Genomic DNA, 72089 nt, shown 5'->3' on the forward strand with positions numbered 1-72089 from the left:
GCTCACCCCAGCCCAGCGCCGGCCCTGAGCATTGCCATTTGGACAGATTGTGAATGTGAGACTGGGGGAGCGGAGCTTTCTGAGCCCCAGGCGGGCCCGGGGAATGGCCCCGCCGTTAGCGGGGGGCGGGCGGGGGTGTGCAGAGTAACCTCCAACCGGGGCCCCGCCGTTACTGTGGGCAGCAGGGGGGCGGGGTGGTGCAGAGTAACCTCCAACCACTGTCTGAATCATCCATTCGTTTTATAATTTGATTCCTATCACATCTAAAGAAGGCCTGAATCCCGGGGAGAAAAACATCAAACTGTTTCAGTAAATGCGCATTATCCCTGGGAAGAGCGAAATTAATTCATCTGCCATCCTGGTCCATAGTTCTTCCCAGTTACCATGACAACGGATTAAATGGTGTTTCACTCAGATTGTTTAAAGTGGGACATTGCTGCAGCAACATTGATGTTTGATGAAAAAAAATTCCCATGGGTCTTGTGAATGGAGGTTAATTTCCCGGTTCTCTAATTTACAACAAACCTCTTCCAGGAAATACACAGATATCTCGGACCCGGAAAAGTTGGATATCTGTTGGATATCTCATATCCTCCATCGCATGTTTTCCGATTTTTATCCATCTTCCCATTGAGTTTGGTAAAATCGGATTTCTACACATTTCCTGATTCTCTTCAAACGCCCCTGGGAATTCGTGGATTGCGTGAGATAAACAAATAATTTGTTCATAGCAAATAGACATGACCTCTCCTTGTGACAATTTGATTTAAATTCATCAGCATTTGACCATCTCAGTGTCCATCATGTTGTCGTTTCTCGATTAAATGTTCAACTTTGAAAGCCAGAAAATGAACGGAACTGTCCACACAAGAGACATGACGGTAAGACTGATGTTGATCAAATCAACAATTTCCAACATATGTGGACCACAATATGATTCATTGTTTAACGTGTGACATCTGATCTTAAAAGGTGAGGGAACTTGGATTCCTGGTGACATTACAGAAACTGACAAGTCCTCACTGTTTATTGAAATATTCCAGGACGTACCAAACCCAAACTGGTGAATGGAAGTAGTCCCTGTGCGGGGAGACTGGAGATTTGCTGGAGTGGAACCTGCGGCACAGTTTGCGATTATCGCTTGTTCTGGTCGTCAGCGAATGCGGAAGTGGTTTGTAAGATGCTGGACTGTGGCTTTGCGGTGGAAACGCCGCTTCACTCTCACTTTGGACAAGGATCGGGACCTGTTATTGGTCCAAAGGACTGCGGACACCAGCGGGACGTTGCAGTAATCTGTTCAGGTAAGAATCCAATAATTCTGGAAACGAACGGGTTACCGACAAAACCGGCTCAAGATAGCGGCAGCTCAAGATAGCGGCAGATTAGAATAACTCCCATCTTCAAAGAGAGGAGGCGCTCTAACAGTTTTTGGGAATATTTCGATCTCTTTCAGGATGAAAATACAGAATTTTCCGTGAGTGATCCATTCGGTACATTGAATAAACTCGGTTTGTTCTCACTGGAACGACGGAGGTTGAGGGGTGACCTGATAGAGGTCTACAAAATTATGAGGGGCATAGACAGAGAGGATAGTCAGAAGCATTTTCCCAGAGCAGAGGGACATTGGCTGAAATGCCCATTCGGAAATTCCTTTCAGTTCTATTACATTGCAGACAGAATCGCCAAACAGGACTGACAGACGCAATGTTCACTTTCCTCTCAAAGTGAAATTGTTTGACCAGAGCAGAGTCAGTTTCACACACTGACTAGGCTGGCATTGGCTGCATCTGCCCTGAGGGATCTTTTGTTTGGGTTGCAATGGCTCCCGGTGCCGAGAGATCTCAATAAATCCCTGAATAACCTATATCCTGTTTAATGATCTCTAATATTATCTCCAATTGATGAAGCTATCACTGTTTACTGGAATTTATTATACACCCGATCAATGTTTTCTAATCTAACCAATTACTCCACACCAACACATCATGTTTACTGTTCATTAAATTTACTCTCTTTATATTCACAACCAAGACCTGAGAATGCTCGAGAGTTCATGGCCTTCAAAATACAATAAAATAGGGAATTGAAGATATTCTCCCTAACGTCCCGTTGCATGGATAAAAAAAGGCTGCTGATTGGCGACTAGTTAACTGGTTTCTGTAGAGAGGGCACAATGGCCGAATGGCCTTCTTCTGTGTTCTAACCATTCCCTCCTTTAATATAATTTCCACCACAATGTAATTGCATCAGAACTCTTCATTCCCTCCGAAATCTAACACATCGGGACAGTGAACCGGCCTCAACTAAAGCTCAAGGATAACAAGGTAGCAAAAGGCCCAAAAGCGTCTTTCAATGACAAGGACAGTGAACAATACATTTTCAGGAGATAAATTAAAAACCCAATATCCCTGCAGCATAGAAACATATAACTATGAACATGATTATATTTGAACCGTTCTACATAGTCACCACAGGACATCCTGCGGACCATTAGCAATTCCATCCCGCGAATGGAATGGGAGAATTCAAAGCGCAGCTTTAATGGGGGAAAGACAGTTGGATAATTTCCATATCTTTATTTTACATTGGGCGATACAAAGAACAAAGAAAAGTACAGCACAGGAACAGGCCCTTCGGCCCTCCAAGCCTGTGCCGACCATGCTGCCCATCTAAACTAAAAACTTCCACACTTCCTGGGTCCGTATCTCTCTCTTCCCATCCTATTCATATATTTGACTATCCACTCTGTCTATGCCCCTCCTAGGAGGCCTGTAGTAAACCCCCAACATTGTGACTGCACCCTTCTTATTCCTGATCTCTACCCATATAGCTTCGCTGCCCTTTGAGGTGTTCTCCCATAGTACAGTTCTGATATTCTCCCTAACCAGTAGCACAACTCCACCACCCCTTTAACATCCCCCTCTATACTGCCTGAAACATATAAATCCTGGAATTGAGTGAGAAATTAAGAACATTCTGCGGAGTATGTTATGGACAATTGGATCTAAGGCAGCAACACCCAACGTTTAGCACCAGGATTTGATGAATCTAAGGTTCAATGTTTCAGGAAAACCAGGATATTTGGGACATTTGAAAGCAAATGGAATCTACTGATCATGCAAACAGAATATGCATTTGGTCAAGCCGCAGCTGTGGAGAGAAAGAGTAAACGTGAAGTTGATGACTTTTTATCATCACAAAAGCAATATTCAGGACAGCACTGTTAATGGGTAACCATCCCTGGAGTTGGAGGGTAGCAATGTTCAAATGGAGCATCTCCAATACCACTTTTCAAGGGCAGAGGACTCCTGAGGGATAAAGTGTTTATGGTTCTGGGGAGGTGGAAATGCTTTGGGATTACTTGGGCCATGACACAATGAGGACTGGGAATGAGAGTGAACAGAGGGGCAACCTGCTGGTCTTCGCCATCTCAATATCATTGTTACTTTGGTCATCGTGTTGTGAAGTCACATTGCACAGGGCTCGCTCACATCAGGAAGTGAATATGGAAAACTGCTTGGATCTGATGTGAACGATCTGTCCGTTCATGAGATCCCTGGTCTTTTTAGAAGAATCAATGTGTCGCTTAGGGGACATGTCAAAAACTGTGTTTGCTAGATCACACTGACGGCCACGAGAAAATGTGATTTAAATAAGTGATATTACCAAGGAGCATTTAGTCACTTAATTACCGAGAAATGGGAGTAGTGTGGGGAGTGGATGATCGTTATTTGACTCGAAACGAGTGAAACTTGGGACTAATCGTGGAAAAGTATGAATGAGCAGATGCATATTAATTCATAAATAATTTGCATTTTATGATTTATTCTTCTTCAGGCCGCAGAAATGCTCGGCTAGAAGGTGGTGTGTCCCGATGCTCAGGCAGACTGGAGATTCTGTATGCTGAAAACTGGGAAACAGTGTGTGACCGTCATTGGGATTTGAATAACGCCAACGTGGTCTGTGCCCAGCTTGACTGTGGGGTCGCAGTGCCCGTGCCCCGAGGGGTTTGGTTTGGAGAGGGCACTGGGCCTATATGGAGGAATCGGTTTGAATGTAATGGCAATGAGACAAGTCTGATGGATTGTCCTCTTTCTGCAGCAACTCAACACGAGTGTACCCACAGGAGCGATGTCAGGGTGATTTGCTCCAGTGAGTAAAAACTTACTGAAAAGAAACCTACTTCTTCCGCAAAAATATTAGCATTGTGCTTCTCTAAAATGACCAGATCTAAATTTCTCCTGTTTCACTATTCTTCTTCTACATCTGGTCTAATGGCGCAGATTATCCACAGCTATTTGTAAATTCATGAGTTTTGATTTTAAAATGTTCTTGTAGAACAAGCAGAAATGTAGCGGATACGAGTTTCACTGGAACATTTATGTAACATACATACACACATAATAGTTAGAAGCAGTAGTAGGCCAAGCAGCCCATCGAGCCTGCTCTGCCATTTAACAAGATCCTGGCTGATCAGATTGTAAACTCAACCCCACATTATTGCCTGTCACATAACATTTCATCTCCTTGTTAATCAAGAATCTATCTTGCCCAGTTTAACAAAAATCAAAGCTGCTACTTCAACTGCCTTTTGAAGAAGACCCAACCTTCTTAGAGAAGAAAATCTCCTAATCTCTGAATTAAGTGAGTGAACCCCTATTTTTAAATAATGACCGCTGTTTCTAGATTCTCCCAGAAGAGGAAACATCCTCTCCACATCCATCCTGTCAATACCCCTCAGGATCTTAAACGTTTTGATCAGGTCGCCTCTGATTCTTGGGATCTCCAGTGACTACAACCTTAAACTCTCCAACCTTTCCTCAACTCAATAATCCTGCACTGTCTCACTGCCAATTCACAACACTCTCGACCACTGCGACTCAAAAATCAAGGGCGCCTACCGTTCCATCCCCTGACCGCACATTGGGAAATCAGACCAGAAGACGGTGCACCTTCTCCCGGCATACAAGCAGAAACTCAAACGGGACAATCCAGCTAAGAAGGTTGTGCAGTGCTGGTCCGAGGAAACAGAAGAGCTCTTACGTGACTGCCTAGAGAGAGTGGACTGGTCCATATTTAAGAACTTAGTGACCAACTTAAATGAGTATGCCACCACCGTCACAGACTTCATCAGCAAATGTGTGGACGACTGCATGCCAAAGAAAGCAATATGTACGTTCCCCAACCGGAAACCATGGCTCAATCACAAGATTGGCTCCCTACTGAAGGACAGATCTGAGGCACTCAAGTCAAACGACTCTGACCTATACAAGAAATCCAGGTACGACCTCCGCAAAGCCATCCGAGATGCCAAGAGAGTATATCAAACCAAGCTAGAGTCACAGACAGACTCCCGGCGATTGTGGCAAGGATTAAAGAACATAACGAGTGACAAAGCCAAGCCGAGCAGTATCCCCGGCAGTGGCGCACCCCTCCCCCACAAACTCAATGCATTCTATGCTCGGTTCGAGCAGGTAACCAACAATCAGCTGTCGACTGCCCCAGCAGACCATAACTCACCCATACCCACCATCACAGTTTCCGAAGTCAGACCGGCCTTTCTGAAAGTGAAACCTCAGAAGGCGACGGGCCTGGGCGAGATCCCTGGTCGTGCACTCAGAGCCTGCACAGACAAGCTGGCAGAGGTGTTCGCGGACATCTTTAACCTGTCCCTACTCCACTCCGAGGTCCCCACCTGCTTCAAGAAGACAACCATCACACCGGTGCCAAAGAAGAACCAGGCAACGTGCTTCAATGACGACCGTCCGATGGCCCTGACTTCAGTCGTAATGAACTGCTTCGAGAGGTTGATCATGAAGCAATCTGCACATTCTCCCTGTGTCTGCATGGGTTTCCTCCGGGTGCTCTGGTTTCCTCCTACAGTCCAATGATGTGCAGGTTAGGTGGATTGGCCATGCTAAATTTCCCTTAGTGTCCAAAATTCCCCTTAGTGTTGGGTGGGGTAACAGAGTTATGGGATATGGTGGAGGTGTGCGGTTGGGTAGGGTGCTCTTTCCATGAGCCATTGCAGATTCGATGGGCCGAATGGCCTCCTTCTGCACTGTAAATGCTATGAATTCTACAATCAGTAAGAATGAACAATAACAGCTCCTCCACAATAGTCCTCAATACCGGGGTCCCGCAAGGCTGCTTACTTAGCCCCCTACTCTACTCCCTGTACATTCACGACTGCGTGGCAAAATTTGGTTCCAACTCCATCTACAAGTTTGCTGACGATATGACCATAGTGGGCCGGATCTCGAATAACGATGAGTCAGAATACAGGAGGGAGATAAAGAACCTAGTGGAGTGGTGCAGCGACAACAATCTTGCCCTCAATGCCAGCAAAACTAAAAATTAACTTCAGCAAGCAATGTACTGTACACACCCCTGTCAGCATCAACGGGGCCGAGGTGGAGATGCTTAGCAGTTTCAAATTCCTAGGGGTGCACATCTCCAAAACTCTGTCCTGGTCCACTCACGTCATCGCTACCACCAAGAAAGCACAACAGCGCCTATACTTCCTCAGGAAACTAAGGAAATTCGGCATGTCCACATTAACTCTTACCAACTTTTACACATGCACCATAGAAAGCATCCTATCTGGCTGCATCACAGCCTGGTATGGCAACTGCTTGGCCCAGGACCGCAAGAAACTTCAGAGAGTCGTGAACACCACCCAGTCCATCACACAAATCTGCCTCCCTTCCATTGACTCCATTTACACCTCCAGCTGCCTGGGGAAAGCGGGGAGCATAATCAAAGACCCCTTCCACCCAGCTTACTCACTCCTCCAACTTCTTCCATCGGGCAGGACATACAGAAGTTTGAGAACATGCACGAACAGACTCAAAAACAGCTTCATCCCCATTGTTACCAGATTCCTAAATGACCCTCTTATGGACTGACCTCATTAAAACTGCACCCTGTATGCTTCATCTGATGCCGGTGCTTATGTCATTACATTGTATACTTTGTGTTGCCCTACTATGTATTTTCCTTTATTCCCCTTTCTTCCCATGTACTTAATGATCTGTTGAGTTGCTCGCAGAAAAATACTTTTTACTGTACGTCGGTACACGTGACAATAAACAAATCCAATCCAATCCACGGTTCATGGACAGAAGATTCATTTATTCACCACCAACTCATTAACAATTGGTTATGTTGATTAAACAAATATTGGTATAATTGGCCAATTGAAAGCCTTTGATACACCGAAACATAGAATTTCAACAGTGCACAAGGAGACCATTCGGCCCATCAAGTCGACACTTTGAACAAGCACGCTACCTCAGCCCTATCCCACAACCCCACCTAGCCTGAACATCTTTGGAGACTAAGGGGCAATTTAGCATGGCCAATCCACCTAACCTGCACAGGAGGAAACCAGAGCATCCATAGGAAACCCCTGCAGTCACGAGGAGAATGTGCAAACACCACACAGACAGTCACCCAAGGCCAGAATCGAACCAGCGTCTTTAGCACTGTGAGCCAGCAGTGACGTTTACCTTCAACTTTCAGGCAGACACATAGCAACATAGAAAATAGAAGAATGAGAAATCCATTCTACCCTTCGAGTCTGCTCAGCCATTTATTATGATCATGGCTGATCATCAAGTTCAATACTCCAATCACCCTTCCCCCCCTCCCATATCCGTGGGTCCCGTTAGCCCCACAAGCTATATGTAATTTCTTCTTGAAGCTACAAAACATTTTGGCTTCAAGTACTTTCTGTAGTAGCGAATTCCATAGATTCCCCACTCTCTGGGTGAAGAAACTTCTCGTCACCTCAGTCCTAAAGGTTTTTCACCTTATCCTCAAATTCTAACCTCTAATTCTGGATTCCCCCACATTCGGGAACATTCTTTCTGAATCGACCCTGTCTAATCCTGTTAGAATTTTATATGTTTCTATGAGATCCCCTCTCACTCTTCTAAACTCCAATGAATATAATCCTATTCAACTGAGTCTCTCCTCATATGACAGTCCTGCTGTCCAAGGAATCCGCCTGGTAAACCTTCACTGACCTGCTTCCATAGCAAGAACATCCTTCCTCAGATAAGGACACCAAAACTGCACACAATACCCCAGGAGCAGCCTCCTCAATGCTGTACACAATCGCAATAAAATATCTCTGTTCCTATACTCAAATCCGCTCGCTATGAAGGCCAACATATAACTTGCCTTCTTTACTGCCTGCTTTTCCTGCGTGCTTACTTTCAGGTAATGAAAGTTTCCAAACACATGAAAGATTATGATTGCATTGAGATAGAGTAGAAAATGCAAATACAGAATCTGTAGAGACGTTTTTTTTACATTTAGGATTGTTTAATCATAACCGGGGAAGTTGACATCCCTGGACAATGTCACAGACTTTGACTCTTTCTGCCCAAGGACAAGTACTGGATTCCAGTGTATTCTGGGATGGCTGTAATCCAGCACTTTTTTGTGCAATCAGCCAAGGAGAAGATTGGAATTCTGTATTTTGAATCCCTGCAGTGTACTCCTTATATCTGACATGATGTGGAATATGTCCACATTGACAAGAATATGGCACCCAACAGCTATTGAAGATTCAGCTATTAATCTGAATCGGCTTGATCGAGACTTAACTCAGTTTGCCTGTCTTTGAACCATGTCATTTGAAAACTTTATCTAACAAAATCTATTAACCAAATTTTGTTCGCTCCACCTCGTTAAACAACAGTTATCTTGGGGAACAAGTGTAGAGATTCCAGATTTCCATTTTCCTTTTTGTTACAAGATGCTTCTTAAATACAGCTCTAAATTCAAGTATTTCAGCTGTTTCGTAATCTGCCCTACCTCCATCATAATATGGTGGTGATATTTGCTGGTGATTGCATAATGTTCAGCTCCATTCACCATTCTTCAGATAAGAAGACAATCCATCCCCACTTGCAGCAAGATCTGAACATCATCTTGACTTAAAACTGATAGATCGCAAATTGTAATAATCGCTTATTGTCACAAGTAGGCTTCAATGAAGTCGCTGTGAAAAGCCCCTAGTCACCACATTCCGGCGCCTGTTCGGGGAGGCGGGTATGGGAATTGAACCCGCGCTGCTGGCACTGTTCTGCATTACAAGCCCACTGTGTTAATTAGATTCACGCTAAATAAGAATGAAACAATCACCATCATAAAAATTAAGACATCTAAGCACCTTCTCTTGACAGGAATTGGTCTTTGTTCTGTTCACTATCAAAGCATGTGTCATTATTGACCAGAAATTTAACATTAACAAGTTGCATCAATGCCTTGGCCAACAGAGCAGGTCAGATGCTACTGATTTTGCAATGATCCCCATTTGCCTCGATAGATGCAGCTGCAAACAATACTTAACAATTTCATTTTGACTCAGGACAAGACAATCCGTTGGAATCCTCTCCATCCTGTAGTTGTACAGTTGGCAGTAGATATGTCTGCCTGTTATTTACAATGGTTCCAAACTCTGGAAATCCTACTCGAACAGCATTGGAGGAGAACATGCTTCAAGGAAGTCACTCGGTGCAATTGGTGAGGACGACCCACACCCAAATTCTCAAAGGAAAATGGGGAGGAAAATACATTGCAACCCAACAGCAATGTCACACCTATAGAAATAATAAATTACCGTCTCCTTGTTATGAAATTCTCCGAGTATATTTCCTATGTTTGCATTAGTAATTGTTTTTAACATTTTAAACCCCTTTCTTGAATAAATTTTAACTCAAATGTCTACAAGTTTGAGGGGCATGGACAGGGTGAATAGGGAACACCTGTTCCCCTTAGCTGAAGGGTCGGTTAGGAGGGGACACAAGTTCAAGGTGAGGGGCACAAAGTTTTGGGGATTTGAGGGAAACATTTTTATCCAGAGGGTAGTGATGGTCTGGAACACACTGCCTGGAAGGGTGGTAGAGGCAGGTCCCCTCACATTTTAAAAAGTACCCGGATGAGCATGTGGCAATTCGAGGCTATGGAACAAGTGCTGGCAAATGGGATTAGGTAGGCAGGCCAGGTGCCTTTCTTGGGCAGTGCAGATTCAGTGGGCTGAAGGGCCTTTTTTGCAACGTATTTTTCTATGATTTTGTGATTCTGTCTTGTAAGGCAAATTCTCCTGTAATTTACCTCTTTCAGTGACAGGCGGCAGAGACTCGGGTTCAATTTCGGCTTTCGCTCATTGTATTTGCAGTTTCTCCCTTTCTTTCCGTGTCTGCCTGGGTTTCCTCCGGGTGCTCCGGTTTCTTCCCACAGTCCAAACATGTTAGGTCAGGTGGATTGACCTTGCTAAATAACCCCTTAGTTTCGAAAGATGAGCAGGTTAGGTGGGGTTATGGCACAGTAGCACAGTTGCTTCACAGCTCCAGGGTCCCAGGTTCGATTCCTGGCTTGGGCCACTGTCTGTGCGGACTCTGCATGTTCTCCCCGTGTCTGCATGGGTTTCCTCTGGGCACTCTGATTCCTCCCGAAGTCCCTAAAGATGTGCTGTTAGATTAAGTGGACATTCCAAATTCTCCCTCTGTGTCCCCAAACAGGCGCCGGAATGTGGCGACTAGGTAGCTTTTCACAGTAACTTCATTGCAGTGTTAATGAAACGTGTAGCAATAAAGATCATTAAGGTAGAGCCCTGTAGAGATTCTATGAACCATTCAGGTCAATCTGGGATATCGTTTCTTCAAGGTCGCTGATTCATCTCTGAGGTTCTTTGTACAAAATACACAACAGTTTTAAATTGCAAGTTTGTAAAGAAATGTAAAACAATATACATTGTCTTGTTTGTGTTATCAGACAACTTCATCATTGAGCCTGATTATTTTAAAACTATTTTGAAGGGCAGCACGGTAGCACAGTGGATAGCATTGTGGTTTCACAGTGCCAGGGTCCCTGGTTTGATTCCCCGCTGGGTCACTGTCTGTGTGGAGTCTGCACGTTCTCCGCGTGTCTGCGTGCGTTTCCTCCGGGTGCTCCGGTTTCCTCCCAGTCCAAAGACGTGCAGGTTAGGTGGTTTGACTATACTAAATTGCCCTTAGTGTCCAAAAAGGTTTGGAGGGATTATTGGGTTATGGGGATAGGGTGGAAGTGAAGGCTTAAGTGGGTCGGTGCAGACTCGATGGGCTGAATGGCCTCCTTCTGCACTGTATGTTCTATGAAGGGGTGATTTGCGTAAATGACGGATATGGGTCAGTGATGGATACGGGTTTATGTATTTCCCTACAGATTTTACTCTGCCCAATATTTATAACACAGGTCCGCAAATATCTTTCAAAAATGTAACTTATTGAAAAATAAATGCTGGAGAGAATCTCCCAGAGACTTTTTGCCAACTATCACAGAATCTTTCATCATTGAAATTAATCATCATTGTCCGGGAGTTATTGAATTGTAAAGTTTCCTGTTTTACTTCAAATTCACAATTGTTTTCAATTCGTTTCTTTTTGCAGATGGAAGTTGGCCGCTAAGATTGACGAATGGGGAAAGTCGGTGTGATGGGCGAGTGGAGATTCACAAGGGCAGCTGGGGCAGAGTGCAGGACAGCCTGTGGGACCAGAATGATGCTGACGTCGTCTGCAGACAGCTGGACTGCGGCTCCGCGATCGCAGCGTCTAACTCCTCAAAGTACGGAGAGGGTGAAGGGCCAGTGTGGGTGAATGAAGTCCAGTGTAAAGGAAATGAATCGCATCTCCACAACTGCAGCTCATTCACATTCAACTCGACTCTCACTGACAGCACCGCCGTGGGGGTTTTGTGTTCAGGTGATTAAACATTTCACTTTTACAGAAACATAACAGAAATTGCTAATCTGCTGGGAAACGGTAAAATCTTGGTCACTGGTTCCTCAGACTGTTTTTTTTAACTCGGGAGTGAGTGCAGAGGAAGGTAGATTGGGGCAACAGCGACTTTTTATCGCACATTTAATGAAGACACAAATCACAAGGAGCTTCACAGGGGCAGAATCTAAAAGGAAACTGGACACAGGGCCCCCAAATATTCTTGTTCACAGCAGATTATAGACTGGTTTTCTGTTTAACCTGTGAATCTCCCATTTTGAGATCAATTGTATATCGACACCTGCTGCTCCATCCAACATCTTGCTGAGATATCCTGGTTTACTGCCTTCTTTCGGCTGGACCAACAGCCACGGAATAGTTTATTTCATCTTTCTTTTCACACAAACACCAATTACTAACGTGACTGGCAGTTTGGTGACTAATTAAACATCAGTAATTTCCTCATCCCACCAGCCTGTTTGCACAGTGTGGTATGAATGGTTCCTGTTCAGGTATGCCACTTACATTTCCAGATTTACTCAAATTACCGCAAAGGCAGATTTAGTCCTTACAACAGGAAATGGATCAGTGAAACAATGAACATTAGTTTAATCCATTATAATCCTTTGGTCAATATAACCCCAGACCACTGCTCTATATTTACATACAACATTTTGGAATACAGATGAACAGGGATAATACCTGTAAGTCTACAGTCTGCTTTATGAAGCAGAAGTAAGACATAAGGTGGAGAGGAATTGAAACTCGAAAGGAGCAGTGCCAGCTTGTGAAATCTCTAGTAATATAAACCTGAGACTAGGTCACATAATAATATTTTTACTGTCACCTGTAGGCTTACATTAACACTGCACTGAAGGTACTGTGAAAAGCCCTGAGTCGCCACATTCCGGCCCCTTTTCGGGTACATAGAGGGAGAATTCAGAATGTCCAAATTAGCTAACAACACATCTTTCGGGACTTGTGGGAGGAAACCGGAGCACCCAGAGGAAACCCATGCAGACACAGGGAGAATGTGCAGACTGCACACAGACAGTGACACAAGCCGGGAATCGAACCCTGACACTCTGGAGCTGTGCTACTGTGCTGCCAAAGCATCATCAGGATTTTTTGTCCATTGCTGAAGCTGCCCACCATTCAAATCCTATCCAGGGAGGAAATTGCTGGGGCCTTGACAGTAATCTTTTTATCCTCATTGCCTACAGGTGAAGTTCTGGAGGACTGGAGAGTAGCCAATGTTGTTCCATTGTTTCAGAACGGCAGCAGAGATAATCCAGGAAATTATAGACTGGTGAGCCTTATGTCAGTGGCAGGGAAAGTATTGCAAAAGATTCTTAGAGATAGGATTTACTCACATTTGGAAACAAATGCACTTCTTAGTGATGGACAGCATGGTTTTGTGAAGGGGAGGTCGTGCCTCACTAATTTCATCGAGTTTTTCGAGGAAGTGACAAAGATGACAGATGAGGGAAAGGCAGTACTTCAGAAAAGCCTTTGACAAGGTACCTTATGGTAGATTGGTACAAAAGGCGAAGTTACATGGGATCAGAGGAGGTCTCCACCACAAAACATCCCAGGAAACTGCTCTCTCCAGCTTCATACGACCTCACGCCCAACAAAACGTAACATAAACTCTTGACACCGTTTTTAATATCAAGTTCAGCCTCCCATGCTTCCTCCCTCCCTAACTATAACTCACTTGGCTTCATCTACTCTGTGGAGATTACCCGAAATTCGTATTTCATAAGAACTCGGAGCAGGAGTAGGCTATCTAGCCCCTCAAACCTGCTACGCCATTCAGAATCACGGCTGATCGTTTTATGGACTCAGCTCCACTTTCCCATCTGCTCCCATAATCCTTAATTCCTTTACTGTTCAAAAACGTATCTTTCCCTTAAAACGTTCAACGAGATAGCCTCAACTGCTTCACTGGGCAGCTAATTCCACAGATTCACACCCCTTCGGGTGGAGAAGTTCCTCCTCAACTCAATCCTAAATCTGCTCCCCCTTATTTTGAGGCTATCACCGTTAGTTCTAGTCTCACCCACCAGTGGAAACAACCTCCCTGCTTCTATGTTATCTATTCCCTGCATAATTTTCTATGTTTTTATAAGATCTCCCCTCACTCTTCTAAATTCCAATGTGTATAGTCTCACTCGACTCAGTCTCTCCTCGTAAGCAAATCCTCTCAGTTTCCTTTCCAGTTTCTGCCGAGTCTTACTCCGGCACTCGTGGACCTCTATGTGGTCGATGGGATCGATCTTGTTTGCTCTGGACCCTATTTTCTCTGAACTATCGGCATCCGACTTCGCTTCTTGCCTTCTCAGTTAGCTGATAATATCAACGATGATCTTTCCAGTCTCTGCCTTCTCTCCTTCAGATCTGCTTGATTGCCCCCCTCTCCTCAAATACAAATTGACGCCCTCCCTCCTCACAAGTTACTAACCCATCATCAAGTTGCATCTCCTCTCCAAAGTGCTTGAATAGTGCTGGCGTTTCCCAAGTAATGCTCATCTTTGTGGGAGATGTATGTTAGAATCGCTTGCATCATATTTCCAACCTGACCACAACATGAAAGCAGCTCTTATTGAAGTGGGAAATGGGGAATCCGGGTGACTGTGACAAAGGTAAACACTCCCTTCCAGAAATATTGTAGTCTTTGACAAAGATCAGCATTGAATGCTGGCCCGGCTGCTGTCCATCACAGTCTGGCTGGTTGGGACTGAGCTCATCTAGTTTCATTCTCATCTATCCAATCATAGCAAGGGAATTATGGCTTCAGCGAATTAAATGCTTTCCCATTCCGCTGGCTCACTGTTCATTCTGGTATCTCAAGGATCCATCCCTCACCTCCTCCTATTTACATGATGCCTTCCAGTGACATCATCCGAAAGCACCGCCTCACTTCCTACCTGTGCGCTCACGGAATCGAACATTCCCTCAACTCTACCTCTCTTGTCCTCTCTAATCTCTACAAACTGTCAGAATTTCAATCCGACATTCAATAATGTCTGAGCAGAAAATTGCTACAACCTATAATTGTGGGGACCAAACCCTTTGGCCATTCTCCCCATCACGTTCATTCCCTCGTCTCTGACTCCATTCCTCTCCCTGCTGAATGTCTCTCCAAGCTTGAAGCAGACATCTTGTAACATTGATGTTATATTTCACTCCCAGGGGAATTTCCTTCCACATATCCATCCCATCCTTAAGACTCGCTGTTTCCACCTCCATAACATTGCCTGACCTCACATTTATCCAATCTGCTGCTGAACTCCCGATCATTCGCTCCGTTACGTGTAGTATTGATGATTCCAATTCCGAGCTGGTTTACCTCATTTTTGCCTTTTTAACCATTGAGTTCAGTAGGAGACCCTGCTGCCCATGGCTTACCTGCTACCAAGAGCAACTCACCCATTGCCGGTGAGCTCACTGACCTACATTAGTTTCAGTTAAGTAACCCCTCAGTGATAAAATTATCTCCTTGTTTTCAAATCCTTTTATGCCCTCACCGCTCTATCTCGGCAATTTCCCCCGGCTCGACAATTCCCAATGTGCTCCGTGCTCTGCCAATTCGGGCATCTTGTACTGGTGCCTCCAGTTGCCAAGGCGACAATATCTCGAATTTCCTCCTGAACCTGTCAGCCTCTAAACGTCTCTTTCTTCATTTGACACGTCACACAAAACCTTCCAGTCTGACCAGGCTTTTGATTACCTGAGTTAATATATCCTTCTGTGGTTAGACATCACTGCTGTAAGGCACACTGAGATGGTTCATTAATTTAGCGGCGCTAGATAAATACTGGAGACAATAAATTGCCACAGCCAAATGTAGTGGGAATGCCTGAAATATTTTTCGATTATGTGATGTACAATGATTGGATTGTGAGACGAAGGGAATCCGTATTGAAAGTATAATCCTCCTACATTATTCTCTAACAGGACATGAGCAGATAAGGCTATCAGACGGTGGGACCAGATGCGCTGGCCGAGTGGAGGTTTATCACAATGGGATCTGGGGTAGTATCTGTGCTGATTCCTGGGAGCTGCTGGACGCTGCTGTGGTTTGCAGACAGCTGGATTGTGGACATGCATTGGACCGAGCACTTCCTGCTTCTTGTGGACCAGCCTCAGGCCCAGTTTGGTTGCAAGAACTAAACTGTTTCGGTAATGAATCCTTTCTCTGGGATTGTCCTTCAGCATCTTGGAATAACCACGACTGCGCTCGGAAGAATGTCAACATCATGTGTTCAGGTAAAGATCATTTCAATGGGTTCGTTTTCCCTCAGGCGTCACGAGGTGTCACATGGAAGATATTACACTGCATTATATAGAATGTGCAACAATTTATATTGATACAATGCGCTGTTTGGTCCTTCTGCTGCACATGGGCGTCACTCTGCATTCATAGAATTTACAGTGCAGAAGGAGGCCATTCGGCCCATCGAGTCTGCACCGGCTCTTGGAAAGAGCACCCTACCCAAGGTCAACACCTCCACCCTATCCCCATAACCCAGTAACCCCACCCAACACTCAGGGCAATTTTGGACACTAAGGGCAATTTATCATGGCCAATCCACCTAACCTGCACATCTTTGGACTGTGGGAGGAAACCGGAGCACCCGGAGGAAACCCACGCACACACGGGGAGGATGTGCAGACTCCGCACAGACAGTGACCCAAGCCGGAATCGAACCTGGGACCCTGGAGCTGTGAAGCAATTGTGCTATCCACAATGCTACCGTGCTGCCCTTACTTCATTCAACCCTATCCTACTTTCATTTCTCCCTCATCAACTTATTTAGCTTCACATTAAATGCATCGCTACTGTTCCCCGATTTGTTTTCCAGATTCAACATTCTCCTGAATTTCCTATTGGATTTATTCATGATTTTCATAATTCTGATCCCTAATTTGTGAACTGTCCACTTTATAAGAAATTTGTACCTCTGTACCCCGAGGTCTTTTTGCTCGGACACAATATTTAATCTCTTATTATCCAAGAATGAAGTGGCCTCTTTCGACAGCCGATCAAACGCCGCCACCTCAAATCTACCTATATTAAAATAAAATTGCGAAAGGCAAGCCCATTCTGATGTGGATTAACACCTGCTTGTATATTTAAGGAGTCTGTCTTGTATGTATTCTCCTCAGTTTACTCACAGCGGCAAATTTTTTAAAATATTTCGCGTTCCCCAGTGAAATGGTCAATGTAATTGTGAAATAGAATTGTCCCGCCAGCAATGCCTCGGGAACTAACTCCTCAGCTTCTGCTATTCTGGGAAATGACTTTGTGCACGGACTGTTCTACAACCAGTCTTCTAATCATTTTCAACACATCCCTTGTCCTCAGGGAGGTTTCAACTTCGTGATACCTTCTCGAAGGACTTTTGGAAATAGAAACAAAGTACCTCCATTACATTATTCCTGTCTTCACTTCCTGTGACTTGTTCGAATAATCAATAAGGCTTGAGAAATATGACCCGTCTTTTGAAATTTAATGATTATGCTTTATTATAATTTAGTTGTCGGTGTTCCATTGAATCCATAGAACCGCTGCAGTGCAGAAGGATGCCATTCGGCCCATCGATCCTACAAAAGAGCACCCACTACCCCGCCCAATCCCTGTGCTCCCGTAACCCCACCTAACCTGCACATTGTTGGACTGTTGTTGCTCCTTGATTTTTCTGAAAGACGACTATTAATCAGATGGCACAACCAGTGCAACAATAATTCCACCCCCCTTCCCCACACCCCCTCTGCCCCATTCCCCCGCAATGTGGTCAGACAGCGGTTTATCAATGGAAACATCTGGATATTTGTTATTCCATTGACAGAACACAAAGAGATGCGGCTGGTGAATGGAAAGCATCGCTGTGAGGGGAGAGTGGAAGTCTTCTACAATGGGACCTGGGGAACAGTGTGCTCGGCCACGCTGGATGACCATGATGCAACAGTGATCTGTAAACAGCTACAGTGCGGCCGCCTCAATCGCACTGAGCGTTTCGGACCGGGCTCCGGACAGATATGGCTCGATGAGATTGAGTGTAATTTAAATGAGCAGACACTTTGGCAGTGTCAGTCAAACCCGTGGGGTCAACACAACTGTGGACACTGGGAAGATGCAGGTGTAGTTTGTTCAGGTAACTGAGGGAATCACTTATTGCGGGGGTGTAATTTGGAAAATTAGGGTCTGATTAAATAAACATGTTTCTCTTCTTAACAGAAGTCAGGGTGACAAAGGAGCAGCCTCACAGTTCAATGGACTGCGTTCCTCAATCAGGTGCTTCCTCATCTTAAACATCCCATCAAATGGATTTGTTCCTGCCTTAAACTATGTCAGTAACAATAATTGACCCTCTTTGACAGACTCGGGACAAAGTTTGCGCCTGGTTGGCGGTGACACCAGCTGTTCCGGGAGAGTGGAGATATTATCCAATAACCGCTGGGGGACGGTATGCGATGACTCCTGGGATCTGGTCGATGCCAATGTTGTCTGCAGACAGCGGGGGTGCGGCTCCGCGCTATCCGCCTCCGGAGGGGCCGCTTTTGGCCAGGGTGAAGGGGTTATCTGGCTGGATGAGGTGAAGTGCACCGGGAACGAATCCTTTCTCTCTGATTGTCCTTCCTCATCATCAGCGCGACCTGACTGTGATCACAAGGAAGATGCCGCTGTGATTTGTTCCGGTAAGGGTCGCGCAGGAGGGTCGGAATGATCCTGGTCAGCGAAGCTGACTCGGTGATTCCGTCAAAGTAAAATGCCAATTTGTGAAGTGCATGAATGTTTGTACAATATATTCCACACGGCTCGATTTGCCGCCGATGTTTCTCCGTTCACACCTGCAGCAACTCTGAATGAATATCTTGATTAATATCCCTCTTAGTCTCAGTGTTCTTGCTGGTGTAACTGACATTATTGATATTACCCCGGATTTGTGAATTTCTGAGTGACTCGTTTCCGATTGATGGAAACATTTAAATAAAAATATTTCCTGCCTCTATGTTCCATGTTTCTGTCTTTCCATCATTCAGGGCCGGAAATTGAAACCATTCCCATTCCTGTTGCCTTCTGCATAACGGCCGGATTTCTATTAATCTGCGAGCTGATCGCTTTAATGGCGGTAATGCGATTCAAATTAAAAAGAAAAGGTGAGTCTCAAATCTTACCGCTGAACTAACATTGAGTCTCTGACAGAGAAACAGTAACAGCTGGAAAGACTCAAAAGGTCTCGCAGCATCATTGGAGAGAGAAACCGAGTCAATGTTTCGAGTCCATTCTGACTTTTCTTCCTAACTGGCTCTCGCATCTAGTTCCAGATGGTGATGAGGCTGCACGTTTGTTGCACTTTTCCAGGCAGGGTCACTTTGCCTTGTTGGAAATAAATGTTACCCCGTGTTTCTCTATTTTGTTTTTGTTCGAGGTTCTTCTTGAATCAGTGAAAGGTGGCATTTGAAATGGAGAGTGTGGTGAATTTATTATGGTAACCATTCACCACTGTACTACATTGTACCACGCTGTTGCCCATGTGGGCTCCACCTATGGACCATTGTATTGTACTACACTGATTGTATCATGTTGGTGCCCTTGTGGGCTCTGGCCCCTTGAGGGGAGATATCAGAGCAGCTGCCCTGTAGGCGGCTCTCATTGCAGCGCAGTCACAGGCAGGCACTGTTCTAGTTGATTAAAGCCACAGTTCACTCCTATTGTCTGTCTCATGTGAATTGATGGTGGCACCAGAGAGTTATTTAAAATGTCGACAATCACATTCCCTGTTCACCTGGCACACGAGGCGCCTGGAGAAGTTATTGGTTATCACAATGGGTCAGAAAATGTAATTGAACTATTTGGCCTCTGGATTCACTGATTTATTGATCATTTCCTCTTCCTTTATCCACTGGATATCGTTACCCTCGTTCACTCTTTCGGTCCTAATGAATTAATCTATTTTTGAACACAACTTTTCCATTCATATCCCAACAAGCATGGTTTATGTATTCAATACGTCACTTCTCAGTCTGACCAGATTCAATAAAGACCCTCTCGCCCCGGAGCTTCCAAACTGCTGCTGTCCAGAGAGATCAGTCCCTGAGCCCACTCCTCCTTAACTCAATTCCCCGTCTGTCCGTGTAACCAGAAAATCAATTGGAATTCATTTCTCCTGATATCACATCATTCCATATTTTTCAACATTAATTCAATAGTATCCTGTCAAATGGAGATGAGCATGTGTATATGCACACACGCACACAAACATACACGCACACACACACACATACACAGATCCTCCGAAGGCCGCCTGTGTCAGTTGGTGGATAGTGAGACTCTCTCAGCCCCACTTTGGGTGATGTTTTCTTTCTTAACTGTTTGTTTTTCTCAGATTACCGGGAAGCTATGTCTACGTGCCACTATCAGGAATATTTTATTCAATCCCGGAAAAACTTTGAAAAACTCAATTGAGTTACTTCATAATTTGCAGACTTTCCCTTAGGTAAAATTCTCCATCGTAAATCGAGCTGCAAAATAATATCCATCTTAATTGTACGGGAGAGAGATAAAAGATGCCAGATGCATAAAAAGCATCATTCAGAGACAGAAAGCAGAGCTGCTCAAAAACATCTCTCACTTCAATGATTCACAGGCTGACATTGACACTGTATTTGGGCAGGTACAGGATGTGCTCCTTCACGCTGCAGCTCAAATACACACTGCCTCACTGTTAACGCAACAAAATGTTAATCTCTCCGTCCTCGTTTCAACAGCTGCTGTCAGGGGCGGTCGCGGTTCAGCTGCTGGTTTGTACCAAGCAATTTATGAAGAGATTGAGAATATTCCACCTGGCAAATATTCCGCCCAGACACATGGCTCAGGTATATATTTTACGTTTGATGGCGTGATTGATCATTGTGAACTGAATGGACAGGATCAGATCCCCCTCATGGTGATGATTCATGTTGCACTGAATTTGTCTGTCTGTTTGTAGTGAGAGGAACGATGGGTTTGGCAACATTCCCACAGCTCTTTGTTGCCAAAATAATGTTCTTTGTACCGTTTGGTTGTTTCCATTTTCATTTCCCACCGGCTGCACACCGACTCCTTCAGATATCTGAGCCTGTAAATAATAAACACATCGATTGATTGACTGTAAAATAATGTAATTGCACTGATGGTGGAGCCTACAGGCTATACAATAGTTGAGGACATATTGAGCAATAAATACATAAATAATTTAGAGTAATTCATTGAAAAAGAATCAGGTGAGAATTTCACAAACCGGGAAATTAATTGGCTAATGAGGAAGGAAAAAAGCGGAATGGAATGAAGATTTACTGTGTTCAGGAATCCTTTCGAACCAGGATGACAGAATCCTAATCGGTGGAGATTCCCTGCTGGATTGAGTAATGGGGAATGGACAAGAACAAAAACACAACATTATCTGGAACATTGTGAGCTTAATATAATAATAGATTTTAAAATAGGAATTAAGAAGACTAGGCACCATGGAAATAGATTGGAGTGAAGAAGACAATTTCTGGGACTGAGTATACAACTTGGAAAACATAACAACATTGGCAAAGAATGATGTATATCAATAATTAGAAGGGTGGAAATGTTTAGCTGAGCTCAGGAAATAATCATTATGGCAAATAAATAAGAGAATAAAACAACAGAATGGAAAAAAAAATCAGGAAAAATTGAAGCAAAGGAAAGCAACCAATGTATTGCGCATTCCAAATAATTCCAATATTCATTCAAGCCTCAACCGAAGTAATAAATCAGTTGAAATGATCTTCAATTCTATCATTTTCTAACTTCCATTCTATTACTTTTTGTTTGGTGACCTGTGGATTTCTGTCAATAACATTTTGTTTCATCCAACGAAACTATCCTGAGGCGATGGTTACATTATCCCAAATTGTATTTCTCCTGCAGATTTGATTGGCGCGTCTGGAAGACCTTCCAAAACTCATGACCTGTGATTGGTCTTCCCCAACTGGATATTCGAATAGTCGATAATCTGTTATTTAATTTTAATCTGCAAATCATGTTTGACAATTTTAGATCTACAGCAATGATAGAATCAGTAAACAGCTCAGTTGACTGGACAGCTATTTTGTAATGCAGAGTAAAGCCAATAACAAAGAACAAAGAACGAACAAAAATTACAGCACAGGAACAGGCCCTTCGGCCTTCCAAGTCTGCGCCGATCCAGATCCTCTATCTAAAACTGTCACCTATTTTCTAAGAATCGGTATCCCTCTGCTCCCTGCCTATTCATGTATCTGTCTAGGTACATCTTAAATGCCGCTATCGTGCCCGCCTCTACCACCTTCGCTGGCAATGCGTTCCAGGCACCCACCACCCTCTGCGTAAAGAACTTTCCACGTATATCTCCCTGAAACTTTTCCCCTCTCACCTTGAACTCGTGACCCCTAGTAATTGAGTCCCCCACTCTGGGAAAAAGCTACTTGATATCCACCCTGTCTATACCTCTCGTGATTTTGTAGCCCGCAATAAGGTCCCCCCTCAACCTCCATCTTTCTAATGAAAATAATTCTAATCTACTCAACCTCTCTTCATAGCTAGCACCCTCCATACCAGACAACATCCTGGTGAACCTCCTCTGCACCCTCTCCAAAGCATCCACATCATTTTGGTAATGTGGCGACCAGAACTGCACGCAGTATTCCAAATGTGGCCGAACCAAAGTCTTATACAACTGTAACATGACCTGCCAACCTTTGCACTCAATACCCCTTCCGATGAAGGAAAGCATGCCGTATGCCTTCTTTACCACTCTATCGACCTGCGCAGCCACCTTCAGGGTACAATGGACCTGAACACCCAGATTTCTCTGTACATCAATTTTCCCCAGTGCTTTTTCATTTACTGTATAGTTCACTCCTGAATTGGATCTTCCAAAATGCATCACCTCGCATTTGCCCGGATTGAACTCCATCTGCCATTTTTCCGCCCAACTCTCCAATCTATCTATATTCTGCTGTATTCTCTGGCAGCCCCCTTCACTATCTGCTACTCCACCAATCTTAGTGTCATCTGCAAACTTGCTAATCAGACCAGCTATACCATCCTCCAGATCATTTATGTATATCACAAACAACAGTGGTCCCAGCACGGATCCCTGTGGAACACCACTGGTCACAGTTCTCCATTTTGAGAAACACCCTTCCACTACTACTCTCTGTCTCCTGTTGCCCAGCAGTTCTTTATCCATCTAGCTAGTACACCCTGGACCCCATGAGACTTCATTTTCTCCATCAGCTTACCATGGTGAACCTTATCAAACGCCTTACTGAAGTCCATGTATATGACATCTACAGCCCTTCCCTCATCAATCAACTTTGTCACTTCCTCAAAGAATTCTATTAAGTTGGTAAGACATGACCTTCACTGCACAAAACCATGTTGCCTATCACTGATAAACCCATTTTCTTCCAAATGGGAATAGATCCTATCCCTCAGTATCTTCTCCAGCAGCTTCCCTACCACTGACGTCAGGCTCACCGGTCTACTATTACCTGGATTATCCCTGCTACCCTTCTTAAACAAGGGGACAACATTAGCAATTCTACAGTCCTCCGGTACAGTCCTCGGTGAATATCGATGCAAAGTGCTCATTAAGAATCTCACCCATTTTTTCTGACTCCACGCATAACTTTCCTCCTTTGTCCTTGAGTGGGCCAACCCTTTCCCTAGTTACCCTCTTGCTCCTTTTCTATGAATAAAAGGCTTTGGGATTTTCCTTAACCCTGTTTGCTAAAAATATTTCATGACCCCTTTTAGCCCTCTTGATTCCTCGTTTCAAATTGGTCCTACATTCCCGATATTCTTCCAAAGCTTTGTCTATCTTCAGTCGCCTAGACCTTATGTATGCTTTCTTTTTCCTCTTAGCTAGTCTCACAATTTCACCTGTCATCCATGGTTCCCTAATCTTGCCATTTCTATCCCTCATTTTGACAGGGACATGTCTGTCCTGCACTCTAATCAACCTCTCTTTAAAAGCCTCCCACATATCAAATGTGGATTTACCTTCAAACAGCTGCTCCCAATCCACATTCCCCAGCTCCTGCCGAATTTTGGTATAGTTGGCCTTCCCCCAATTTAGCACTCTTCCTTTTGGACCACTGTTGTCTTTGTCCATGAGTATTCTAAAACTTACAGAATTGTGATCACTATTCCCAAAGTATTCCCCTACTGAAACTTCAACCACCTGGCTGGGCTCATTCCCCAACACCAGGTCCAGTATGGCCCATTCCTGAGTTGGACTATTTACATACTGCTCTAGAAAACCCTCCTGGATGCTCCTTACAAATTCTGCTCCATCTAGACCTCGAACACTATGTGTATTCCAGTCAATGTTGAGAAAATTAAAATCTCCTATCACCACCATCCTGTTGCTCCTACATCTTTCCATAATCTGTTTACATATTTGTGCCTCTATCTCATGCTCGCTGTTGGGAGGTCTGTAAGTCAGCCCCAACATTGTTGCTGCACATTTCCTATTTCTGAGCTCTGCCCATATCGCCTCACTGCTCGAGTCCTCCATAGTGCCATCCTTCAGCACAGCTGTGATGTCCTCTCTGACCAGTAATGCAACTCCTCCACCCCTTTTACCTCCCTCTCTATCCCGCCTGAAGCATCGCTATCCTGGGATATTTAGTTGCCAATCATGCCCTTCCCTCAACCAAGTCTCAGTAATAGCAATAACATCATACTCCCAGATACTAATCCAAACCCTAAGTTCATCTGCCTTACCTACTACACTTCTTGCATTAAAACAAATGCACCTCAGACCACCAGTCCCTTTGCGTTGATCATCTGCTCCCTGCCTACTCTTCCCCTTAGTCACGCTGACCTCATGATCTAGTTCCTTACAGGCTTTAGTTACTACCTCCTTACTGTCCACCAACCTCCTCATTTGGTTCCCATCCCCCTGCCACATTAGTTTAAACCCTCCCCAACAGCATTAGCGAAAGCACCCCCAAGGACATTGGTTCCAGTCCGGCCCAGGTGTAGACCGTCCAATTTGTAGTAGTCCCACCTCCCCCAGAACCGGTCCCAATGTCCCAAAAATCTGAACCCCTCCCTCCTGCATCATCTGTCAAGCCATGCATTCATCCTGCCTTGTCTTTCATTTCTACTCTGAATCCCACGTGACACTGGTAGAAACCCTGAGATTACTACCTCTGAGGTCCGACTTTTTAACTTGGCTCCTAACTCCCTAAATTCTGCTTGTAGGACCTCATCCCGTTTTTCACCAAGATCATTGGTGCCTATATGCACCACGACAACTGGCTGTTCACCCTCCCCCTTCAGAATGTTCTGCAGCCTGTCTGAGACATTCCTGACCCACGCACCTGGGAGGCAACATACCATTCGGGAGTCACATTTCCGACCACAGAACCACCTATTTACTCCCCTTAAAATTGAATCCCCTATGACTATAGCCCTTCCACTCTTTTTCCTGCCCTCTGTACAGCAGAGCCAGCCACGGTGCCATGAACCTGGCTACTGTTGCCTTCCCCTGGTGAGCCATCTCCCCCAACAGTATCCAAAACGGTTCACCTGTTTTGGAGGGAGATGACCGCAGGGGACACCTGCACTGCCTTCCTGCTTTTTCTCTGCCTTTTGGTCACCCATTCCCTTTGTCCCTCAGCAATCCTAATCTGCGGTGTGACCAATTCGCTAAACATGCTATCCACGACCTCCTCAGCATCGCGGATGCCCCAAAGTGAGTCCATCCGCAGCTCCAGAGCCGTCATGCAGTCTAACAAGAGCTGCAGCTGGACACACTTCCCGCACTTGAAGGAGTCAGGGACATCAGCCACGACCCTGAGCTTCCACATTGAGCAAGAGGAACATAACACGGGTCTGAGATCTCCTGCCATTTTTAATCATAAGCTTAACTTAGTCCAACTATAATATCAAATAATAGATAAATGAAAAAGGGAAAAAAAAAGAAAAATTGTAACCAATCACACGATAAGAAGAAATAGAAATAGAAAAATCTTACCTTATCAACACACCACAGTATTATTTTTTTTGCTCAGAGGAGCAGGGCGGGCGGGAGACACTACACGTGTAGTGCCTCGGGTTCAGCCGCTGCCCAAATATATCAGTTCACTCACATTCCCAGAGCACAATTCGACCGCTCCCACTAACGTGGGTTCAATTCCTGGCTGAGGTTGTTCATGAAGGCCTGTCTTCTCAATCTTGCCCCTCGTCTGAGGTATGGTTAAATCACAACCAGTCAGCTCAAATTGGAAAGCAGCCGATGGTCATCTGGGAAAAAGCTTCTGACTATCCACTCGGTCCAATGTCTATAACATCGCCACGCAACTTCCGTCATTTCAGGGAAAACATTGGAGGCAAGTACGATACCACACGTGGCTAGCACAGTGGCTTCACAGCGCCAGGGTCCCAGTTTCGATTCTCCGCTGAGTGACTTTCTGTGCGGAGACTGCATGTTCTCCCCTTTGTCTGCGTGGGTTTCCTCCGGGTGCTCCGGTTTCCTCCCACAGTCCAAAGACGTGCAGGTTAGGTGGATTGGCCATGATAAATTGCCCTGAGTGTCCAAAAAGGTTAGGAGGGGTTATTGAGTTATGGGGATAGTGTGGAAGTGAGGGCTTAAGTGGGTTGGTGCAGACTCGATGGGCTGAATGGCCTCCTTCTGCACTCTGTGGTCTATGTATCTAAGTGTTATGGGGAATAAGGCGGGAAGATGGAGTTGAGGATAATGACATCAGACAATTCATGTCCTCAATAAATATGCGAGCAGACTCCATGGATCGAATGGGTTACATTTGCTCCCAGGTCTTATGGTTTTATGGTTACACAATAGTATTAACTCAGTGTCAATTTCCAGGACATTGTCACAGACACAATATAACTATTATGTTCTCTGCGTCCACATTCCAAACATTCTCTCCAAAAACGTTTTCATTTCACAGTTTCTGCTTCCATCGACTCGCTGAATCAGATTGAATATTACACCAGTCACAGTTTGGGTGACATGGATCCTGGATCAGATGATCCTGATGGAAACTCCTGCAGTGTTCAGGGTGGGTACATTTTTATCTGTTCCTCTCTCGGTTTTGTACATCAACAAGTAAAAATATCACAGAGTAGAATTACGCTGTAACTGAGAGAGAGTAGAATTACGCTGTAACTGAGAGGGAGTATTGGTGAGTGATTTTAGTTTTCAAAAAGAATCAGGGATACTTCGAAGCAGACACAAACATCACACCGACTGCACAGCGAAAGCAAGGCAGCACAGTAGCTAGCACTGTTGCTTCACAGCGCCAAGGTCCCAGCGTCGATTCCCGGATTGGGTTACTGTCTGTGCGGCGTCTGCACATTCTGCCTGGGTTAGGTGAATTGGACATTCTGAATTCTCCCTCGGTGTACCCCAACAGGCACTGGAATGTGGCGACTAGGGGCTTTTCATAATAACTTCATTGCAGTGTTAATGTAAGCCTACTTGTGACAATAGTAACGATTATTTTTTTTAACCAGTTGTGTAAAACAATGAAATGCCTGTGGGCTGTGTGGCAGGGATAATGGAAATGTGGGTGCAGTTTGGGAGGAAGATTCACTGAGATTCTTGTGACTATAAAACTGAGGGTGACCTACCAGGGACACGGAACGGTCCAATCAGTAACCGCCCTCTCATCTCACTATACCTAAACATCAAAATACATCTGTGTTCCAACCGACAAAATCCGGGAACATTGATTAATTGATGCACGATCAATTACAATTAAAGACGAGGTAGTAACATAACTGAAGGCTTTAATAGACTAAAACTGTTCCCCAGCAGCTTCGGTACAGAATGAGGGCTGCTGGGACGGCACCGGTTCTTATAACCTGCCTGTCAGGGCGGAGCTACATACCAAACAGCCAATGGTAAACTCCTAGGTTTAACCAATGGTCTTCAGCCTCTCGGGTACTGCAATACCTGATAATACCACATTCACCCCCTGTTAAAAAAGAGTCCGACGGGAGTGGTGGCCAGTGGTTACAATTGCATCTAACATGGTATGATCAGATGTGGAGGTGATACCTCCTTACAGGGTTGTTGAAAATATGTACAAGCGCGGAAGGTATATACATTCAGTGTTCAGTTATAGTCACAGTTACACTGAAGCAATCAGTCGGCCGGGTGGCCTGGTCATCCTCCTGGATCGTCTGAGCTTCGGTGGTGATTCTGGTGGGGATCCGGGCATCTGCGACTCCAGGAGCGTGGCTTCGGCCTCCATGGCAGCTTCGTCACCCATAGACGGCGCTGGTGGGGCAAACGGTTGACACGAGTTTGCCTTTAGGGGGCGTCCGTGGGTGGGAGGGCCTAGGCAGGAGCGGCGGGAGGACTGACCCTCCTGTGAGGTGCAGTGGAGGGGTGGGGGGGGTAATGGTTCGGGTGCGCGTGGGGTTCCGGCGGGCGCCAGGTCCCGGAGGGAGACTGTATCTTGCCGGCCATCAGGGAACGCCAGTTGGGCGTACTGGGGGTTAGCGTGCAGCAGGTGGACCCTCTCGACCAATGGGTCCGACTTGTGCGCCCGCACATGCTTCCGGAGCAGGATGGGTCCTGGTGTTGCTAGCCAGGTTGGGAGTGAGGTCCCGGAGGAGGACTTCCTGGGGAAGGCAAGGAGACATTCATGAGGTGTCTGGTTGGTAGTTGTACAGAGCAATGACCGGATGGCATGGAGGGCCTCCGGGAGGACTTCTTGCCAGCGGGAGACTGGGAGATTCCTAGATCGTAGGGCCAGTAGAACGGTCTTCCAGGCCGTTCCGTTCTCCCTCTCTACCTGCCCATTTCCCCGGGGGTTGTAACTGGTCGTCCTGCTTGAGGCAATGCCCCTGTTGAGCAGGAATTGACACAGTTCTTCGCTCATAAAGGAGGACCCCCTATCACTGTGTATGTACGCGGGGAAACCGAACAGTGGGAAGATACCCTGGAGGGCCTTGATGACGGTGGTTGCGGTCATGTCTGGGAAGGGGATGGCGAATGGGAACCGGGAGTACTTGTCAATCACGTTCAGGAAGTACGTGTTGCGGTCGGTGGAGGGGAGGGGGCCTTTGAAGTCCATGCTGAGGCGTTCAAAGCAACGGGAAGCCTTTATCAGGTGTGCCCTCTCTGGCCGGTAGAAGTACGGTTTGCACTCCGCGCAGATTTGACAGTCCCTGGTGGCTGTCCTGACCTCCTCGATGGAGTAAGGCATGTTGCCGGTCTTAATGAAGTGGATAAAACGAGTGACCCCCGGGTGGCAGAGGTTCGTGGAGGGCTCGGAGGCGGTCCACTTGTGCAATGGCACATGTGCCACGGGACAGGGCATCAGGAGGCTCGTTTAGCTTCCCGGGACGATACAAGATCTCGTAGTTATAGGTGGAGAGTTCTATCCTCCACCACAAGATCTTGTCGTTTTTTTATCTTGCCCCGCTGTGCATTATCGAACATGAACGCCACCGACCATTGGTCAGTGAGGAGAGTGAATCTCCTGCTGGCCAGGTAATGCCTCCAATGTCGCACAGCTTCTTCTATGGCTTGTGCCTCTTTTTCGACTGAGGAATGCCGAATTTCGGAAGCATGGAGGGTATGGGTGAAGGCCACGGGTCTGCCCGTTTGGTTGAGGGTGGCGGCCAGAGCTACGTCGGACGCATCGCTCTCGACCTGGAAGGGGAGGGACTCGTCAATGGCGCACATCATGGCCTTTGCAATGTCTGCTTTGATGCGGCTGAAGGCCTGGCGGGCCTCCGTCGACAGGGTGAAGGTTGTAGACTGGATTAGGGGTCGGGCTTTGTCTGCGTAGTTAGGGACCCACTGGGCGTAATAACTGAAAAACCCGAGGCAGCGCTTCAGGGCCTTGGGGCAGTGAGGGAGGGGGAACTCCATAAGGGGACGCATGCGTTCAGGGTCGGGGCCTATAACTCTATTTCGCACTACGTAGCCTAGAATGGCTAGACAGTCGGTGTTAAATACGCATTTATCCTTATTATACGTTAGGTTAAGGATTTTCGCGGTCTGGAGAAATTTTTGGAGGTTGGTGTTGTGGTCCTGCTGGTCATGGCCGCAGATGGTGACGTTACCAAGACACGGGAACGTTGCGCGTAAGCCGTACCGGTCAACCATTCGGTCCATCTCGCATTGGAAGACCGAGACCCCGTTAGTGACACCAAAGGGAACCCTTAAAAAATGATAGAGCCGCCCATCTGCTTCGAAGGCAGTGTATTTGTGGTCACTAGTACGGAGGGGTAGCTGATGGTAGGCGGACTTGAGATCCACCGTGGAGAAGACCTTATATTGCACGATCCGGTTTACCAGGTCGGATATGCGGGGGAGAGGATACGCATCCAGCTGCATAAACCTGTTGATGGTCTGACTGAAGTCAATGACCATCCTATGTTTCTCCCCGGTCTTTACCACCACTACCTGAGCTCTCCAGGAACTGTTGCTAGCTTCAATGACCCCTTCCCTCAGTAGCCTTTGGACCTCTGACCTGATAAAGGTCCAGTCCTGGGCAGTGTACCGTCTGCTCCTGGTGGCGACGGGTTTGCAATCCGGGGTGAGGTTCGCAAACAGGGAAGGCGGGTCGACATTAAGGGTCGCGAGGCCACAGACAGTAAGGGGAGGTATAGGGCCACCGAATTTGAAGGTCAGGCTTTGCAAGTTACATTGGAAGTCCAACCCCAGGAGTGTAGCCGTGCAGAGGTGCGGCAGGACATAAAGGCGGAACTTGTTGAATTTCCTGCCTTGGACAGTGAGGTTTGCTAGGCCGAACCCCTTTATCTCCACCGAGTGTGACCCGTAGGCCAGGGAGATTCTTTGGTTTCCAGGGTGGGTAACAAATGAACAGTGCCTTACCGTGTCGGGGTGTATAAAGCTTTCCGTGTTCCCAGAGTCAATCAGGCAGGACGTCTCGTGGCCGTTGATGAAGACCATCATCGTTGCTGTTGCAAGTGTGGTCCAGAGTCACCGAGGCCAGATGAAGTAGTTGCGGGTTTTGATCGGGCAGCGTGTAGTCGGCCGTGCTGGGGGCCTGGGGCCCCATCCAAGATGGTGTCTCCCATGGTTCGCACATGGTGGTCGGGGATGGACAAAATGGCGGCGGGGATGGACAAAATGGCGGCACCCATCCGTCCAGCATCGTGTCCGAGGGGCAAGATGGCCGCAGCCGTGGGTCGCATGTGGCCCTAGGATAGGGGGGTGGCGGTGAGTGCTGGACACCTGGGGCCCGAAGGAAAGGTTGCCGCGGCGGTCCGGAGTCGCTGGAGACCGCGACCACGGCTCGTGCCTGGCACACCCCCACAAAATGGCCCTTCTTGCTGCACCCTTTGCAGGTGGAGGTGCGGGCCGACAGCGTGGCGGGGGTGCTTCGCCTGCCCGCAGAAGAAACAGCAGGGCCCGACGGAGTTAGTGGGCCGTCTTACAGCGCAGGACTGCGGGGACACGGGGAAAGTCTGTGGGGCTGCCACCGCGTGGTCGGGCGCATAGGATTGTGCGTTTCTGGAGGCAACGTCCATGGACCCTGCCAGGGTGCGTGCCTCTCTAAGTCCCAGGGTGTATTTTTCTAAGAGTCTTTGGCGGATCTCTGAGGAGCTCATACCTGCTACGAAGGCATCCCGGATTAGGAGTTCCATGTGCTCGCTCCCCGAAACTTGCAGGCAGCCACAGTTTCTGCCCAGCATCAGTAGCTCACTGTAGAACTCCTCCAACGATTCCCTGGGGCTTTGCCGTCTAGTTGCAAGCAGGTGACGTGCGTAGACCTGATTTACAGGGTGGATATAATGTCCTTTTAACAGTTCGATCGCAGCATCGAAGTCCTCCCCCTCCTCGATGAGGGTGTAGATCCCAGGGCTTACCCTTGAGTGCAGGAGATGCAGTTTCTGTTCTCCTGAGGGTGCGCCTCTGGCCGTCTCGAGGTAGCCTTTAAAGCATGCCAGCCAGTGCTTAAATATCGCCACCGAGTTCTCCGCGTGGGGGCTGAGTTATAGACACTCCGGCTTGATTCGGAGATCCATCCTTTCAGTTTAAGTGTAGTTGATTAAATTGATGCACGATCAATTACAATTAAAGATGAGGTAGTTACCTAACTGAAGGCTTTAATAGACTAGAACAGTTCCCCAGCAGCTTCGGTACAGAATGAGGGCTGCTGGGATGGCACCGGTTCTTATACCCCTCCTGTCAGGGCGGAGCTACAGACCAAACAGCCAATGGTAAACTCCTAGGTTAAACCAATGGTCTTCAGCCTCTCGGGTACTGCAATACCTAATAATACCACATTAATTATATCATTTCTAAGCGCTCAGTGTTTGAATTTGCTTTTTGTGAAAATTACGATTTGCTCCCAGGTCCAGTCCCGGGAGATTATGATGATGTTGAGACTGAAGCCATTGAGACTCAGGGCGGTCACTTGCTGCTGGGCAGTGGTTCTGATGATCCCTTCACAGGGACAAGTTCCGGTGATCTGTCCAGTCTGGGTGAGTTAAATTACTGACACTCCCGCAGTCCCCAGCCCTCTGTGTACTGGAGCAGTTTTGAATTCTATGTCGATTGCTGGTTAATGGCGGATTTACTGAAAATCGAACGGCACGATCAAATATACCTGAGTTTTCCCGGCACAAAATCACACTGCGCAGGATCCGCACTGCAGGAGTTTCGTTCCAGGTGTTTGGAGAAAGAAGTTTGATTTGAAACACACTCATGTCAATTGCACCTTGACTCTTGTCATTTATTTAAACAAAAGGCATCAGCAACTGGAACGATTATCGACATTTTAGGGAGCAAATAAAATCGGTGAACTGAGTGATTACAGAGGATTTGCCAATCTGCTGTTTCACAGGATCACACACCTCCCAGAGCGAGAATAACCGAGCTGATGTCTGAGGACCAGAAGTTTGAGCTCTTGTGGTTTTATTGTTGCTGAGAAGACGATGAACAGTTCAGTGGATCATTGGGGACTTTCCTGTAACATTGCCTGTCTCCCAGCCTGGCTGAGCTCATCCGCTGCTGGAACTCAACTGTTCCTCTGAAAGTTGTAAATGTGATTTTCCCAACGTGCTTCCGGCTGGTCAATCACATTCTCACCTTCAGGAATTGAAGTCAAACAAAACTCTGCTTCCAAGTCCCATTCACCCAGCAGCCCTGACCTACATTGCATCCCAGTTAAACACCGTCCCGATTGAAAATCCTCATAGTTTTCAGATCCCTCTCCAACTCTGTAATCTTTCCCAGTCCCACATTCTCTCTAATTCTGCCCTATTCAACATCCTGAGTTTTATTGCTCCATGATTGATGGCTGTGACTTCAGCTGTCAAGGTCCTAACTCTGGAATTCCTTCCCTAATTCCTTTCCACCTTTTTCACATAGTTTCAAACTTGTCTTTTTGACCAAGCTGCCGGTGAGCTGCCCGAATATCACCTCATCTGGCTCCATGTCAAAGTTTGCTGCAAAGCCCTCTCGTGAAAACTTGGAACATTTTTATTACTTGCAAAGTTCTAAGGAAATGCAAATTTTGTTATTATTTCATTCCCAACATTAAACTATAATCTGTTACCCCCGGCAGAATACAGCTCCCAGACTCGCACTGATCCCAGTTTACCTTTACCTTCCGAGCCGGGGAACAATGAGGAAGTTCACCGAGACACATTCACAGCCTCTGAGCTTCTGCTACCGATGGGCAGTGATTATGGCTCAAACTCTGACAACATTCACGGCAACCCGGTAAGAGCAATGTTTTATTCACCTTTGCAATGTTTGTGATGCCGGGATTAGAGTGAGCAGTACACGTGTTTTACAGTTTGTGAAGTTTAACACAGAAAACATGTGCTTTTTACTCTTGAGTTAAATGGTTATTTGAGATGGGAACATTATGGGTAATGGAAATAGGATTCGCTTTGATTTGTCTGTGTGACTATTAGAATTGTTTTAACCAAAAGGAAACACAACAAAGACTTGTATTTTGCTGCAATTTACGACTCTTACGCCTGAAGACACCTTGTAAACATTAACTTACTGTTTGTAATGAGGTCACTGTTCCCATTAAGGACACGGGCCATCCGATATTTTCAGAGCAAATCGCTGAGCAGGGAGGTGCTAATTGAATAGATTTTTCGCTTAACATAGGATTCCTACAGTGCAGAAGGAGGCCATTCGGTCCACCGAGTCTGTAACGACCTTCGGAAAAAGCACCCTACTTGGACCACTCGCCCAGCCTATTCCAGTCACCCCACCTGATCTGCACATTTTTGGACTTTGGGAGGAAATCGGAACCCTGGAGGAAACTCACACAGACACAGGGAGTACGAACTCCAAAGAGTCAGCCACGGCCGCAATTGTCCCGAGTCCCTGGCGCTGTGAGGCAGTCGCGCTAACCATTGTGCCACGTGCCGTTTACAGGATGCTTGAGTGAAGGGTGTTTGAGTACAATCGCTCTATCGTCTAAAACACCGGGAGGAGCTCTCTGAGACCTTATTTGTTTTTCTAAATAGTCCCATGGGGAAATTTACAGCCTAGCAGTGAGAGTTTGACTCATTCGGCACTTTTGGCAATGTAGCACTTCATCAGTACTACACTGGAGTGCCAGTCTTGATCATTTTACTCAGTTCTCGGGCTGGGAGTTGAACCTCGATAATGAGAGGGGATTGTGCTACAATCTGAGCCACAGCGAACATTTCCCTCACACTCACAATTCATATATTTTCTTTTCAGGTAAAATTCAGCCCCAAAACCACAATGTGATACCCTGAGGAGTGCCACAGATCTGCAGGAAATATTCTGAGAAAATATCCATTAAAATCTCCTGTGTGGACAAGCTGAATATGTGTTTCTCGATATAAACTTCAATTTATTTACATTAATCACCATGTTTATTTGTGTTTTAATAACTAGACAGTCATTTACTCCACCATTTATATGAAAATATTTCATTGATCTATTGAATAAAACATTGAAAATAGTATTTTTTTTAATAAACATTTTATTGAGGTATTTTTGGTATAGGAGCAACAACAAAATACACAATATACATAAACCATGAACATCGTGCAAAAGCCATTTACCTCTCATACAGGTCCGTCCCTTATTGACCCCCTACTCTAATCTAAACCATCCCCCCCCCCCCCCCCCCCCCCCAGTCTGCTGACGATTAATTTCCCGCAAAGAAGTCAAAGAACGGTTGCCGGGTGAACCCTAACAGTGACCCTCTCAAGGCGAACTTGATTTTCTCCAAACAGAGAAAGCTAGCCATGTCAGTTAGCCAGGTCTCCGACTTCGGGGACTTTGAGTCCCTCCAAGCTAATAGTATCCGTCTTCGGGCCACCAGGGAAGCAAAGGCCAGAATCTCTGCCTCTTTCTCCTCCTGGATTCCCGGGTCTTCTGACACCCCGAAAATCGCCACCTCTGGACTCAGCGCCACCCTTGTTTATAACACCGTGGACATGACATCTGCAAACCCCTGCCAAAATCCCCTAAGCTTCAGACATGTCCAAAACATGTGGACATGGTTCGCCGGTCCTCCCGCACATTTTGCGCACCTGTCCTCCACCCGAAAGAATCTGCTCATCCGGGCCACTGTCATGTGAGCCCGGTGAACAACCTTAAATTGTATCAGGCTGAGCCTGGCACATGGTGGGGATGCGTTGACTCTACTCAACGCGTCTGCCCATAGACCATCCTCGATCTCACCTCCTAGCACCTCCTCCCACTTATGCTTCAGCTCTTCGGTCTGCGTCTCCTCCAACCTCATAAGCTCCTTATAAATGTCCGAGATGCTCCCTTCCCCTATCCACCCTCTGGAAACTACCCTGTCCTGAATCCCCCTTAGTGGTAGGAGCGGGAAGGACTTCCTGTTTACGAAGGAAGTCCCGCACCAGCAGATACCTGAATTTGTTTCCCCTCGCCAACCAAACTTTTCCTCCAATGCCCTCATACTCGGAAAGCTCCCCTCTATGAACATATCCCCCATCCTCTCAATGCCCGCTCTCTGCCATAACCGGAACTCCCCCTCCGCCCCGCCCCTGGTCCATACTCCCCAGGGCAAACCAGTGATTATCACAGATTGGGGCCCAGACCGATGCTCCCACTGTTCCCACATGCCGCCTCCACTGGCCCCAGACTCTTAGGGCTGCCACCACCACTGGACTGGTGGAGTACCGTGCTGGCGGGAATGGCAGATACGGCAGTTACCAATGCCCCCAAATTGGTGCCCTTCCATGCTGACCCCTGCCACACCACCCACTTCCTGATCATGGCTATCTTCGCCGCCCAGTAATAGTTGCTAAAATTTGGCAGCGGCACCCGTCCTCTCCCCGACTCTGCTCAAGCATTACCTTCCTTACTCGCAGGGTGTTGCCCACCCAAGCGAAGCCCGTGATCACTCTATTGACCCGCTTAAAAAAGGACTGCAGAATAAAGATGGGGAGACACTGAAATACAAATAGGAATCTCGGGAAGACCATCATCTTGACCGTTTGCACCCTCCCAGCCAGAGACAACGGAAGCGCGTCCCATCTCCGAAAATCATCCTTCATTTTGTCCGCCAGCCGGGCCAGATTTAATTTATGCAGCTGGTCCCATTCCCGCGCCACTTGAATGCCTAGGTACCAAAAGCTTCCCTCTACTAACCTAAACGGAAGCTCTCCCAGTTGCCTCACCCATCCCCTCGCCTGGACCACAAACATCTCACTCTTTCCCATATTAAGCTTATACCCTGAAAACAGGCCAAGTTCCCTGAGAACCCTCATGATTTCTTCCATCCCCTCTATTGGGTCCGAAACGTACAGAAGCAGGTCATCCACATCGAGCGAAACCCTGTGTTCCACACGACCCCCCCCCCCCCCAGACCAGTTCTCTCCAGCCCCTCGAGGCTCTCAGAGCAATTGCCAATGGCTCTCTAGCCAGTGCAAACAACAGTGGGAACAGGGGGCATCCCTGTCTCGTACCCCGGTGCAGTCTAAAATAGTCCGATGTTGTGTTATTCATCCGTACACTTGCCACAGGAGCATGATACAGTATCCTGACCCAGTCAATAAAGCCCCGCCCAAATCCGAACCGTCCCAGTATCTCCCACAGATAGTCCCATTCTACCCAATCAAAAGCTTTTTCTGCATCCATTGCAATCACTACCTCCACCTCCCTACCTTCCGGGGGCATCATGATCACATTTAACAGCCTGCTTACATTGGCCACCAACTGCGTGCCCTTAACAAACCCCGTCTAGTCCTCCCAGTAACGTCCGGAACACAATCCTCCATCCTGGAGGACAAGATTTTGGCCAGCAACTTGGCATCTACATTCAACAGGGAGATCGGCCTGTAGGACCCACACAGCTCCAGGTTCTTGTCCGGCTTAAGAATCAGCTAAATCATTGCCTGTGACATCGTCGGGGGCAACACCCCTCTTTCCCTTGCCTCATTGAACATTCTCATGAACACCGGCCCCAATATCCCAGAGAACCTTTTATAGAACTCCACTGGGTACCCGTCCTGCCCCGAGGCTTTACCCGACTGCATGGCCTTCAGACCCTCCACTGTCTCTTCCAACCCGATCGGAGCCCCCAGCCCTTCTACCCGCTCCCCATCCACCTTTGGGAAATTCAGCCCCTCCAAGAAGGGCCTCATCCCCTCCGGCCCCGTAGGGGGTTCCGACCTGTACACCCTGCTGTAGAAATCCCTAAACGCCTTATTCACCCCTACTGAATCACCAACCACGTTCCCATCTCCACCCTTTACTTTCCCTATCTCCCTAGCTGCCCCCCTCTTCCTAAGCTGCTGTGCAAGCATTCTGCTGACCTTCTCTCCATGTTCATAGTTCGCCCCCCTCGCCTTTCTCAGCTGCTCCACCGCCCTCCCTGTGGTCAGCAAGCTAAACTCCGCCTTTAACCTCTGCCGTTCCCTTAAAAGCCCTGCCTCTGGGTTCTCTGCATACCTCCTGTCGATCTGTAGTATCTCCTGTAACAGTCGGTCCGTCTCTGCCCTGTCCCCCTTCTCCCAGTGGGCCCGGATTGAGATCAGCTCCCCCTGACCACCGCCTTCAGTGCTTCCCACACCATCGCTGCTGAAATTTCCCCCGTGTCATTGACCTGCAGGTAGCTTTGAATACATTTCCTCAGCCGCTCGCACACCCCTTCATCCGTCAAAAGTCCCACATCCAACCTCCAGTGCGGGCGCTGGTTACTGTCTTTACTAACCTGCAGGTCAACACAGTGCGGAGCATGGTCTGAGATTGTGATCGCTGAGTACCCCATGTCCACCACCCCCATCAGTAAGGCCCTGCTCAAAATGAAGGAATCGATCCGCGAGTACACTTTATGCACGTGTGAGTAGAAGGGGAACTCCTTCACCCGCGGCTGCCCAAATCTCCATGGATCCACCCCCACCCCCCCAACAGCTCCATGAACCCTTTCAGTTCCTTTGGCATTGCTGGCACCCGACTATTTTCGAGCTTGACCGGTCCAAACTAGGGTTCATAACTGTGTTGAAGTCCCCTCCCATGACCAACCTGTGCGAGTCCACGTCTGGTATCTCCGCCAGCATCCTCTTTATAAACTCCACATCATCCCAATTTGGCACATACACATTTACTAATACCACTTGCACCTCCTCTAGCTTCCCACTGACCATAATGTCCCAACCTCCCACGTCGTGAGACTATTCTACCCGCCTCAAACACCACCCGCTTATTGATCAGGATCGCAACCCCTCTCGTCTTTGAATCTAGTCCCGAGTGAAAGACCTGACTGACCCAGCCTTTCCTCAGTCTAACCTGGTCCGTTACTCTAAGGTGCGACTCCTGCAACCTTAATTGAAAACAGTATTTATTTCAGATCATTTCACTGCCTGTATTAATACCGGGCGAACCAAATCACAAAGTAACACCTGGCAAGCTATCACAACACTTTTCCTTTGTATATTGACTACAAGAAGTTATGTGTAATAAAGTCAGAATCCACATAGTGTAGCAACACTTTGGAGACTGTAAATATTAAACTCAAACATTTATCAACAAAAGAAATGTTAAACATACAAGATTACATTTACAGTTAACATTGGTCGTAAGACTATAGTATCCCTACAGTGCAGAAGGAACCCATTCAGCCCATTGAGTCTGCACTGACCCTCTGAAAAAGCACCCTAGATTGGCCCATTCCCCGACCCTATCCCCTCAACTGCAACTAACCTGCAAATCCCTCGACACTAAGGGGCAATCGTAGCATCCATCTAACCTGCACATCTTTGGACTGTGGGAAGCAACTAGAGAACCCAGAGGAAACCCACACAGACATGAGGAGAATGTGCAATCTCCAGAGACAGTCACCCAAGGCTGGAAGTGTACCGGAGTCCCTGGCAATGTGATACCACTGTGCCCCGACTCTGCCCAGTGCAGAACAATCCCCCAAAATAATTTCTTATCTATTTAGACACACATATATATATCACTTGAGGCAACAGACCCTATCAGAAATATTAACACAAGTCAAACATTTATTGCCCTCAGAGAGGTATGTCACCGGGCTTCTATCTCCCTCCATCCCTGCTGTGGCAGTTCAAGAAACTTTAAAACAAATCCTTACTTTCTGAAATAGCAAACATTTTTCGGAGTTGGCTGAAGCTGTTTCAATTTGCTTTCTCGCAGTTCTCTTCGAGCACTGATCACACCTCAGGACATCCTTCAAGCCAGCCTGTAAACTCAAAGTCACTCTCCTTCATTACTTTGCACCTTCTTTCATATTGATTCCATTGTTCTTCTCCTTCCTTGAAATATACCTTTCCCAGAATCTAAAATACTTTTGTTTTCCAGATTGCCACCACGTTAGGGAAAATAAACGTTAATAAATTTGCCTTCTTTATTTATGCCATTCTCCAAGCTGTAAACCCCATTGCCCTCCTTTGTAATTCAACAACTGAACAAAGCGAATCTTCTTTATCTCCTGATGCTAATTTCTACTCCTGTTTTATTCACTTATAGAAGATTCAAACTTGGTTATATTTACTCCAATTTCCTGCCTTTCACACCTAGACCCCCTTAAATTCTTTAACGCTAAAGGCCCGCTGTCCCAAGCTACATTAAATTATCTTCACACACAGATACTCAGCCACAAGCTTTCACAACTACCAAAACAAACCCCACAGTGGCATAGTAGTGCTTACTTCACAGAGCCAGGGACACAGATTCAATTTTGGCTTTGATGACTGTGTGGAGTCTGCACGTTCTCCCCGTGTCTGCGTGGGTTTCCTCCTGGTGCTTCGGATTCCTCCCACAGTCCAAAGGTGTGCAGGTTAGGTGGATTAGCCATGCTAAATTTCCCCTTGGCTCCCAAAAGATGTGCAGTAGGTCACGTTATGAGATTGCAGGGATAGGGTCGGGGATTGGGCACAGGTAGAGCGCTCTTTCAGAAGATCGGTGCAGACTCGATGGGACAAATGGCCTCCTTTTGCAATCAATCCATTTGTCTGCTTGTCCTATCGTGATTTGTTATAACAGCTCCTTCCCGCTACTCAATATGCAGACATTGCTGCTCATTAATAATGTCAGTGATGACTTCCGGTGTTGGCCATGGAGTGAGTGGCCACACTCAGGGCGTCTCCTACTTGTAGGCACAAAAGAGCTCTTTTTACCCGATACTGGGTGGAATTTTAATGAAAAGGGGTAGGTGAATGTTGGAGGAGTAGTTTCCCTCAGAGTGGTATGTCTGCTGGTTATGAAACCCGGCGGAATACAGTGAGAGATTTGGCTGAAGAGTTGGAGCAGGTTTGTGCTGCTGCAGTAGCCACTGTAAACATACAGGAGGGGGCAGGGCTGATGTAAGCTAGAAGGCCCCACATGGAGCAACTGATTGCTTTTATTAAGGCGGACTTCTGGCAGCAGAGGAACGAAATGCGGGAGGATCGCAAAGACCATCGAAGGAGCGGTGGCATCCCTGAACAGTTCTTTGGAACGGGTTGAGAAGTGTTTGGAGGTGCAGGGTTCACAGATTCAGGAGATCAAAGGAGTGATCTTGGACCACAGTGATCGTATAGTGACTCTGGAGGCGGTGGTGGGGCTCCTCGGAGACCTCTGTAAAACATTCAAGGCAAAGGAGAATACCTCGAGAAGGCAGAACCTGCGAATAGTGGGCCTGCCTGAAGGAGTGGAAGGTGTGAGCGCCACGAGGTACGTGTCGAAGATGCTGGCGGGGCTGGTGGCAGAAGGGGTGCTAGATAAGGTGCCTGAAGTGGACCGAGCACATAGGTCCCTGAGGGAGAAGCCTAGAGCTGGGGAGCTGCTGTGGGTGGTGATCGTGAGACCCCACAAATTGGTGGAGAAATAGAAGATTCTGCGATGGACCAGGGAGAAGCATACCTGTGTCTGGGACGGGAATATGATCCGAATTTATCAGGACATCGGAGCCGAGTTGGCAAAGCGCCGGGCAGCTTCAACAAGGTCAAGGCGGTGCTGTACCAGCGGCAAATCAGGTTTGGGGTGCTCTACCGGCGTAATTATGGGTGACTTTCGGATGCCGGGAGTTTTATTTGGAGACCCCAGAAAGGGCCGAAGACTTCATTAAGGAGCATAAACTGTGGAAGAACTGAGTGGACAATGCTTGGGAACCGGGGTGCTGGCACTATGTACTGGTTGGGAGCATGTTTTAAGTGGGGGTAGGGATTGGGAGATATTTGCTTTTTTTTGGGGGGGAGGGTTTCGCTGTTTACTGTTGGGATTGTAAGGGGTGGAAACTTTATGTGGGGATGCCCCCCCCCCCCCCCCCCCCCCCGCCTGCCCCCACTGCCCCACCTCCTGTTTTCTGGGACTATTCTGTTTGCTTTTGGACAAGGCTGCCTGGAGTTCAGGAGAAGTCCTTGTTTGGGTGGGGGAGGGAAGGTCAAAAGGGAGCCTTCCGTCTTGAGCTGAAGAGTGGGGGGGGGGGGGGGGAAAGAGGAGGTCATTGGGAGGTGTCTTTGGGCAGGGGCTGCCATGCTAGCAGCTAATGCTGGTGAACGGAACTGAGGTGGTGAAGGAGAAGGCCGAGAGGGGTGGCCGTGGGCGGGGTGGGGGGGAGGTTGTTAGACCATAAGACATAGGAGCGGAAGTAAGGCTATTCGGCCCATCGAGTCCACTCCACCATTTAATCATGGCTGATTTCAACTCCATTTACCCGCTCTCTCTCCATAGCACTTAATTCCTCGAGAAATCATTAATTTATCAACTTCTGTCTTAAAGACACTCAACGTCCCAGCCTCCACCACCCTCTGTGGCAACGAATTCCACAGACCCACCTCTCTCTGGCTGAAGAAATTTCTCCTCATCTCTGTTCTAAAGTGACTCCCTTTTATTCTAAGGCTGTGCCCCCGGGTCCTAGTCTCCCCTGCTAATGGAAACAACTTCCCTATGTCCACCCTATCTAAGCCATTCATTATCTTGTAAGTTTCTATTAGATCTCCCCTCGACCTCCTAAACTCCAATGAATATAATCACAGGATCCTCAGATGTTCATCGTATGTTAGGCCTACCATTCCTGGGATCATCCGTGTGAATCTCCGCTGGACCCGCTCCAGTGCCAGTATGTCCTTCCTGAGGTGTGGGGCCCAAAATTGCTCACAGTATTCTAAATGGGGCCTAACTAATGTTTTATAAAGCTTCAGAAGTACATCTCTGCTTTTATATTCCAAGCCTCTTGAGATAAATGACAACATTGCATTTGCTTTCTTAATTACGGACTCAACCTGCAAGTTTACCTTTAGAGAATCCTGGACTAGGACTCCCAAGTCCCTTTGTACTTCAGCATTATGAATTTTGTCACCGTTTAGAAAATAGTCCATGCCTCTATTCTTTTAACCAAAGTGCAAGACCTCGCACTTGCCCACGTTGAATTTCATCAGCTATTTCTTGGACCACTCTCCTAAACTGTCTAAATCTTTTTGCAGCCTCCCCACCTCATCCATACTACTTGCCCCTCCACCTATCTTTGTATCATCGGCAAACTTAGCCAGAATGTCCCCAGTCCCGTCATCTAGATCGTTAATATATAAAGAGAACAGCTGTGGCCCCAACACTGAACCCTGCGGGACACCACTCGTCACCGGTTGCCATTCCAAAAAACAACCTTTTATCTCAACTCTCTGCCTTCTGCCTGACAGCCAATCGTCAATCCACGTTAGTACCTTGCCTCGAATACCATGGGCCCTTATTTTACTCAGCAGTCTCCCGTGAGGCACCTTATCAAGGTTGTTGCGACGTGGCAGGGGGTGAGAGATGGCACGGTCAGCGCTGGAGAAAGGGGCCATCTGGGATGTGCTAGGTATAGGGTGGAATTAAAGGAGCGGCAGTTAAGTGGGGAAGATGACGGATGGTAGAGGGGTTTGGAGGCATAAGCCTCCAGTACGGCTGGTAACATGGAACGTCCGGAGACTGAATGGGCCGGTTTAAAGGTCGCGGGTGTTTGTGCACCTCAGGAGTTTGAAAGCGGGGGTGGTCTTTCTGCAGGAGACGCACCTCCATGTGAAGTTCCAGGTTAGGTTAAGGAAGCAGTGGGTTGGGCAGATTTATCACTCAGGGTTCGGTTCAAAATCAAGGGGAGTGGTGATTTTAATGAGCAAAAACATGGGATTTGCGAGTGTGAAGGAGGTGAGGGATCCGGGTGGGAGATATATGATTGTGAGTGGGGTATTGGAAGGGGCACTGGTGGTGTTGGTAAATATGTATGCTCCAAATTGAGATGATGTGGGTTTTATGAGGGGGTTGCTGGCAGCGATCCTGGATTTGGCCCTGCACCAGTTGATCATGGGAAGAGATTTTCACTGTGTCCGAGAGTTGAGGGTGGATAGGTCGAGCTTCAGGTCGATGGATAGGGTATGAATGGCAAGGAGTATGTGGAGTTGAATCAGAATGTGGAGGTGTCCATGGCCATTTTTTGGGAAGCACTGAAGGCAGTGGTCCGGGTGGGAATTATTTTGTTTAAGGATCATGCGGATAGAGAAAGGAGGGAGGAACATGACCATCTCGTGAGAGAGGTAGTGGAGGTGGACAGGGAATATTCGAGGGTGCCCACCGTGGAGAGATTGGCGAGGAGGAAAAAGTTGCAGGGGCAGTTTGACAGTCTGACAATGAGGAGGGCGGTAGGGCAACTGTGTAGGGCAAGAGGGGGCATTATGAATATGTGGAGAAAGCGAGCAGTTGCAGATGCAGGCTGCGTCCATGGAAATATTGAAGATACGGACTAGGGCTGAGGATGTGGTGTCAGAGCCAGGGAAGATAAACAAGGCACTTAGTGAGTACTACCAGGGACTTTACGAGGCAAACCAGGGGGGAGAGGAGGGGGACATGGGGCAGTTTCTGGATGAGCTGGAATTTCCCCAGGTGGAGGAAGCAAAGAGTCAGGCGTTGGAGGAGCCCCTGGGGCTGAGGGAGGTGCTGGATAGTATCAGGGGTATGAAGTCGGGGAAGGCCCCAGGGCCGGATGCGTACCTGGCAGAATGTTATAAGAAATTTGCGGCGGACCTGGCACCACATCTGTTGGGGGCGTTTAATGAAGCACTGGAGAAGGGGGAGTTGCCGGAGACGATGAAGCAGGCAGTATTCACACTAATCCCAAAAAAGGAGAAGGACCCGCTGGAATGTGGGTCATATAGGCCCACATCACTATTGAACACGGACGTGAAAGTATTGGCTAAGTTGTTGGTGGGGAGGATGGAAGATTATTTCCCGGGGGTGGTTGCAGAAGATCAAACAGGTTTCATGAAGGGCAGGCAGCTCGTGAGTAATATAAGACAGCTGTTGAATGTAGTGATGAATCCGTCGGGGGCTCTGGTGGTGGTGTCCATGGATGCGGAGAAGACATTTGATCGGGAGGAGTGGCGATACTTGTTCAAGGTTTTGGGAAGGTTTGGGCTGAGATTTGTGGCATGGATGCGGTTGCTGTATGTGGCACCAAGGGCGAGTGTGGGGATGAATGATATGAGCTCATGAAGCTTTGACTTAAAGAGGGGTACAAGGCAGGAGTGCCCGCTGTCGCCTCTGCTGTTTGCGCTGGACATAGAGGCATTCAGGTAGCGAGGGAATGGATGGGACTCCATAATTGGAACTTAACAAAGCTGGTGGAGGAGGCCAGGGAGGATCTTGAGGTGGGATGCACTGCAATTAGTGTTGGCGCGGAGGGTCCAAGTGGTGGAAACAAATATTCTGCCGAGGTACTTGTTTATCTTTCAGGCTCTGCCGTTGTTTATACCAAAGTCCTTTTTTCAGAAAGTGGACTAAATCATTTCAAACTTTGTATGGGCGGGGAAGGTGCAGACGGTGGGGAGGACCCTGCTCCAGAGGCAGAGGCAGCAGGGGGGGGTTGGTGTTGCCGAAGTTGCTTCATTATTATTAGGCGGCAAATGTGGACAAGGTGCGGTGATCGTGGCAAGGAGAGGGGGTAGAGTGGGTTAGGATGGAGGAGGAATTTTGTAAGGGGCCTAGTTTGAGGGCTATGGTGACAGCAGCATTGCCAATGACTCCGAATAAGTATTCAGGGAGCCCGGTGGTGCAGTCCACGGTGAAGATATAGAAACAGTTGAGGAGGCATTTTAGGGTGGAAGGAATGTTGGTGCTAACGCCGCTGTGCGAGAATCATGGGTTTGAGCCGGGGTGGGGGAGGGATGGATAGTGTATACAGGAGGTGGAGGGAAGTGGGGCTGTTCAAGGTGAGGGAACTGTATTTGGAGGAAGGGTTCGCCAGTCTGGAGGAGCTGAGGGAGAGGGTAGAGCGGTTGAGGGGGAGTGAGTTCAGAAATCTGCAGATGAGGGACTTTGCGTGGAAGGTCTGGAAGGGGTTCCCGAGGTTGTTGGGATACACCCTGCTGGAGCTTCTGCTGCTTTCATATGTGGAAGGGGAGGGAAGAATTGGGGATATATGCAAGTGGCGGGGGGAGCAGGGAGGCGAGCTGGTGGTGAAGATCAAGCAGAAATGGGAAGCCGTGTTGGGAATGGAGATCAATTGGGGAATATGGAGTGAGGCACTGCGTAGGATAAACAGGTTGAGCCTGATGCAGTTTAAGGTGGGGTACAAGGTGCATATGACTCGGGCAAGAATGAGTGCGTTCTTTTAAGGGGTAGCAGATGAATGTGAGAGGAGTGGGCGTGGGTCAGTGAATTACGCACACATGTTTTTGGGGTGCGGAAAATTGGGAAGATTCTGGGCGGTAGTGTTTATGGTCTTCGCCAGGATCGTGGAGGAGGAGGTGAACCCGGACCCTTTGGTGGCGATATTTGGGGTTTCAGAGAAGCCGGAGCACATGAAGAGGAGGAAGGCCGATGTTGTGTCCTCTCTGATTGCACGCCGGTGGATTTTGCTGGAGTGGTGGTCGGCATCGCCACCAGGGGCAGTGGCTAAGTTGGGTGACCTGTACGACTTCCTGTGGTTAGAGAAGATCAAGTATGAGGTAAGGGGCTCTTCAGTGGGGTTTGAGGAAAGATGGGGGATGTTTGTGACCGTGTTTGAGGGACAGTTCGTTGAAGGGGTGGGGGGGCGGGGCGGAGGGGGGGGGGGAGTGGGGAGGGGGAAAGGGGAGGAGGGTGAAAAAGGGGAAAATTCTGGCCAGACAGTATAGTTGTTTGCCGGGAAGTATGTTTCCCGGAGTGTTTATTCGCTCTACCCTGTTTTGATACATGTTTGTAATAAAATATATATTTTTAAAAATAGTATCAGTGATGATGGACAATGTTCGTTAATAAAAGCCCATTTATTCAATGATTAAGTGTAAATTTCTGTCTCTGTGTAATTCAATTTCATCACGTGTCTCCCGCCAACACAAGATCGCGGGACAGAGGTCAGCAGGAAGGTCAGCGCATGCGTTGCCGTGGACATTGACTGACCTCACTCCCCAGAGCCCAGTCCGCCAGTACCTCTGCGTATGCGGCACTGACATCACCATCCCCACACCATTGCTGATTGGAGAGAGAGACAGACAATTGTCAGCAACCAGATTGATACATTCTCATCATTCTCAATCAGGTTTAAATTAGAGCCATAGCCAAAACTTAAAGACTCAAGTGTAATTTTCTCATTAATGCACACTACATTTACAAGCTGCACCGCATATTTATCAACAGAATTTTGCCGTTTCACCTTATTTTTATCAACAAAATTCTGATTGTTTTAATGTGGTTGAATTCCTTGCAAGAGACAAAGTACTAGCCTTTGATATTTTGTTTTTTATTGCATCCAGTGATCATTTCTAATTTGCTCATCTGATTTATCACAACTAAAATCACAAAGGAAATAGAGTTTCAAGTTCCAGCAAAAAGAAAACTTCAACCGTGTCGAGTGAGGGAACCATGGTTGACAAGAGAGGTTGAATGTCTTGTTAAGAGGAAAAAAGAGACTTATGTAAGGCTGAGGAAACAAGGTTCAGACAGGGCACTGGAGGGATACAAGATAGCCAGGAGGGAACTGAAGAAAGGGATTAGGAGAGCTAAGAGAGGGCATGAACAATCTTTGGCGGGTAGGATCAAGGAAAACCCCAAGGCCTTTTACACATATGTGAGAAATATGAGAATGACTAGAGCGAGGCTAGGTCCGATCAAGGACAGTAGCGGGAGATTGTGTATTGAGTCTGAAGAGATAGGAGAGGTCTTGAACGAGTACTTTTCTTCAGTATTTACAAATGAGAGGGGCCATATTGTTGGAGAGGACAGTGTGAAACAGACTGGTAAGCTCGAGGAAATACTTGTTAGGAAGGAAGATGTGTTGGGCATTTTGAAAAACTTGAGGATAGACAAGTCCCCCGGCCCTTACGGGATATATCCAAGGATTCTATTGGAAGCAAGAGATGAAATTGCAGGGCCATTGGCAATGATCTTTTCGTCCTCACTGTCAACAGGGGTGGTACCAGGGGATTGGAGAGTGGCGAATGTCATGGCCCTGTTCAAAAAAGGGACTAGGGATAACCCTGGGAATTACAGGCCAGTTAGTCTTACTTCGGTGGTAGGCAAAGTAATGGAAAGGGTACTGAAGGATAGGATTTCTGAGCATCTGGAAAGACACTGCTTGATTAGGGATAGTCAGCACGGATTTGTGAGGGGTAGGTCTTGGTTACAAGTCTTATTGAATTCTTTGAGGAGGTCACCAAGCATGTGGATGAAGGTAAAGCAGTGGATGTAGTGTACATGGATTTTAGTAAGGCATTTGATGAGGTTCCCCATTGTAGGCTCATGCAGAAAGTAAGGAGGCATGGGATAGTGGGAAATTTGGCCAGTTGGATAACGAACTGGCTAACCGATAGAAGTCAGAGAGTGGTGGTGGATGGCAAATATTCAGCCTGGAGCCCAGTTACCGGTGGTGTACCGCAGGGATCAGTTCTGGGTCCTCTGCTGTTTGTGATTTTCATGAATGACTTGGATGAGGGAGTTGAAGGGTGGGTCAGTAAATTTGCAGACGATACGAAGATTGGTAGAGTTGTGGATAGTGAGGAGGGCTGTTGTCGGCTGCAAAGAGACATAGATAGGATGCAGAGCTGGGCTGAGAAGTGGCAGATGGAGTTTAACCCTGAAAAGTGTGAGGTTGTCCATTTTGGAAGGACAAATATAAATGCGGAATACAGGGTTAACGGTAGAGTTCTTGGCAATGTGGAGGAGCAGAGAGATCTTGGGGTCTATGTTCATACATCTTTGAAAGTTGCCATTCAAGTTGACAGAGCTGTGAAGAAAGCTTATTGTGTGCTAACATTCATTAACAGAGGGATTGAATTTAAGAGCCGTGAGGTGATGATGCAGCTGTACAAAACTTTGGTAAGGACACAGTTGGAGTACTGTGATCAGTTCTGGTCGCCTCATTTTAGAAAGGATGTGGAAGCTTTGGAAAAGGTGCAAAGGAGATTTACCAGGATGTTGCCTGGAATGGAGAGTAGGTCTTACGAGGAAAGGGTGAGGGTGCTCGGCCTTTTCTCATTAGAACGGAGAAGGATGAGGGGCGACTTGATAGAGGTTTATAAGATGATCAGGGGAATAGATAGAGTAGACAGTCAGAGACTTTTTCCCCAGGTGGAACAAACCATTACAAGGGGACATACATTTAAGGTGAATTTAAGATATAGGGGGGATGTCAGAGGTAGGTTCTTTACCCAGAGAGTAGTGGGGGCATGGAATGCACTGCCTGTGGAAGTAGTTGAGTCGGAAACATTAGGGACCTTCAAGCAGCTATTGGATGGGTACATGGATTACGGTAGAATGATATAGTGTAGATTAATTTGTTCTTACGGGCAGCACGGTAGCATTGTGGATAGCACAATTGCTTCACTGCTCCAGGGTCCCAGGTTCGATTCTGGCTTTGGTCACTGTCTGTGCGGAGTCTGCACATCCTCCCCGTGTGTTCGTGGGTTTCCACCGGGTGCTCTGGTTTCCTCCCACAGTCCAAAGATGTGCAGGTTAGGTATATTGGCCATGATAAATTGCCCTTAGTGTCCAAAATTGCCCTTAGTGTTGGGTTGAGGTGTTGACCTTGGGTGGGGTGCTCTTTCCAAGAGCCGGTGCAGACTCAATGGACCGAATGGCCTCCTTCTACACTGTAAATTCTATGATAATCTATGATTAATCTAGGACAAAGGTTCGGCACAACATCGTGGGCCGAAGGGCCTGTTCTGTGCTGTATTTTTCTATGTTCTATGTTCTATGTGTCCGATTAAAACTATTTCCCATGTTTGATTCTGGAGAAAGGACTTTGTGCAGCCAGATGGCGGCGCGCTGACCAGCTGCAACTTCAGCAACAATTCAGAGGGACAAACACTGGGCTCCAGTTCTGAGAATCAGAATTCCCAATGGCCACTCCCTCCACCCCTTGAGGAATCTCACCAGTTTCTAATTCTAATAAAGACAACTTCATCCCAGTCAAATGTGGTTCATCTCGACATCCACCATCAAAGGACAAATCCAATCCTGGCCGGCAATTGGAAATGAAATCAACTGTTGTAGAAACATTAGGATATTCTATTTTCTTTGCTCATAAGTCAGCGTAATAAATATCACAAACTATTATCGTTCCCAAAATACAAAATTAGCTGCAATAATATATTTTGAATTATCTGGAAGTGATATAATATAATGTTTAAGAGTTGAACCGTTTTGCTGTTCCAGTCTGAGTCGGCAATGGCCAGGAACAAAGATGGAGCTGCTCAAATCATCACGGCTGTGTTTCAGGCTGCTTGCTCGATCTTATTCCCTTTGTTTATTCTTTAGTTTTGACAGACTGCCCATGTAACTGAAGTAGTTCCTCAGATTACAAATTCTTCTTCGACGTTTGAATAGATGTTTCATTGCCACATCTATAATATGCATGTAATTTGCTTCGTGCTTCACATCACCATTTGCCATGTTTCTGAAAAAAAGTGCTTCAATGTTCCAGTATTGCCTTTTAAAAGATTGCAGAGATGAAATACAATCTTAATATTCATCCTCGTTTGAAGGTTAACAGTGGAGAAATTATACCTTTGAAACGTTCCATCTTAAAAATGGTATTGAAATATTGAAATGTAGTTCTGAGTGGAGAAACAGTGGAGAAGTGATGCAGTTCTTGGATTTTATAAACCCAGGATTCAGACAATTGGTTAATAATCCTTCATTCTTCAATGACCATATTTTGGGAATTTGCACAAACTTTTCCTCTTTTCTGCATTACCTGCCCAATAATAACTTGTATTAATTCAGTAAGAAAAAACACAAAAATTGCACCTGTTTGATGTCTTGTCCTTTTAGACTTTATTCCAATAGATTTTTTAAATAAACAACAAATCTAAAGGGAAAATCTTGGTGAAGAGGATGTAAACCGATGTTGCAACATCTTATAGTAATCAAATAATTTAATTTGTTAATGCTAATGGATAGTAATAAAGTATGCATGGATTGTGAAGGTATTTGGGTTTCTTTAACATCTTCATGTTTTCGATAAAATAAAAAATAAATCTATAGTCCATACTGGTACAAAATCTGGAATACATTTTCTGTCTCAAATTATTAGTTAGATATGATTCTGAGGCTGCATTCAGTTTGACACAGAAGCGAGTGATATTTCTGGATAACCTATCCGAATATAATAATGGGACAATTAAGAACCAAGGCACAACCAGCAAATGGATTGGGTTGTGTGCGGCCAGCTGTGTTCAATATGGAAATAAGCTCCAGAGATCAGGAACAGTTTGTTGTCAGCTCCTCAAATGTTGAAGACACATTTAAAAACTGAATGAAACCATTCAGTTATAGAGATACCCAGTTAAAAATAAAGAAACAACAAGAGCAATAAGACATTATCAAACCACCTAAAACACAGCAGAGAGTAATGGTCACTGGATATTTGTTGGATTGGAGGAAGGTTTGTTGTAGAGCCTGTATTGGGCATTTGCTTTCCTGATACATAAATGAGCTAAACCTTGGTGTGTATGGGAAAATTTCAAAGTTTGCAGATGACATGAAACTTGGAATTATTATAAATTGTAGATCTTCAAAACAATACAAACAAGTAGGTGGAGTGGGCAGATAGGTGGCAGACGAAGTTCAATGTGAAGAAGTGTGATGTGTTGCATTTTGGTAGGAAGAACATGGACAGACAATATAAAATAAGGGACATAATTCTTGAGGGGGAGCAGGAGCAGAGGGACTTGGTTGTATTTGTGCTTAGATCATTCAACGAGGCAGGACATGTGGAGAGAGCAGATAATAAAGTATATAGTATTCAAGGCTCTATTAATAGCGACATAGAGCACAAGAGCAAGGTGATTTTGCTGAAACTATCCAGGACACTAGTCCGAGTTCAGCAGGAATTCTCTGTGCAGTTCTAGGCGCCACACTATAGAAAGGATGTGAACGCATTGGAGAGAGTGCAGAAGAGGTTTCCAAAAATAGTTCCAGGGACAACAAACTTCAGTTATGAGGATAGATTGGAGAGTTGGGACTGTCACCGTTTGGGGGAGGTGGCAAAGAGGAGATTTGACAGAAGTGTTCAGAATCTTGAGGGGGCTGGACAGAGTAGACAGGGCGAAACAGCCTCAACTCATAAAAGATCGAGAATGAGAGGGAACAGATTTAAAGTGATTTGCAAAAGAAGCAAATGTGAAGTAAGAAGATACATTTTCACATAGCGAGTGGTTCGAGTCTGGAATGAACTATCAGGAAGTGTGGTGGAGGCAGGTTCAACTGAAATATTCAAGAGGCCATTGGGTGCTTATTTGAATCGAAGCAATCTGCAGAGGGACAGGGAAAGGAAAGGGAACAACACTAAGTCACGTTGCACATTTGGAGAGCTGGTCCAGGAATGATGGGCAGAATGGCCTAATTTCTTCTCTGTGACAATTCTATGATGATTTGTTCCTGGTGGCTGCCAACATTGTCACTATGTCGTAACAGCGAAAAACAGGACCCAACTGCGCATGGGTGGTGTTGGTAATTACCACAGGTGAGCTTTCCCCAGATTTTGCACAAAGTTTCATGACAAAAGAAATTAATGTAGACAGAAAGGACATTCTGAGTGGTCTGGCAGGCTTAAATGTAGGGAAATACCCAGGGCCAAATGAACGGTATCCTAGGCTGCTGAGTGTTGCAAGGGAGGAAATAGCAGGGGCATTGGCAATAATTTTCCTCTCTGGCCATCGGAGAGGTGCCAGAGGATTGGAGAATAGCCAATGTGGTACGATTATTATAGAAAGGAGGAAGGGATAATCCAGGTAACCACAGGCCAGTCAGTCTAACCTCAGTGGTGAGGAAACTATTGGAAGCAATTCTGCGGGACAGAATTAATCTGCATTTGAAGAGGCAGTGATTAATCAAGAACAGTCAGCATGGTTCTGTTAAGGGGAGGGGAGTGATGTACTAATTGGACTGACCTGATTAATACTACACACCTGTATGGTTCACCTGATGCTGGTGTCATGTGGTGGGATTCTCCGACCCCAACCGGGTGAGAAAGTCGGCAGGGGTCGGCGTGAATCCCACCCCCGCTGTCCTCCCAATTCTCCCGCCCCCCAAAAACCGGCCCGACGTGAGTCGCACCGCCCGCCTCGGAGAATGGCGGGGTCCGGCGCGACTTAATGGGCCCCGGGGCTGACCGAATTCTCCGGCCCGCGATGGGCCAAAGTCAATTACCGGCGGGACCTGGCGGCACGGACGGGCTCCGGGGTTCTTGGGGCGTCGCGGGGGGATCTGGCCCCGGGTGGTGCCCCCACTGTGGCCTGGCCTGCGGTCGGGGCCCACCGATCCATCGGTGGGCCAGTGCCGTGGGGACACTCTATTGTTCCGCACCGGAGGCCGTGGTCCTCTGCCATTCCCGATGCGGAAGTGTATCCCTCTGCGCATGCCCGGGGATGACTCCAGCACGCGCTAGTGCTCCCGCGCATGCGCCAACTTGTGCCAGCTGGCGGAGGCCCTTCGGCGGCGGTTGGCGTGGTGCCAAGCCCCTTTCCCGCCGGCCGTGGGGTGGCAATCACTCTGGGGTGATCCTCCGCACCTTTAGGGCGGCCCGACGTCAGAGTGGTTCACGCCACTCCGTCCCGCCGGGTAGGGGAGAGTCCCGCCCATGGCATTTACATTGTGTACCTTGTGTTGTCATATTATGTATTTTCTTTTTATTTCATTTTATTTTCATGTACTAAATGATCTGTTTGAGCTGCTCACAGAAAAATACTTTTCACTGTACCTCGGTACACGTGACAATAAACAAATCCAATCCAATCCAATGTCTAACGAACTTGATTGAATTTTTCGAATAGGTGACCAGGTGTGTAGATGAGTGAAATGCATTTGATGTAGTTTACTTGGACTTCACAAGGCTTTTGATAAGGTTCCACATGGGAGACTGAGAGTGAAGGTAAGAGCCCATGGGATCCAAGGAAATTTGGCAAATTGGATCTGAAATTGGCTGAGTGGCAGGTGATGGTCGAGGAGTGTTTTTCTGACTGGAAGCCTGTGTCCAGTGTGGTGCCACGGGGATCAGTGTTGAGGCCCTTGCTTTTTGGGGTTTATATAAATCATTTAGATATAAATGTAGGAGGGTTGATCAGTAAGTTTGCAGATGATATGAACAATGGTGGGGTGGTAAACAGTGAGGATAGCCTTTGATGACAGAAGGATAGAGATGGGTTGGTCAGATGGGCTTATCAGTGGCAAATGGAATTCAAGCTAGATAAGTGATTTTTATCAATGACTCGGAGGAGGGGCTGAAGGGTGGGTCCGTAAATTTGCTGATGACACCAAGATTGGTGGAGTAGTGGATGAGTGGAGGGCTGATATAGGCTTCAAAGAGACATTGATAGGATGCAGAGTTGGGCCGAAAAATGGCAGATGGAGTTTAACCCTGATAAGTGCGAGGTGATTCATTTTGGTCGGACAAATTGGAATGCGGATTACGGGGTCAACGGCAGGGTTCTGAGGAATGTGGAGGAACAGAGAGATCTTGGGGTTCATGTCCACAGATCTCTGAAGGTTGCCACTCAAGTGGATAGAGCCGTGAAGAAGGCCTCTAGTGTGTTAGCGTTTATTAACAGGGGGCTTGAGTTTAAGAGCCATGGGGTTATGCTGCAACTGTACATGAATGACCCTGGTGAGACCACACTTGGAGTATTGTGTGCAGTTCTGGTCACCTCACTACAGGAGGGATGTGGAAGCATTGGAAAGGGTGCAAAGGAGATTTACCAGGATGCTGCCTGGTTTGGAGGGTAGGTCTTATGAGGTAAGGTTGAGGGAGCTAAGGCTTTTCTCTTTGGAGCGGAGGAGGATGAGAGCCAACTTAATAGAGGTTTATAAGATGATGAGGAGGATAGATAGAGTGGACTATTTCCTCGGTTGGGTGCAGCTGTTACAAGGGGGCATAACTATAAGGTTCGGGGTGGGAGATATAGGAGAGATGTCAGAGGTAGGTTCTTTACTCAGAGAGTGGTTAGGGTGTGGAATGGAATGCCTGCTGTGATAGTGGAGTCGGACACTTTAGGAACTTTCAAGCGGTTATTGGACAGGCACATGGAGCACACCAGAATGACAGGGAGTGGGATACTTGATCTTGGTTTCGGACAAAGCTCGGTGCAACATCGAGGGCCGAAGGGCCTGTTCTGTGCTGTACTGTTCTATGTTCTATAAGTATGAGGTGATGCACTCGGGAAGGACAAACAAGGCAAGGCAACACATGATAAACGGCAGGGCCCTGGGAAGCACCGAGGATTAAAGTGATCTTGATGTGCATGTTGATGCACTATCAATTACCACAAAGACGAGAATAGTGGAACAATTGAGGCTTTATTGAGCAAGATGTTGTGCCTCCTGTAGCTGGAACCAGAATGGCTGCAGCGTCGGAGAGCACACACTTTTATACACCGCCCACTGGGCAGAGCCAACAGGCAGGGATTTACCCATGTACCCTTAATATACGGGCAGTGCTGTAATACATATAATATGGCACTAGTGGTGACTACTACATTCACCCCCTGTTAAAAAAAGAATCCGGCGGGGGTGGTGGAAAACATTACAAGTTAAGTCTGTTGGGGGCCCTGACCCTCCCCTCCGATCGCCTCAGTCCTGGTGGTGATGTGGGCACCGACTTGGTCACCTGCGAGTCCGGGAGCGTGTTGTCCTCGTCTTCGTCCCACCTGAGTGGAACCAGTGGGAGGACAGACCCTGCTGGGGTGGGGGCTGCGGTGAGGCTCGCTGGGGGGAGGGTGAGTGGCGCAGGGGTGAATGAGGCAATCGGGAGGGGGGGGGGGGGGTGTCAGGTCAGGTGTCGTGGGTGGGGATCCAGCGGGTGCCAGGTCGCGGAGGGAGACTGTGTCATGGCGCCCGTCGAGGTGTGCCACGTAGGCGTGCTGCGGGTTTGCATGTAAGAGGTGGACTTTTTCGACCAAGGGGTCCGACTTATGGGTCCGTACATTCTTCAGGAGGAGGACGGGTCGAGGAACTGTCAGCCATGTTGGGAGTGAGACCCCGGACGTGGACTTCCTGGGGAAGGCAAACACACGTTCGTGAGGGGTCTCGTTAGTCGCGGTGCAGAGGAGCGATCGGATGGAGTGGAGCGCGTCGGGGAGGACCTCCTGCCAGCGGGAGACCGGGTGATTTTTAGACCGCCGGGCCAGCAGGACGGCCTTCCAGACCGTCCCGTTCTCCCTCTCCACCTGCCCGTTTCCCTGGGGTTGTAGCTGGTCGTCCTTCTCGAGGCGATGCCCTTGCTGAGCAGGAACTGACGCAGCTCATCGCTGATGAACGAGGATCCCTGATTGCTGTGGATGTGAAGATGCTGTGCAGGGCTTTAATTACCGTGGAAGAAGTCATATCGGGGCATGGGATTGCAAAAGGGAACCGGGAGTACTCATCAATCACATTCAGAAAGTACGTGTTGCGGTCGGTGGAGGGGAGGGGCCCTTTGAAGTCCACGCTGAGGCATTCAAATGAGCGGGAGGCCTTCACCAGGTGCGCTCGATCTGGGTGGTAGAAGTGCGGCTTGCACTCTGCGCAGACTTCGCAGTCTCTGGCGACGGTCCTGACCCCCTCAATGGAGTAGGGCAGGTTGCGGGCTTTGATGAAATGGAAGAACCGGGTGACCCCCGGGTGGCAGGCGTCATAGTGGAGAGCCCGGAGTCGGTCCACTTGTGGGCTGGCACATGTACCAAGGGATAGGGCATCAGGGAACTCGTTGAGCTTCCCCGGGCGATACAAGATCTCATAATTATAGGTGGAGAGCTCGATCCTCCTCCACCTCAAGATCTTGTCATTTTTAATCTTGCTCCGCTGTGTATTATTAAACATGAAGGCAACTGACCATTGGTCATAGAATTATTCATTGAATTTACAGTGCAGAAGGAGGCCATTCGGCCCATCGACTCTGCACCGGCTCTTGGAAAGAGCACCCTACCCAAGGTCCACCCCTCCACCCTATCCACATAACCCAGTAACCCCACCCAACACTAAGGGTAATTTTGGACATGAAGGGCAATTTATCACGGCCAATACACCTAACCTGCACATCTTTGGACTGTGGGTGGAAACCGGAGCACCCGGAGGAAACCCTCGCACACATGGGGAGGATGTGCAGACTTCGCACAGACAGTGACCCAAGCAGGAATCGAGCCTGGGACCCTGGAGCTGTGAAGCAATTGTGCTATCCACAATGCTACCGTGCTGCCCTCAGTGAGGAGAGTGAATCTCCTGCCGGCCAGGTAATGATTCCAATGTTGCACAGCTTCCACAATGGCCTGGGCCTCCTTTTCGACAGAGGAGTGCTGAATTTCGGAGGCATGGCGGGTGCGGGAAAAGAAGGCCACGGGCCTGCCCGCCTGGTTGAGGGTGGCGGCCAGAGCTACGTCTGATGCATCACTCTCCACCTGAAAGGGGGGGGACTCGCCGACCACATGCATCGTGGCCTTGGCGTTGTCTGCCTTGATGCGGTTGAATGCCAGGCGGGCTTCAGCCGTCAGGGAAAAATGGTGGTTGTAATGAGTGGGCGGGCCTTGTCCGCATAATTGGGGACCCACTGAGCGTAATAGGGGAAAAACCCCAGGCATCGTTTCAGGGCCTTGGGGCAGTGGGGGAGAGGGAGTTCCAGGAAGGGGCGCATGCGGTCGGGGTCGGGCCCTAGGAATCCATTTTCCACGACATAGCCAAGGATGGCTAAGCAGTTGATGCGGAACACTCATTTCTCCTTATTGTATGTGAGGTTAAGGAGTTTGGAGGTCTGAAGGAATTTTTGGAGGTTTGCGTCGTGGTCCTGCTGATCGTGGCCGCAGATGCTGACAATATCTAGGTACGGGAAGGTGGCCCGCAGTCCGTACTGGTCAACCATTCGGTCCATCTCTCGCTGGAAGACCGAGGCCCCATTAGTGACGCCGAAGGGAACCCTAAGGAAGTGATAGAGGCGGCCACCTGCTTCGAACGCAGTGTATTGGCGGTCCTCCGGGCGGATGGGGCGATGGTGGCAGGCGGACTTCAAGTCCACTGTGGAAAAGACTCAATACTGCGCAATCTGATTGACCATGTCAGATATGCGTGGGAGGGGGGACTCGTCGAGTTGCGTGTACCGGTTGATGGTCTGACTGTTGTCAATGACCATCCTGTGTTTCCCCAGTCTTCACTACCACCAATTGAGCTCTCCAGGGGCTGTTGCTGGCCTCAATGACCCCTTCCCGCAGAAGGCGTTGGACCTCCGACCTAATGAAGGTCCTGTCCTGGGCACTGTACCGTCTGCTCCTGGTGGCGACGGGTTTGCAATCCGGGGTGAGGTTCGCAAACAAGGAAGATGGATCGACCTTAAGGGTGGTGAGGCAGCATATGGTGAGGGGGGGGGTAGGGGTCCGCCGAATTTTAAAGTTAGGCTTTGGAGATGACACTGAAAATCCAGGCCGAGTAACAGGGCAGCGCAGAGATGGGGGAGGATGTAGAGCCGGGAGTTGTAGGACTCTATGCCTTGGACGGTGAGGGTCGCGATGCAGTACCCCCAGATTTAAACAGAATGGGATCCGGAGGCCAGGGAGATTTTCTGGGTGACGGGGTGTACCGGGAGGGAGCAGCGCCTTACCGTAGTGGGTTGGATGAAGCTCTCTGTGCTCCTGGAGTCAAAAAGGCAGGTCATCTCGTGCCATCGATCTGCACCGTCGCAGTCGCGGTCGCGAGGTTGCGGGGCCGGGACTGATCCAGGGTGATAGAGGCGAGCTGCGGCAGATGGGAGGTCCCGGGCTGGTCAGCGGTGGTGGAGGTAGTGGCAGGCGATGAACGGCCAGACGAGCAGGAGTCCTGATGCACCGTCCAAAATGGCACCGAAGATGGCGGCGCCCATGGGGCGCACATGGCGGGCGGCATCAAAGATGGCGGCGCCCACGGGCCGCATGTGGCTTGCGGTGAGGTAGATGGCGGCGCCCACGGGCCGCACGTTGTTTGCGAAGGGGAAAATTGCGGTGCCCGTGGGAAGTATAGGAACGCCGGGCCTGGAAACAGCGGCGACCGACCGGGCCTGGCAAACAGAAGCAAAGTGTCCTTTCTTCCCACACCCTTTGCAGGTCGCGCTCCGTGCCGGGCAGTGCTGCCTGGGTGTTTGTTTTGTCCGCAAAAATAACACTTCGGCCCCCCAAAGTTGGCTGGCTGCTGCGCGGCGCAGACTTGCGGTGAGCTGGTGTCACCAGCTGGTGGGGCCCACAAAGTCACGCGGTCGGAGGCGTAGGACTGAACGTTACGGGAGGCCACTTCGAACGAATTAGTGAGCTGCCTAGTTCCCGCAAGATCAAGCGTACCCCCTTCCAGTAGCCGCTGGCGGACGTACGCAGACTTCATGCCCGTGACGTAAGCGTCTCTAATTAAAAATTCTGTGTGCTGGACTGCCGAAACTGCCTGGCAGTTACAGTTCCTACCTAGGATGTGCAGGGCACACCAGAAATCGTCCAGAGACTCCCCGGGGAGTTGCTGTCTCGTGGCCAGGAGGTGCCTGGCGTATACTTGATTTACTGGTCGAACGTAATGTCACTTCAGGAGCTCCATCGCTTCGGAGTAAGTGGGCACATCCCGGATGAGGGGAAAAATATCAGGGCTCACCCGTGAATAGAGGACTTGGAGCTTCTGCGAGTCCGAGGGTTCTTCAGCGGCTGTCCTGAGGTAGCTTTCGAAGCAGGCTAGCCAGTGGTCAAAGGCGGATGTAGCATTGGCTGCTTGAGGGCTCAGCTGCAGGCGATCAGGCTTGATACGGAGATCCATCGTTTGAAAAAATCTTGCTCAATAAATTGATGCACTATCAATTACCACAAAGACGAGAATAATGGAACAATCAAGACTTTATTGAGCAAGATGTTGTGCCTCCTGTAGCTGGAACCAGAATGGCTGCAGCATCGGAGAGCACACACTTTTATATGCCGCCTGCTGGGCGGAGTTAACAGGCAGGGATTTACCGTTGTACCCTTAATAAACGGGCAGTGCCGTAATACATATAATATGCCACTAGTGGTGACTACCACACATGTACACAGGTCCATTCAGGTAGCAGAGTAGGTGGATACAGTAGTTAAGAAGGCAGATTGCATACTTGCCTTTATTAGCTGAGGTGTAGAGTTTGAAAGCAGCGAGGTTATGCTAGGATCTATAAAATGTTGGTTAGGCCACAGCTAGTGTATTGTGTGCAGTTCTGGAATCCACATGATAGGAGGAATGTGATAGCTCTGGAAAGGTTGCTAAGGGGAATAACCAGAGTGTTGCTTGGACTGGTGATATTTAGTTATGAAGAGAGACTGGATAGGCTTGGATTGTTTTCCTTGGAGCAGAGGAGACTGAGGGGGACATGATTGAGATGTATAAAATGTGATGGGCATCGATAGAGTCGACAGGAACGAACCTTTCCCCTTGGTGAAGGGGTCAATGACCAAGGAGATGTGAGGAAAAACATTTTTAACGAAAGGGTGGTGAGAGTTTGGAATTTGGTGACTGAAAGAGTGGTGGAGAGAGACCCCCATAACATTTGAGAAGTATTTAAATGTGCACTTGCAATCCCAGGGCATAAAAGGCAATGGGCCTAGTGCTGGAAAATTGGATTAGAATAGTTAGGTGGTTGTTTTGACCAGCACAGACACGATCGGCCGAAGGAACTTTTCTGTGCTGTATGAGTCGATGACTGCAATTTCCTACCCTGGGAATCTGCCCAGGCAAATCTGACCAGAATTTAACAAGTTTTTGTCCCTTATTTCCAAAGACTAATAATTTTAATTTCCCCCCAAAGCAGCATGCTGTTTAATGGATGAAGGGGTAGACTCTTCTTTCTCTTTGTCTCACTGAAATACCGAAATCCACCACCAGAGGGTGGCCATTATTCAAAATGTTGCAATTTCAGCAAAAGCAATATCGTTCCCAGTCAATTGAATCAACTTTAAATAACACAAAATAACTCACAGGGTGTCTGTACACTCAGCAGAACCAGTAAAACGTTAATAGGAAACTAATCTGAAAGAAGATGATCCCATGTTGTTCTGGTGTATTTAAGAATACAAGTCAAGCTGCAACCTGATGGTTTGAAGTTTTGAATATTGGGCTGTAATTTAGAAACATCTTGGTTTCAAACTGTTCTCGGTAAATATTTGAGTAAATTGCCTTTTGTGCTGATGTTGTTTCTCTCGCAGTCACTGTTCTCACTGTTGATGCTGCTTCATGTCAGAATTGTCCCTCTGTATTGGATGTCATTCCCGATCAGCCTCCTGCAGCATCTCCCAGCTGTTTGTATCAACGTCACCCAGATTCAGCTTGTTCTTCAGAGCATCCTTCAGATCCTCCCCCAGCTACTCCACACACTCATTTCAGTTCCTTGTTGATGACACATCCGTGTCTGTTTACCTGCAGCAGAGTTGGGATTTGATTGGGATTGTCACAACGTTGTTTGATTTTTCCTGAGACAACCAAAGACCACAGGCAAGGCAGAGTTTGAGATCACTGTGCTACATTGCACTGAGCTCTCCACAAACCCACCCTTTCATCTGTTAACGAAGCAACTCAATGAAAACCCACCTGGGCCCGACCCACCTGGACCCCTCCCCCCCCCCAACCCCGCCCCACCTGGCGAGAGGTAAAAAGTCCCAACCCCACCGGTGTAAAATTCCCCCGATGGCGGGTCACTCGTCCCGTTGGCAGGTGCCTTCAACGCCATTTGCATTTATTAGCATCTCATGAGTGCTCATTAAAACAGCTGGTGCCAGAATCCCGTCAGGCTTTTCAATCTTGCATCACACGAGCGAGAAATCAGGTCGGCATCAAACCCAATTGGTAAAGTCTGCATGGACAAGATCACCCTCAGTTCACCAGAGACTTTGTGCTCTGTGCAACATGTAAAGCCTGCCTGCCGTAGTGCAACGCTGCTCCTGATACTCTGTTCACCAGCCTAATGGGACAGATCAATTCCTGCCTCCATCTCCAAGCCGAGCTGCTCATCATCGATGGCACGTGCTGCAGGACCCCCATCCTGTGTCACCAAATCGATTCAGTACTTCGTCAGAGTTGCGATTACAGAGGTCTCCATCCCCTCAGTGCCACATACCAGTGCCTATCTGGACAGCACTGTGCTGCAGGATAGATGAAGATATCACCGCAATGGTCTGAAGTTCAAGGGGTGGGGTGCAAGGCAAAGGCAGGGGCTGAGGTGAGCAGGCAAAGACGAGCGGGTGCAAAGTGGAAGGAGGGTTGTGCCAAGAGTGGGATGGGGGAAAGGCAAACATTCGGGGGTAATGTGGAAGGTGGTCTCTGCAAGGAGGGGGAAAGGTTGAGGTCTCACAATGATATCAGAGAAGGAAAGAGATGGGCAAATCAAGAGGGTAAGTGTCTTCCTGTTTATCTCCTGTTTATTCCTTTATTTCCCCTTTCTTTTATTTTGCCGTTACATTTTTGAACCATGGTTGATTAATGGACATGTGTCTTTAAGGCAAGCAGTCTGTATCTTTAATTTAAAACAAATTGGGCTGGTGACCAATGAATTGGCCCAAAATGCAGTGCTCTGCCCGGTTACAGGTGATGCTTGAATCTGATACCACTGGTATGCTTTTCTGAGTTTCATGCTTTCAGTTTTGATCTTGGCAGCCCCAGAAAATTATTTGACACCCTCGCCTCTCTATTTTCCTCCAGAAAGGCTGTGTTTTTGAACAGACAGAGAGCCTGGATTAATGTATTTACAGGAGAACCATTACAGGCTGTGCCAGCAAAGTCCAGAAAGCCTGCGGTGGGAGCTATCTCTCTCCAGAAGGCCTGTGAGTGAGGTTTTCCTGAAACTACAGAAGCCTGAATTGGAAGCAAATTTGAACAGAGGTGACTTTCCAGGGAAAGCTGTGAGTAATGCATTTCTAGACTGCAGGGAACCTGAATGGATGAATCTAAAGAGAAGATCATTACAGGCTGTAAGGCTGTGAATAAAGTGTGCTAAGAACCATCATTTAAAACAAGGATTCTTTCTTCCTTTTACTCATGATTTTTACCCCTTTCCCCCCTCTGTGCTTATCTGTCTGTGTGTGTGTAGAGGGTGTGGAGCATGGTAAAGTAGGAATTAGGTATTAGTTAGCAAATAATAGTTTGCATATTGTATTTGTTTCATATTTCATTATAGTCCTTGTTATAAATAAACAGTAATTGTGCTTACATTTACAGTGAGTTAATGTACAGTCTGTAATTATTGGACAGCCAAGGGCCAAAGACTTCAGATATTTTAATAAAATTACTGCTTAATTCACTTGTATTGTGACTCCAGGGCAGCTGGGACTTGCAGCTGCGCACTAACCCAGCATGTCATCACAATGTTGCGCACATTGAAATTGGCCGGAACAATGTTGTGGGCATCACAGAGACGTGGCTGCAAGGGGATCAGGGCTGGAATCTGAATAGACAAGGATATGTGTCCTATCGAAAGGACAGGCATGTGGGCAAAGAGGCGGGGTTCCATTGTGAGTGAGGAATGAAGGTAAATCGATGGCAAGGAGCAATATGGGATCAGAAGTCATAGACTCTCTGTGGGTAGAGTTGAAGAATCGCAAAGGTAAAAAGACCCTGATGGGAATTATGTATAGGCACTCTAACAGTAGTCAGGTTGTGGGGCAGAAAATAAATCAGGAGATAGAGAAAGCATGTAAAAAAGACCATATTATAATAATCATGGGGGACTTTAATCTGCAGGTGAACCGGGAAAATCAGGTTGATAGTGGATCCCAAAAAAAGGAATTTGTGGAATGTGGCAGACTTGATGAGGGAACTAAAGATGAAGAAATCCTGAGGGAGCAGTGACCACAATATGATAGAATTTACCCTGCAATTTGAGAGGGAGAAGTTGGAATCAGATGTAACGGTATTACAATTAAATAAGGTTAGCTACAAAGACATGAGGGAGTAGCTGGCCAAAGTTGATTGGCAAAGGAGCCTAGCAGGGAAGACAGTGGAACAGCAATGGTAGGAGATTTGGGGGGTTCTTCGGGAGGCACAACAGAAATTCATCCCAAGGAGCAGGAAACATGCTAAGGGGAGGACAAGGCATCCATGGTTGACGAGGGAAGTCAAGGACAGCATACAAGCAAAAGAAAAAGCATACAAAGTGGCAAGAATTAGTGCAAGCAATAAGGTTAGGAATCCTTTAAAAGCGAGCAGAGGACAATTAAAAAAGCAATAAGGGGAGAGAAGATGAAATCTGAGTGCAAGCTAGCTAGTAATATAAAGGAAGATAGGAAGAGTTTTTTTCCAAAATCTAAAGGGTAAGAGAAAGGCAAAAATAGACATTGGACCACTGGAAATTGTGGCCCAAGAAGTAATAATAGGAAACAAAGAAATGGCGGAGGAACTGAATAGTTACTTTGCATCAATCGGCATGGTGGAAGACACCAGTGGGATGCCAGAGCACCAGGAGAACCAGGGAGCAGAGGTGAGTGCAGTGACCATCACTAAGGAGAAGGTTCTAGGGAAACTGAAAGGTCTGAAGGTAGATAAATCACCTGGACTACACCCCACGGCTCTAAAAGAGATAGCTGAGGAAATTGTGGAGACATTGGTGGTGATCTTTCAGGAATCACTGCAGGCAGGAAGGGTCGCAGAGGACTGGAAAGTGGCTAATGTAACACCGCTGTTTAAGAAGGCAGGGGGGCAGAAGATGGGAAATTATAGGCCGGTTAGCCTGACTTCGGTCATTGGTAAGATTTTAGAGTCCATTATTAAAGATGAGATCGCGGAGTACTTGGAAGTGCATGGTAAAATAGGACTGAGTCAGCACGGCTTTGTCAAAGGGAGGTCATGTCTGACAAATCTGTTAGAGTTCTTTGAGGAGGTAACAAGTAAGTTAGACAAAGGGGAACCAGTGGACATGATTTATTTACATTTCCAGAATGCCTTTGACAAGGTGCCCCACAGGAGACTGTTAAATAAGTTAAGAGCCCATGGTGTTCAGGGTAAGATCCTGGCATGGATAGAGGATTGACTGACTGCAGAAGGCAAAGAGTGGGGATAAAGGGGTCTTTTTCAGGATGTCAGCCGGTGACTAGTGGTGTGCCTCAGGGGTGGGTGCTGGAACCACAACTTTTCAAAATATACATTAATGATCTGATGAAGGAACTGAAGGCACTGTTGCTAAGTTTGCAGATGATACAAAGATCTGTAGAGGGACAGGTGTGGCCATTTAGAATGGCCGCCCACAAGGATAACAGGAATTGTGGTCAAGTCGGGACACAGACAGTACACAGTACTGGGCAAAGGAAAACCAGACCGAACTGAAACATGCACCTGTTAAAGGTCAATCACCGATTTCCCCAGGACAATAGACTCAAATTAAGGAATAGCAACAGTAGCAGACTCACCGGCGCCGCTTCCCCTTATTTGGAAAGACATACGTACTTTATTGTTATTTGTTTCTCTCTTTATTTCTCTGAATATGGCGGTCAATATGTTCGCCTTCCTTAATTCTAATTACGTTTTGCTCTGGAGTCGCCAGGTATCTTTTGATACCGCCACAAGGTTCAAACCGAATACGGATCAAAGACTCGATACACCAGTTAGTTAGTTCAAAGTCAATGCTTATTTATTCACACACAGTTAAATATACTCATGCACAAATACTACAGACTAAACTATCAGTACTGCTAAAGCCTATACTTAGCTTCGGGCGCCCACACAGTCAGACGAACAATGGCCGTTGTTCGGTTCTGAGGCTGCTGGGGTCGAAGTGGTGAAGGGGAACAGCTAGGTTGTCCGTCTGGTAGCGTGCGTTGACCTTGGACTTACTTGTTCTGGTGCAGCTGTTGGGCAGGTCTCTCCTCGGTGAGAGCCGGAGCCAAGAGAATGATTCTGTCTTGGGGGATCCTTTTTATACCCAAAAAGGGCTTTGCGCACTTTTGAGCATGCCTTGAACTTGGCCCCAATTAATTGGGCCGTTTCTCGATCGTCCTATCGATTTCCTCCAATAAAGGGGTAGGTGCCCTGATGGCTGGGCGTGTCCTAGGTGGCCGTTGGCCTGCTTTGGTCTGGTCTCCTCTGGCGCCGGGGTGTCTGCCTCAGTATCGGTTACTCAAATGTTACTCTTTTGTTCCCGGAGATTGCCATTGGTATGCTAATGGCTTTGCAGTTTCGGTCTTATCTGGGAGCTGCGGCTCCAATATGCAGACAAACCCTGCAATCTTTGCAAAGTGTCCATTTTGTAATCAGGAAATGGCCATCCCAGATGGCTACAACTTTAGACAATGGTAACTAGGACCCGCCCAGCTATCGAGATACCTGCCCCTAATTGGCCAGTATCGATTAGGGTGATCGAGACCCTCTCGATCCATTGGATCCTGAGTTGGGACCGCACAAAAGGGTGTGAAAGAGGAGAAGGATAAGAAGCCCTGCGCACTAGGGATCGGTCTCTTTTGGGACCGGCCTGTGCCCACACCAACTGCAGCATAACGACCAGCCAAGTTCAAGACCTGCGATCGCTACCTGAGAGAGACGAGCCACAGCCGAGACGAACCTGATGATTTCCAGCCGACACACGTGGGGACTCAGATAAAGGCCTTATCTACCTGCACAGAGCTGGTCATCCAGAAGTTAAGTAAAGGTCATCTTAGTTGTAAGGTGTAGTTTAACGCGTTGCTGCGTGTATCATTGCACAAAGAGATAAGTCTTGTGTTTAATAATAAACTGTCTTTTGAACTAACATACTGGTTGTGTGGTCATTTGGTCAACACAAAAAACATACTCGCGGCTTGTGGTTTGCTAATAGAAGTAGCAACACAGGTAATATTCAGGAAGCAGGGGGGACTGCAGAAGGACTTGGAAAGGCTAGGAGAGTGGGCAATGAAGTGGCAAAAGCCAACACCAGACACACCACGCTCTATTTGCCCTGAAGCCACTCCCAGACCACAACATTGATTAGTCCTAAAATACACAGGGAAAATCCTGTATGATAACGTCCACCATGAATTGGTACCTGTGGTGGTGGCTATAGCTACAACCCAACCGCCAAAGTGGTGCTCTGCCCAACTTAAAAGACTTTATCTCCACCCGACCTGCAGTCTGTGAGGAAGGACGGTAGGAATGGACGAGAAGCAGGGCGAGTTAAAAGAGGATTAGTGATGATGTAGCACCAGCATACAGAGCAGGAGTATCTACTATTAATTCCCTTGATTTGGCTAATTTGGACAATAAACTTAGACTCCTGACCCAGCAGGTTAAACAGGCTCCAAATTCCATCAGTGAGAACAGTCGATAGGACGCAGAGGGAGAATTAACTGGAAATACAGCTAGACATATGGTAGCTGTGTTAGAAGGATTTGCCAGGACCAGAAATCAAATTATTAAGGAAAAATCGGAAGACCATGATCAACAGCAAAATAGGACCGTCTGTAGTGTATATGGGCAGTGAATGATAGAACAGCTGAGGGAAAATTTGGAACAGGTACATCGAGGATAGGTCCCATCGTGGATCAGCAGATGGAGCATCTATTCACTGGGATCAAACATCCAAAGTTATCTGGCTGCTAAATGAGACAGTTGACTGAAGTCTGATTCAATGATCACTGCAGAGGTCTCACAGGGAAGGCTCTAGGAATGATCTTAGGGCATATCATCATCACCAGTGACCAAGTAAGGCTCAGAGATTTCGAGGTAGACAATGTAGGCACATTACAGGAGGACCATAAGACCATAAGACATAGGAGCGGAAGTAAGGCCATTTGGCCCATCGAGTCCACTCCACCATTCAATCATGGCTGATTTCAACTCCATTTACCCGCTCTCTCTCCATAGCCCTTAATTCCTCGAGAAATCAAGAATTTATCAACTTCTGTCTTAAAGACAATCAACGTCCCGGCCTCCACCACCCTCTGTGGCAACGAATTCCACAGACCCACCACTCTCTGGCTGAAGAAATTTCTCCTCATCTCTGTTCTGAAGTGACTCCCTTTTATTCTAAGGCTGTGCCCCCGGGTCCTAGTCTCCCCTGCTAATGGAAACAACTTCCCTATGTCCACCCTATCTAAGCCATTCATTATCTTGTAAGTTTCTATTAGATCTCCCCTCAACCTCCTAAACTCCAATGAATATAATCCCAGGATCCTCAGACGTTCATCGTATGTTAGGCCTACCATTCCTGGGATCATCCGTGTGAATCTCCGCTGGACCCGCTCCAGTGCCAGTATGTCCTTCCTGAGGTGTGGGGCCCAAAATTGCTCACAGTATTCTAAATGGGGCCTAACTAATGTTTTATAAAGCTTCAGAAGTACATCCCTGCTTTTATATTCCAAGCCTCTTGAGATAAATGACAACATTGCATTTGCTTTCTTAATTACGGACTCAACCTGCAAGTTTACCTTCAGAGAATCCTGGACTAGGACTCCCAAGTCCCTTTGCGCTTCAGCATTATGAATTTTGTCACCGTTTAGAAAATAGTCCAAGCCTCTATTCTTTTTTCCAAAGTGCAAGACCTCGCACTTGCCCACGTTGAATTTCATCAGCCATTTCTTGGACCAGTCTCCTAAACTGTCTAAATCTTTCTGCAGCCTCCCCACCTCCTCCATACTATCTGCCCCTCCACCTATCTTTGTATTATCGGCAAACTTAGCCAGAATGCCGCCAGGTCATCTAGATCGTTAATATATAAAGAGAACAGCTGTGGCCCCAACACTGAACCCTGCGGGACACCACTCGTCACCGGTTGCCATTCCAAAAAAACAACCTTTTATCTCAACTCTCTGCCTTCTGCCTGACAGCCAATCGTCAATCCATGTTAGTACCTTGCCTCGAATACCATGGGCCCTTATTTTACTCAGCAGTCTCCCGTGAGGCACCTTATCAAAGGCCTTTTGGAAGTCAAGATAGATAACATCCATTGGCTCTCCTTGGTCTAACCTATTTGTTATCTCTTCAAAGAACTCTAACAGGTTTGTCAGGCACGACCTCCCCTTACTAAATCCATGCTGACCTGTCCTAATCTGACCCTGCACGTCCAAGAATTTAGAAATCTCATCCTTAACAATGGATTCTAGAATCTTGCCAACAACCGAGGTTAGGCTAATTGGCCTATAATTTTCCATCTTTTTCCTTGTTCCCTTCTTGAACAGGGGGGTGACAACAGCGATTTTCCAATCCTCTGGGACTTTCCCTGACTCCAGTGACTTTTGAAAGATCATAACTAACGCCTCCACTATTTCTTCAGCTATCTCCTTTAGAACTCTAGGATGTAGTCCATCTGGGCCCGGAGATTTATCAATTTTTAGACCTCTTAGTTTCTCTAGCACTTTCTCCTTTGTGATGGCTACCATATTCAACTCTGCCCCCTGACTCTCCGGAATTGTTGGGATATTACTCATGTCTTCTACTGTGAAGACTGACGCAAAGTACTTATTTAGTACCTCAGCTATTTCCTTGTCTCCCATCACAAAATTACCAGCGTCATTTTGGAGCGGCCCAATGTCAACTTTTGCCTCCCGTTTGTTTTTAATGTATTTAAAGAAACTTTTACTATCATTCCTAATGTTACTGGCTAGCCTACCTTCATATTTGATCCTCTCTTTCCTTATTTCTCTCTTTGTTATCCTCTGTTTGTTTTTGTAGCCTTCCCAATCTTCTGACTTCCCACTACTCTTTGCCACATTGTAGGCTTTCTCTTTTGCTTTGATGCATTCCCTAACTTCCTTTGTCAGCCATGGCTGCCTAATCCCCCCTCTGATAACCTTTCTTTTCTTTGGGATGAACCTCTGTACTATGTCCTCAATTACTCCCAGAAACTCCTGCCATTGCTGTTCTACTGTCTTTCCCACTAGGCTCTGCTCCCAGCCGATTTTCGTCAGTTCCTCCCTCATGCCCCTGTAGTTACCTTTATTTAACTGTAACACCTTTACATCTGATTCTACCTTCTTTCTTTCAAATTGGAGATTGAATTCGACCATATTATGATCACTGCCTCCTAAGTGCTCCCTTACTTTAAGATCTTTAATCAAGTCTGGCTCATTACATAACACTAAGTCCAGAATGGCCTGTTCCCTCGTGGGCTCCATCACAAGCTGTTCCAAAAAGCCCTCCTGTAAACATTCAATGAATTCCCTTTCCTTGGGTCCACTGGCAGCATTATTTACCCAGTCCACCTGCATATTGAAGTCCCCCATGATCACTGTGACCTTGCCTTTCTGACATGCACTTTCTAATTCGTGGTGCATTTTGTGCCCCCGGTCCTGACCACTGTTAGGAGGCCTGTACATAACTCCCATTATGGTTTTTTTGCCTTTGTGGTTCCTCAACTCTACCCACACAGACTCCACATCATCTGACCCTATGTCATTTAGTGCTATTGATTTAATTTCATTCCTAATTAACAAGGCAACCCCGCCCCCTCTGCCCACCTCCCTGTCTTTTCGATAGGTTGTGAATCCCTGGATGTTTAAATGCCAGTCCTGAACCCCCTGCAACCATGTCTCTGTGATACCTACCACATCATACCTGCCAGTCACAATCTGGGCCACAAGCTCATCTACCTTGTTCCGTACACTGCGCGCATTTAAATATAGCACCTTTAATTCTCTATTGACCGTCCCTTTTTGTTTTCTTAGTGTGGTGGACCTTGGTTTACTGAGCCTTTCCATACACTGTGTCATATTTTGTGGGATGGGGACTATCGTAACCTCTCCTGAGTTTTGTCTTTTCGTGCTTTTTTGTATTCCTAAGCAGCTACGCTTCCCACTGATTACTTCACCTCTTGGTTCCCTGACTTTCCCTTCCCCCCCAATCTTTAGTTTAAAGTCCTATTGACCACCCTATTTATTCTTTTTGCCAGAACACTGGTCCCAGCTCGGTTCAGGTGGAGACCATCCCAACGGTATAGGTCCCCCCTGTCCCAAAACTGATGCCAGTGTCCCATGAAAAGGAACCCCTCTTTCCCACACCACTCTTTCAGCCACGTGTTAACTTCCCTTATTCTTGCCTCCCTATGCCAATTTGCACGTGGCTCGGTCAGTAATCCGGAGATTATGACCCTTGAGGACCTGTTTTTTAATTTGAATCCTAGCTCTTTATAATCTCTAAACAGGTCCTCTTTCCTCGACTTGCCTATGTTGTTGGTACCGACATGGACCACAACAACTGGATCCTCCCCCTCCATCTCCAGTATCCTTTCAAGCCGGTCAGAGATGTCCCGCACCCTAGCATCGGGCAGGCAACTTACCATGCGGGACTCTTTATCCTGCTCACAAAGGATACTATCTATCCCCCTGATAATAGAATCTCCTACAACTACAACTTGCCTATTTACTCCCTCCCCTTGAATGGCCTGCTGAACCATGGTGCCTTGGTCAGCTGATTCATCCTTCCTGCAGCCCTGTTCGCCATCCACACAGGGAGCAAGTGCCTCATACCTGTTGGACAGAGTCAAGGGCTGAGGCTCCTGAGTTCCTGACTGCTGGTTCCCTTTACCTGCCTGACTTGCAGTCACACCCTGCTGTCCCTGGCCACTGGCAGGATTTAAACGACTTACTCTGACAGGTGTGACTGCCTCCTGAAACACAGTGTCCAGGTAAGTCTCCCCCTCCCGGATGTGCCTCAGTGTTTGAAGCTCAGACTCCAGCTCATCAACTCTGAGCCGGAGCTCTTCGAGCAGCCAACACTTACTGCAGATGTGGTCGCTGCAGCTCGCAATGGGATCTGCCAGCTCCCACATCAAGCAGCTCAAGCACATCACCTGACCAGCCATCACTAATTAATTAATTCGTTTAATTTAAGTTTATGAGTTTAGCTGTGTTTTTTTTAAAATTTGGGGCAGATTTGCTATCAACTACTCAGATCACAGCTTCCCTCTGACGTCACTTTTGGAAAAAAAACTGGAAAACAGGAAGTTACCGTTAGGTTTTTATACTCACAGAGACTGCTCCTCCTCCTCCGAACGGCTCCTGAAATTAGGCCCGAAGAAAGAGAGAGAACAAAACAGTAGGGAAAAAGCACCTTCTCCCACTCTTCACCGAATTACCTCACTGCACCAAATTACCAAATTCTCACTCGGTCTGTATCTCTCTCACGCAGGCTGTGTCTCCTTGACCTGCGCAATGCTTACTAATGTGCGCTTTCTGCCTGTCTTTTATACAGACTTTAGGATGACTCACACTAAAACTTCAAAGAGAAGAATACAATGTGTACCTTTGTGCCCCTTAACAGGCCTCAGGTGACTGCCAGATAACTGCCTCTCAGCAATTAGGGTGGGGGCAGCTTCAGCCAATCAGACACTAATCTACACTGCACTTTTAACTGAAAAACAGTAAAATTAGATTAACCACTTACCTTTCCTGGTTACCTCACTGCACCAAATTACCAAATTCTCACTCGGTCTGTATCTCTCTCACATCACTGCAGAGGTCTGGATAGGACATGATGGAGC

At 47.3% G+C, this 72089-nt stretch overlaps 1 protein-coding gene across 1 annotated transcript; it reads left to right on the top strand.

Moving 5' to 3' along the window:
• Positions 1–211: 211 nt before the first annotated feature.
• On the top strand, positions 212–34702 carry LOC140395259 (scavenger receptor cysteine-rich domain-containing protein DMBT1-like). Its single transcript, XM_072482825.1, has 14 exons — positions 212–881; positions 1044–1301; positions 3838–4152; positions 11442–11753; positions 15729–16040; positions 17624–17929; positions 18013–18069; positions 18156–18473; positions 18819–18935; positions 20547–20654; positions 26757–26867; positions 32152–32280; positions 33366–33523; positions 34511–34702. The coding sequence occupies exons 2-14, from the start codon at positions 1181–1183 to the stop codon at positions 34538–34540; spliced, it is 2394 nt and encodes a 797-aa protein (XP_072338926.1). The 5' UTR covers positions 212–881; positions 1044–1180; the 3' UTR covers positions 34541–34702.
• The last annotated feature ends 37387 nt before the right edge of the window (positions 34703–72089 follow it).

This window comes from Scyliorhinus torazame, chromosome 18 (genome assembly GCF_047496885.1).
Source record: "Scyliorhinus torazame isolate Kashiwa2021f chromosome 18, sScyTor2.1, whole genome shotgun sequence".
Taxonomy (NCBI): Eukaryota; Metazoa; Chordata; class Chondrichthyes; order Carcharhiniformes; family Scyliorhinidae; genus Scyliorhinus; species Scyliorhinus torazame.

Bases quoted from the DNA above. Each gene is read 5' to 3' on its own strand.
- LOC140395259 (XM_072482825.1), top strand. From the start codon at position 1,181: ATGCTGGACTGTGGCTTTGCGGTGGAAACGCCGCTTCACTCTCACTTT. The intron at 11,754-15,728 runs GTGATTAAACAT...ATTCTCTAACAG, and splicing joins CGTGGGGGTTTTGTGTTCAG to GACATGAGCAGATAAGGCTA. The intron at 26,868-32,151 runs GTGGGTACATTT...ATTTGCTCCCAG, and splicing joins AAACTCCTGCAGTGTTCAGG to GTCCAGTCCCGGGAGATTAT.